Here is a 72,089-nt window from a genome sequence, read left to right on the forward strand (position 1 = left end):
TGCCATTCTTTCATATGCAGTGATCACATGTATTGTCTCAGTTTACCACAGAGATGCCTCTATATTATTTGACCCTAGTTCCACTTATTCGTATGTATTATCGTATTTTGCTCATTATCTAGGTATGCCCTGTGAGTCCCTAGTTTCATCTGTTCACGTATCTATGCTGGTGGGCTATAATATTGTTGTAGACCGTGTATATCGGTCGTGTGTAGTGACTGTTGGGAAATTGGAGACTAGAGTTGATCTCTTATTTCTTAGTATGGTTGATATTGATGTGATCTTGGGTATGGACTGGTTATCTCCATATCATACTGTTCTGAATTTTCACGCTAAAATCATGACGTTAGCGATACCGGGATTGCCACATATTGAGTGGCGAGGTTCTCTAGACTATGTTCCCAGTAGAGTGATTTCATACTTGAAGTCCTAGCGGATGGTTAGGAAGGGTTGTCTATCTTATTTGGCTTTTGTGATGGATGTTGGTGCTGATATCCCTACTATTAATTTTGTTCCGGTAGTGCGAGATTTTTTTCCTAAAAACTAGCCGGGCATGCCACCCCGATAGGGACATTGACTTTGGTATTGACTTGGTGCTGGGCACTTAGCCCATTTCTATTCTTCCGTACCGTTTGGCACTAGCTTAGTTGAAGGAGCAGCTTTAGGAACTCCTTGATAAGGGGTTTATTAGGTGTAGTGTGTCACCTTGGGGTGCACCTATTCTGTTTGTGAAGAAGAAGGATGGTACTATGAGAATATGCATTGATTATAGGCAGTTGAACAAGGCCACAATTAAGAACAAGTATCCTTTACCGCGTATTGATGATCTATTTGACCAGCTTCAGGGAGCGAGAGTGTTCTCCAAGAGCGATTTGCGGTGTGGGTATCACCAGTTGAAGATTCGAGACTCAGATATTCTTAAGACAGCTTTCAGAACCCGTTATGATCATTATGAGTTTCTCGTGATGTCTTTTGGGCTAACCAACGCCCTAGCAACGTTCTTGCATATAATGAATAGTGTGTTTCGGCCTTATCTTGACTGGTTTGTTTTTGTGTTAATTGATGATATCCTGACGTACTCTCATATCTAGGAGGAGCACGCCCAACATTTGAGGGTTGTGTTGCAGCAGTTGAGGGAGGAGAAGTTTTATGCCAAGTTCTCCAAGTGTAAGTTTTGGCTCAGTTCAGTGGTGTTTTTGGGGCACGTGGTGCCAAGTGAGGGTATTCAGGTAGATCCAAAGAAGATAGAGGCGGTTTAGAGTTTGCTCAGACTGTCCTCGACTACAGAGATTCATAGCTTTCTAGGGTTGGCTGGTTATTACCGTCACTTTGGGCAGGGTTTTTTGTCTACTGCATTGCCCTTGGCCAAATATACCCAAAAGGTTGCTCCTTTCAGGTGGTCGGATGAGTATGAGGATAGCTTTCAGAAGCTCAAGACTGCCCTGACCACAACTCTAGTTCTAGTTCTACTATCAGCTTCGGGTTCTTATATAGTATATTGTGATGATTCTCGGATCGGTATTGGGTGTGTTTTGATGCAGGAGGGTAGAGTGATTGCTTATGCTTCGCGCTAGTTGAAGCCCATGAGAAGAACTGCCCTGTTAATGATTTGGAGTTGGCTGCCATTGTTCATACGTTGAAAATATTGAGGCACTATCTCTATGGTGTGTTTTGTGAGGTATTTATAGACCATCAGAGCCTCCAGCACTTGTTCAAACAGAAGTATCAAAATTTGAGGTAGTGAAGATGGTTGGAGCTGCTAAATGACTATGATATTACTATTATGTATCATCCGGGGAAGGCCAATATGGTGGCCAATGCCTTGAGTAGGAAGTCAGTGACTATGGGTAGTATTGCATTCATTCCTATTGGTGAAAGACCTCTTGCAGTTGATGTTCAGGCCTTGGCCAACCAGTTCATGAGATTAGATATTTCGGAGCCTAGTCGGGTTCTAGCTTGTGTGGTTTCTCGATCTTTTTTATTTGATCGCATCAGAGAGCGCCAGTTTGATGATCCTCATTTTCTTGTTCTCAAGGATAGGGTTCAGCACGGCGATGCCAGAGATGTGACTATTGGTGATGATGAGGTGTTGAGGATGTAGGGCTGGATATGTGTGCCCAATGTAAATGGGATACGGGAGTTGATTCTTGAGGAGGCCCATAGCTCGCTGTATTCCATTCATTCGGGTGCCGCAAAAATGTACCAGGATTTAAGACAACACTATAGGTAGAAGAGAATGAAGAAGGATATAGTTGGGTTTCTAGCTCGGTGTCTTAACTGTCAACAGGTAAAATATGAGCATCAGAGACCAGGTGGATTGCTTTAGAGGATAAAGATTCTGGAGTGGAAGTGGGAGCTGATCACCATGGATTTCATAGTTGGGCTCCCACAGACTTCGAGGAAGTTTGATGCTATTTGAGTGATTGTGGATCAACTAACCAAGTACGCGTACTTCATTCCAGTGGGTACTACTTATTCTTCAGATCGGTTGGCCGAGATTTACATTCGAGAGATTGTTTGCCTTCACGATATGCCAGTTTCCATCATTTCAGATATAGGCAGGCAGTTTACATTGCAATTTTGGAGAGCTGTGCAGCGAGAGTTGGGCACTTAGGTTGAGTTGAGCACACCATTTCATCCTCAGATAGATGGACAGTCCGACCGCACTATTCAGATGTTGGAGGACATTCTACGCACTTGTGTCATTGATTTCGGGGGTTTCATGGGACCAGTTTCTGCCACTCGTGGAGTTTGCTTACAACAACAACTATCACTCGAGCATTCAGATGACTCTGTATGAGGCTTTATATGGAAGGCAGAGTATATCTCCAGTGGGTTGGTTTGAGCCAGATGAGGCTAGGATATTGGGTAGTGGCTTAGTTCATGATGCATTAGACAAGGTGAAACTGATTCAGAAGCGGCTTTGCGCGGCGTAGTCTAGGCAGAAGAGCTATGCCGACAGGAAGGTTCGTGATGTGTCTTACATGGTCGGGGAGAAGGTTTTGCTGAAGGTATCACCCATGATGGGTGTTATGAGGTTCGGGAAGAAGGGCAAGTTGAGCCCTCGGTTTATTGGTCTATTTGAGGTACTTCAGAGGATCGTGTGAATCCATTATTTAATGTTTCTATACTTCGTAAGTACATCGACGATCCATCTCATGTTTGGATTTCAACACGGTTCAGTTGGATGGTGATTTGACTTATGATGTAGAGCCAGTGGCCATTTTAGATTGACATGTTCGAAAGTTGAGGTTAGAGGATATAGTTTCAGTGAAGGTGAAGTGGAGAGGTCAGCCCGTTGAGGAGGCTACTTGGGATACCGAGCAGGAGATGCAGAGCAGATATCCACACCAATTTGAGACTCCAGGAATGTTTCTAGACCCGTTCGAAGACCAACGTTTGTTTAAAAGGGGGAGGATATAATGACCTGGCTGGTCGTTTCGAGAGTTGTAGCCCCATTCCCCTATTTACTGCTCATTTTATGCTCTATAGTTGTTATATGACTTACCGAGTTCGTTGATTCGGGTCCGGAGAGATTTCAGAGTGAATTGAGACACTTAGTACTTAATTGAAAACTTAAGTTGGAAAAGTCGACTGGATGTTGACTTATGTTTAAACGACCTTGGATTTGAATTTTGATGGTTCCGTTAGCTCCGTTAGGTGATTTTGGATTTAAGAGCATATCCGAATTGTGATTTAGAGGTCCATAGTAGAATTAGGCTTGAATTGGCAAAAGTTGGAATAAAAGATTGACCGGGAGCGAACTTTTTCATATTGGGGTCAGATTTTGATTCCGGAAGTTGGAATAGTTCCATGGTGTCACTTATGACTTGTGTACAAAATTTGAGGTCAATCGGACGTGATTTGATAGGTTTCGGCATCATTTGTAGAATTTGGAAATTTCAAAGTCCATTAGGCTTGAATCCGTGTGAAATTCATGTTTTTGATATTTTTGAGGTGTTTTGAGGATTCGACAAGTTTGTATTGGGTTATAAGACTTGTTGGTATGTTTGGTTAAGGTCTCGGGGGCCTCGGGTTGATTTCAGGTGATTAATGGATCAAGTTTTGAAGTTGTAAGCATACTGAAGGTATTCCACTGCTGGTGTAATCGCACTTGCAGAGTGGGAACAGCAGGTGCGAGCCCGCAGAAGCAGGAAATAAGCCGCAAAAGCAACCAGGGAAGTGAGGCAGCAGAAGGTTGCAGGTGCGATGGTTTTTCCGCACCTGTGTGACCGCAAATGCAGCAGAAGGACCGCAAAAGCGGATTTGGCCTTGTAGCTTGACTCCTCAGAAGAGGAGATTTGTCTTGCAGAAGTGAGTCCGCAGGAGCAGAAATTTGGACGCAGGTGCAGAGTTAGCTACAGAAGTAGGCTGTGAGTCACACCTGTGAGACCGTAGAAGCGGCTAAGTTGCTGCAGGTGCGGAAAGCCTGGGCAGAAACTATAAATACAAGGGTTTCGAGAATTTTACCATTTCTATCATTTTGAGCTCGGATTTTGGAGGTTTTGAGATGATTTTCAAGAGGGATTCTTGAGGTAAGCTCCTTGTGTTCATTTTATTTCAAAAATTATGTTTCCCCACTGATTATCCACCTTGTTGGTGTGTTTTTGAGGTGAAATTTAGGGGTTTGAGGATAGGGATTTGGAAAGTGAATTTTGGGGATTTGAATGACCATTTGATGTCGGATTTAGATAAATTTGGTATGGTTAGACTCGTGATTGAATGGGCTTTCGGATTTTGTGACTTTTATCAGATTTTAAGACATGGGTCCAGGGGCCGGGTTTGAGTCGATTTCGGATTTTGGTTTATAATTTCATATTTTTCTTGTGGAATCGATTCCCTTAGCCCGTATTGATTGTATTGTACTGATTGTGGCTAAATTCGGGACATTTGGAGGCCGATTAGCGAGGCAAGGGCATATTGGTGTAGAATCTTGCTCGGATTGAGGTAAGTAACAGTTTTAAATCTGGTTCTGAGGATATGAAACCCCAGATTTATGCGTATGTGATTGTTTCGTAAGTGACGCACATGCTAGGTAACGAGTGTGTGTGCATGAACCGTGGGAATTATGACTTGATCCATTATGTGAAACTGTAAAGTTGAATAACTTGTTGTTAGCTATGTGCTCTCCATATGTTATTGAAATTTGACTATAAATCATGTTAGAAATCATGTTTAGGCTATGTGTTGGTACTGTAGGAACCCATAGAGGTCATGGTATCGTTGAATTACTTGCTAATTGCTATTTGTACGCAGTCGTAGTCTTGTATGCACATTTTACTTCAATCCTTGTTATTCATTGTTGATACGTTATATCATTTCTCTTTTAGGCCGATTTCCATGATTATTTAGAGCCAGTGAGATTAGAGAGGTTGATGACTGAGTGAGGCCGAGGACCTGATGGTGAGATATTGATATCATAGCACGTGAGTTGTCCCTGTAGATCCTTACATGACATTATAGCACATGAGTTGTCCGTGCAACACGTGAGTTGTCCGTGTGAATTATAGCGCTTGGGCTGTAGGAGCCCCCCGGAGTCTGCACACCCGCAGTGAGTGTAGATGCCTATTGAGTGTGAGTGTTGAGGGGTGAGAGTCGAGTGATGAGCTATTGAGAAAGACTGAGTGACTGTTGCCCTAAGAGGTTGTATCTATTTTCCTTGTTGTTGCACATAGCTGCTATATGTCACTGTTTTGAAAAATTCTGAGAGATTTTATATCCGATTTTTACTTGAACTTAGCCTGTATAAACTGATTTGACTTAAATTGTCTAATTTGAAAGCATGCCTTCTTTATTGTTGAGATTACTGAAAATGAACTATAATTGTGTAGCTCGTCACTATCTTTCAGTTCCTTATTATTATTATTATTATTATTATTATTATTATTATTATTATTATTATTATTATTATTATTATTATTATTATTATTATTATTATTATTATATACTGCTACACTGCACATCACGCTACACCCTGAACTTCGTGTGCAGATCCAGGTATTTTCGGATACGGTGGGCGTTGATATCGTGCACGGTTGATCTTCGGAGATTTATTAGGTAGCTGTCGGGCGTTCGCAGTCCTTGTTTCTCCTTCTTTATCTTTCTTTATATGTACTTTGGCACAGGCTCTCGTAGGAATTTCTTTCTAGACTGGTTGTATAGATGCTCATGAGCTCAGTGATACCCTGATTTGGGAGATTATTTTCCGCACTTGTATTTGGGTTTTACCCCGTTTTTATGGAAATTCCGGTTATTTAAAAACTTCTTAATTTATTTCTGTTAAATGTTGGAAGTATTTTGAAAATGTCGGCTTTCCTAGTGCTACGATAAGCGCCATCACAACGGGTTAGGATTTGGGTCGTGACATTCTCTTTCTTTTATTTTGAAAAATTAATGATTCTGTTAATTCTTTCAACTTCAGTAAGACTAGGAATCAAAACGAATGTTTAGATAAAAGGTTAAATGTGATTAGTCAAATAATATAAGGAATATGTTTGCAATAATGCAAGGACCAAAATTTATTATTTTCCGAATTACTTTTTGAATCTAGATCTATATACCTCTTCTATGTAACTTACTTATCAGAGGCGAATATACCGTTATATTTACGGATTCAATTGAATCGATAACTTTTGACGCATAATATAAATTTATGTGTAAAACTTCACTGAAATTGCAATATAGTACACATGAATCCATAACTTTAAAAATATAATGGGTTCAATACTAAAGTCTTTAAAGTTTGAACCCATAAAGTTAAAATTTTGAATACGCCTCTGTTACTTATTATCTTAAATATTTATTCTCAATAATCACTTTTTTTTAGATAATCAAATCAATGTATGCTAAAAACAAATAGTCCCATACTAGTTCAATCTTCTTTACTAGTATTTATTGACTATGTGAACAGATAAGAAGAAAAAACACTGCAAAAATGTGATGACCCAAAAGGTCTATCTCTTGTTTTAGAAGTCAAATCCGTATTCCGAGGCCTTAAAAACCTTATTTTATCTCTCCTCGATTTGCGTGCATAAACCGAGCATGATTCCGGAAAGCCTTTATGTGAATATTCGAGAAAATAATAATTTTTGCCTTTAAAAATTGATTTTAGTTGACTTCGATCAACATTTTGGGTAAACAGACCAGGACCCATATTCCGACCGTTTCGGAGGTCTGTAGTAAAATATGGGACCTGGGCGTATGCCCAAAATCGAATTTCAAGGTCCCTAGCCCGAGAAATAAATTTTTTAAAGAAATTGATAAGACTGAAAATACAATACAACAACAACCTAGTATAATCCCACTTATTGGGGTCTGGGGAGGATAGTGTGTACGCAGACCTTACCCCTATCCTAGGGTAGAGAGGCTGTTTCCAAATAGACCCCCAGCATCCTTCCCTCCAATAACTTCTCACTTTGCTCTTGGGGAGACTCGAACTCACAACCTTTTAGTTGGAAATGGAGGTTGCTTACCATCAGAGCAACCCCTCTTGTCTAAGACTAAAAATACAATAGTTTAAAAAATTTGATCTTGTTGGTATCGAGCCCGTATTTTAGTTTCGGAGCCCGGTACAGGTCCGTTATGATATTTAAACCTTATTTGTGAAATTTGGTGAAAAACAGATGATTTGATGCGATTCAGACCTTTGGTTGAGAAAATAGAAGTTTTAAAACTATCTTGAAAATTTCATATGTTTCGGTGTTAAATCTGTAGTTTTGAGTATTATTTTGGCGATTTGATCGCACGCGTAAGTTCGTATGATGTTTTAAGTCTTGCGTGCATGTTTGGTTTGGAGCCCCAAGGGCTCGGGTGAGTTTTGGATAGGCTACGAAGTGATTTTGGAACTTAGGAATTTGTTGTTGTATAAGGCTTTGCAAATGCGAGCATAACAGGCATGTAATTGCAAGGTCTTTATCGCAATTACGAAGAAGGCCTGGGCCAGCAGAGTTCGCAAATGCGAACGTATCTTCGTAATTGCGAAGAGAGTCTGGGAAGGGATGTGATCGCAAATGTGATCTTTTTGTCGCATTTGCGGAGGTCCCTAGTCGCAATTGTGATCATTACCTTCGTAATTGCAAAGGCATCAGAAGTGTGGGGAATGTCGCATTTGCGATGGTTCTTCGCATTTACGAAGCTTAGGTCACAATTGCGACATCTGCAGTTGAGTAAAAGGGTCTTGGACGGGATTTTTCATTCATTCTTCCATTTTTCAAAACCTAAACTTCTAGAGGCAATTTTCCTAGGGCAAGTTCTTCCCCAATCATAGGTTAATGATTCTTAACTTATTTCTTTCAATCTATTTTATCTTTTTAAAAGATTTCATCCTAGAATCTAGGGTTTTTCATGGTGGAATTGGGTGTTTTTGGGTAGAACTTAGGAATTTTGAAATTTTGGAATTTAGACCTCAAATTGAGGTCGGATTCCAAAACCAATTGTATATCCGGGCTCGAGGGTGAATGAGTAATTGGGTTTTGGTCCGAATTTTGAGTTTGGACCAAGCAGGCCCGGGGTTGATTTTTGACTTTTTGGGAAATCTATAATTATGCATTGAAATTGATTTCTTTAACATTAATTGATGTTATTAAGTTAATTATCAATAGGTACGAGTAGATTGGAGATGGAAGCGAGAGGTAAAGCGGTAATTGAGTTTTGAAATACCCGTTGGCTTGAGGCAAGTGTTTGGTCTAACCTTGACTTGAGGGATTAGAGATTCCCAACTGACTTGCTATGTGAAATTCCATGTGTGTGGCGTATAGGTGTGGTGACAATTACCTATGCGCCACCAAATTATCATTTTAGCCTGTTCCCTTCCCAGTTTCCTAATATGTTATTTCCTGTCTTAATTGCTACTTGCTCATAAATGTTTCCATGTCTAATTGCTTCATGTTAAGTGTTGTTTTCTCTATTGAAGTATTAATTGTTTCGTAGTTTCATTTTATTACCTTGTTGGTTGAAGTTGGTTTGTTGGTGATTCATGGTACACCTTGGTTGGTCTCGCTGTTTATTATTAACTGTTGAAGTTTCATAATTGTATAGATCTCCCGTGGTTATGATTTGAGGTATAAATGTTGTGGAGGGTTTGACCTAGACTGTGAAATAATTGTTCTTATTTTGTGATTAGTACTGATATGTAGGATTGGGTTTCACGCCGCAACAGGAGGAATAAAGGTGAATGTGTTTGTCTGGTGGGATCGGGTTGCATGCCGCAACAAGGAGTAATAAGAGTGGACATGTGGGATCGGGTTACACGCCGCAACAAGAGGAATAAGGATGATATATTGAGGAGTAATAAGAGTGGACTGGTGGGATCGGGTTACACGCCGCAACAGGAGGAATAAGGGTGATATATTGAGGAGTAATAAGAGTGGATTGGTGGGATCAGATTGCACGCCGCAACATGGAGCAATAAAGGTGAATGTTTATACTGTTATTGATTACATGGTGGGATCGGGATGCACGCCGCATCAAGTGTTATTTATGTATTCTTTTTCTACTGAGATTCATTATTGTGGTGTTGAAACTCTCTTAAGGATTGGTTATAGCTGAGTGGTAGAAAGTCTGGGTTCTGTATTTATTTAATTCAACTTACAATTATATTTCATTCAGAAATTCCTTTCTGTCTTAATATAAACTGTCGCAGGTTGTATATTGTTATGCCCCTCCGTAGCCTCGTCACTACTTCGTCGAGGTTAGGCTCGACACTTACCAGTACATGGGGTCGGTTGTACTGATACTGCACTATGCACTTTCTCTGCAGATTTCGGAGTTGGCAGTGGCTGATCGAGAGGTCGGTTGCTGATATTGCATTCAGGCGACCCAAGGTAGTCCTGCAGACGTCCGCAGACCCAGTGTCCCCTCCTATCCTTACTTCATTTCTGTTTTACTTTCTTCGAGACAGATGTATTTTCTTTGAAACCATTATTTGTAGTATTCATAGAATGTTCATGAGTTATGACACCAGTTTTTGGGTGCTATCTATTTCGAATTTCGTTAATAGCATATGAGTAATCAGTTAAATTATGTACTTCCGCTTTTATTTTTACTGATTTAGTTTTGTTAAATTTTAATTAAAAAAAAGGAAAAAGGTGTAATATTCTGTAACGTTGGCTTGCCTAGCGAGTGCAATATTAGGCGTCATCACGTTCACGAAGGTGGAAAATTCGTTACGTGACAAAAAATTACAGGAAGGCAAGAGCTTATTATCATAGGAAAATTAGTTCTTTAACTCAGAGATATAAACCTCAAAACTTACTGCAGACCATATATACATATGCAATTTACCTATGTGGACCCAGATTGAATTTCACCTTCATTTTTACTTTCTACTAAATTAATTCTAGTCATAAAAATTACTAATAAATAACAAGATGCCAAATCCAAATGGTTTACATTAATAACATTCTTCCTTTTTTGGTCAATATATACTATCCATCAAGAAATCTAGAGTATATATTTAGTTAATCCACTGCAAAAATAAATTTTAAAATTTGCCAGTAGGGAACAGAACAGATGGTAACACATTGAAAGCCAGCCCTTTCAGGGTTTATATAAAAGGCTGTGAGACCACCCAAACAAAATATATAGAAACACAAGAATTTTCCAGTTCTATTTTTCAACAAATATACACACAAAAGAATTTTTCTGTTCTTTTTTCAATAATGACATCTCCAAAAATTACCCTGAAAGATCTTCACTCTTTCCATTTTAATGATAGAGAATTGTTCATGCGGCTGGTCATGACCCTGTATCGCGATCCAGCTGAGTCATTGTTAGTCATGGCTTTGTGGTTCTGGCTACAAAACCATGCTCATTTTACAAATGCAATTGTAAAGATAGCGAAGGCACCAAATATAATGGTGAACTCGTTGTCTAAAGAAGCCTCGACATGCTTGAAATGTTTGCAGTCGAAGGTCCCCCCGATGGATAGTCTTGGAGGCCAAGACATGCCATTGACTACTCTAATAATGGATAGAGACATTTCTTTTCAAATTGTGTATCAAACAAGGTTTACTATGATAAGTGGAATCAAACATTACTTGAACAATGTTTATTCTATCGTGTTCGCGGATATTTTACTCCAACTCTTTCCAGGGAGATCAAGAATTCTCCTGAATTCAACATTTGGTGCTATAACAGTAGTTCCAAGGACCCTGGGTTACATTATCCCGACTAATAAAGGACCATTGGATAGTTTTTGGTCCTTAAATCCTGCAGTACCAGTAGACGATCGGACTTTGTTCTTGACATTCTCAAAAGGTTACCCTGTGACTGAAGCAGAGGTGATTGAACTCTTCAATTCTAAATATCGAGATTGTATTGAGGACATTCATATGGTGCCATCGACTACATCGGACCATTCATTGTATGCTCGAATGGTGGTTCGAGATGTTTCAACCGTTGATCAGATCTTGAGCAGATGTCCTATTGCTAAGTTCAGGATTAATGAAAAAGATGTTTGGGCTAGGAAATATGAACGTAGAGATCGGCATTTTTAGCAGTAGTACCAATTGTTGTGCATGTATACTGTATACAAAAACTACATTTTACATGTATATGATAAATTATAAAATTACCATACAGTTGTGATAAAAAGTGTTCCTGGAAAAAATATTAGTAATAAAAGAAAAATATGTTCATTGATTCAAAATTCAATCTATAGCTTTTAATTGTTTTTTTGTTTACCGTTGCTATGAATTGATTAGTCTCACTCTGACTGGCTTATAGATTGTTTGGCCAAGCTTATTTTTGGCCAAAAATATTTTTTTCCGGCCAAAAGTCGCTTATTTTTTGTCAAAAGTGCTTTTTTTTTTTGCCAAAAGCACTTTTGGCCAAAAATTGAGATGTTTGGCAAAGCTTCTTGAAGGAAAAAAGTACTTTTGAGGAGAAACGGAAGCAGAAGCAATTTTGGAGAAACAGAAAAAGTAGCTTCTCTCCAAAAACACTTTTTTGAAAAGCACTTTTGAGAAAAATATACTTAGAAGCAGTTTTTAAAGCTTGGCGAAATACTAATTGCTGCTCAGAAGTGCTTTTCAAACTAATTAGCCAAACACAAACTGTTTCTTACCAAAAGTAAGCACTTTTGAAAAAAAAATTCTCAAAATAAGTTGATTTTTGCAGCTTGGCCAAACGGGCTATTAGACTGTTATTGGGTCCAAAATTCTAAGAAACAACAACCAATCCCAATCAAGAATTGTGTTCTTACTATTTTCTCAAATTAGTGTAGTGTTAATTAAATAAAATATTCAAGGAGATAAAGGATAATTTTACGATTAAGGTTATTATGGAGTTTTAGAGCAACGGTAAAGTTGACTCCGTGTGAACTATAGGTCACAGGTTCAAGCTGTAGAATCAGCAACGGATGCTTGCATCAAGGTAGGTGTCACAGAGGTGATTTATGTCACTCGAATTCCGGCCGAGGTTTACCTCCGTGCGGCAGACAAGCCCAGCCTTGACTTCAGCCTTTCCAACACTTAGTTTTATTTTAGGGACGTTTTGAACTTAGAAAGAAAATAGGCAGCAAAAATAGTAAATAAAGGCACACACGATATACAGGAATTTCTTCCCAACTCATATTAATATGTGAATACAAGAACACAATATCCAACCCTTTGACCAAGACAAAGAATTCCCTGCCCCAAACACGTTTTCCCACCCTTAGGAAAATGACTTAGACGATTTTGGTTTCACAATGCCTTAAGACTAAGTTTCTGCCCCGTTTTAGGACATCTAGGCACATATTTATAAGGCTACAATCAGTTGACAAGCCCCAACTGATGGGCAAACATGTTAAAACAATTACAAAAACGTGGACCCATTTTTAGGTCATGATCAGCATGTCTTGGAAGAGGTTGCAACCGCCAACTGCCTCCCATGTGCCTTGCACATGTTTTCCAACTGCTACTTGTGCACAACCTATGCCTGTTTTTCGCCCAGCTGCTTTGTGCCTAAGGCTGGCATTGCACCCAGCCTTGCGTTTGACACTGCTCAGTGCCTATATCATTGCCACAACTCGCCGCCTATTGACTTAGCCGCACACGTTCATTGCCACAGCTGCCCGCTTGTGTCAAGTCGCCCCCAACTTGATCAAATCTGCCCGCATCAATTATCATTGCTTGTTCAACATTTCCTTTCCTTGCCTTGACATGTCTTTGCCCTTGTTTTGACATGGCTTTGTCTTGCCATTGTTTTGCAAACCCGCACGTCTAAGTAAAATGCACCTTGCTTCCGTTCAAGGTGCGTTTATCAACCCTGCATAGTCCGTCATGCCGAGCAGCCCATCATGATGTTGACCCAATTTGCAGGTTGTGTGCCAAGGCTATCATGAAAATCCTTGTCACAACCCACACCTATCGAGGACCTTTGTCAAGGGGCTAACAAACCACCCCCACCAGAGGAATTTGTCATCCTCGACGAAGCAGCTTCCGCATTTTTCAGCACCACCATAGGTCCCAAATATGTTGTTGTTTGCTCATGATCTTTCTCGTTCGGCTCATCTTACTCTTTTCTTTAGCAAACAAAGCTGAAAGCCGTTCAATTCTTGGACAATCCCTCGCCATATGTGGTCCTTTGTAAATAAAACAGCCATCAAACTTGCTGCTTCGTCCCTTGTTTGTCGAAGGTCCAGCACACTGCTTTCCCTTTTCATTGCCATCGCCCTCAACAACATTGCCTTTGTCGTTTCTGTTTTTCCTCCACTCTTTTGCCTTGTACTTGTTCTCGCTTTTGGACTTTAAAGTAGTAGAGAAATCAGAACCATCATGTCCCAACCGGAAATCACCCAACGCATCCACAACAGCGATGACACTAGGAAGTTCTTTCACATTCTGCCTTCGGAGTTCCATCTACGCCCATGACTGCAACCCGTAAAGGAAATTGTGCAACTTGTCTTCCTCAGACATGTTACTTATATCCAGCATCAAAGAACTGAAATCTTTGACATAATCCCTGACCGTTCCAGTTTGCTTCAACTTCTTCAAACGATCTCTAGCAATCCAGCCCGCATTGCTAGGAAAGAATTGATCCTTTCAACTCTTTCTTCAGCCCTTCCCAAGAGTCAATCTTCGGCTACCAGCACTTTAATCATCTGCTACGTGCATCCGCCACAAAAGCTTTGCATCGTCCACCAAATACATAGTCGTAATGGTTACTTTATCTTCATCTCGCACTTTGGCAGCCTGAAAATACTACTTCATATCCCATAGGAAGTTTTCGAGTTTCTTGGCACTCCTTGGGCCATTAATCTCTTTAGGCTCCGGAATTCTGAACTTGGTACGATCTGCCCCACGCTATGCTTCATCATTGCCAACAGCACGACGCAACAACCCATTTTCCATTTTTAGATCTGTGCACTCCTGGCTCAGCCTGTTCATCTCGGCCTCAAGATAGGCGAGACGAGTCACGATAGTCAGAAATTGATCCCCATCAACAGTTCCGACGAGTGCCTCTAATGCAACAACCTTTTCCCTCAGTTCTGCGTTGCCACCAGCCATTCTTCACAAAATTCAGCCGCTGAATGTTGTGTCTTCACCTCAATCCAGCCACGCTCTGATACTAGTTGTCACAGAGGTGATTTATGTCACTCGAATTCCGGCCGAGGTTTACCTCCGTGCGGCAGTCAAGCCCAGCCTTGACTTCAACCTTTCCAATACTTAGTTTTATTTTAGGGACGTTTTGAATTTAGAATGAAAATAGGCAGCAAAAACAGTAAATAAAGGCACACACAATATACATGAATTTCTTCCCAACTCGTATTAATATGTGAATACAAGAACACAATAGCCAACCCTATGGCCAAGACAAAGAATTCCCTAATTCCCTGCCCCAAACATGTTTTCCCACCCTTAGGAAAATGACTTAGACGATTTTGGCTTCACAATGCCTTAAGACTACGTTTTTGCCCCGTTTTAGGACATCTAGGCACATATTTATAAGGCTACAATCAGTTGACAAGCCCCAACTGATGGAAAAACATGTTAAGACAACTACAAAAATGTGGACCCATTTTTAGGTCATGATCAGCATGTCTTGGAAGAGGTTGCAGCCGCCAACTGCCTCCCATGTGCCTTGCACATGTTTTCCAACTGCTGCTTGTGCACAACCTATGCCTGTTTTTCACCCAGTTGCTTTGTGCCCAAGGCTGGCATTGCGCCCAGCCTTGCCTTTGACACTGCTCCGCGCCAATATCGTTGCCACAGCTCGCCGCCTACTGACTTAGCCGCACACGTTCATTGCCACAGCTGCCCGCTTGTGTCAAGTCGCCCCCAACTCGATCAAATCTGCCCGCATCAATTATCATTGCTTGTTCAACATTGCCTTGCCTTGCCTTGCCATGTCTTTGCCCCTGTTTTGACATGGCTTTGCCTTGCCATTGTTTTGCAAACCCGCACGTCTAAGTAAAATGCGCCTTGTTTCCGTTCAAGGTGCGTTTATCAACCCCAGATAGTCCGTCATGCCGAGCAGCCCATCATGATGTTGATCCAATTTTTAGGTTGTGTGCCAAGGCCATCATGAAAATCCTTGTTACAATCCACACCTGCCGAGGACCTTTGTCAAGGGGCTAATAGTAGGATACCTACATCATACCTTCCCCTGTATGTAAGTTATTTAACATATCGGATTATAAACTTTACTTTGGTGCAGAATATTAAAAGAAATTTTCTTGATGAAACAAAACTTTGGCAATTTATTTACTTTCTCTGCTCTTTAATTTCTATAAAAGTAAGAGCTCCACTAGATTAATGTATGTAAGTTATAATCCAGCGGTTAAAATTGGTCAAATTGACGCGTAATAAGTGAAGGAATATATTATAATTAGATTTATTTAAATAATTCAGAAATAAAAATGCAAATTATTAAGATATAAAATATTTAATAAGTACATTAATTTATATTGATTATAAACTATTAGTGTACGTGCTTTACACGTGCATACACGTCAATCAATAAAAAAACACACACAAAAGTAATAATTTATTGTAAGTCTATCCTAGACCACTGAGTATACAACTTGAAAAGATCACGTAAACATTATTACACAATTTTTAAGCTATAAAATACAATAAATAAAAGTGTAAGTTTTTTTTATAATATTGAAAATCGTTTTAGCTAGCTTAATAAAAGAATAACTCTCGCCCCACATACCTTGAACCTCTTATTACAAATTTTAGTACTTTTTACATGATTTGTGAATACTTTATTTCTTTTAAAAGAATATGTCTCTACAATCTAATTTAGCTCTCAAAATTAGTCAAATTCGCCCTTGAAAAGCGAAGGAATTATATCAAAACTAGATTTACTATGATTCTGAAATAATATTCGCATCATTTGAGATACGAAATTTAGTAATGATTAATGTATATAAGTTATAATCTAACTCTTAAAATTAGTCAAGTTGACCCGTGATAAATGGAGGAATATAGTATAACTAGATTTACTTAAATGATTCAGGAAAAAATATGAATTATTAAGATATGAAATTTAGTAAGTGATTATGTATATAAATTATAATCTAGCGCTTAAAATTAATCAAATTGACATGTGATAAACGGAGGAATATAGTATAACTAGATTTACTTAAATGATTCAAAAACAAAAATGTGATTATTAAGATATGAAATATTTAGTAAGTACATAAATGTATATTAGTTATAAACTATTAGTGTATGTGCTTTACACGTGCGTTACACATGTGTATAGTGTCAATTATAAATAAATATATACAAAAGTAATAAATTATTGTATGTATATCCTATACCGTAGAGTATAAAACTTGAAAGGATCATGTAAATATTATTAAATAATACTTTAAACTAAAAGATAAATAAAAAAATAACAAGTGTAAGAATTTTAATAATATTGAAGTTAATCGATTTAGCTAGCTTAATAAAAAATAACTCTCGCGCCACAACCTAGATCCCTTATTGTAACTTTAAGTTTTGCCTCCAATTTACAAAGTTATTTAATTATCTTCTTTCTTGTGCAATTAATTAGCATAATATATTATAAAGAAATTGATAATAATATTGTAATAATAATTTATTCATGTTTTATTTTTGTTAGAATTTACATTGAAAAAATCCTTTATATTTTGTTAGAATTAATAAGAATATTGAGAAAAATTTATAGTATTCTAGTCATATGGATATATATATATATATAATAGAGAAAAAGACGGGAAAGAAATGAAAACATATGTATATTTATGTTTTCATTTATTTTCCGTCTTTTTCTCTATTATTTTTTTCACAAAACTAACGTTTAGAATTATTCACAGTCGTATAAATTTGTATGGTCGGTTAAGGCATATAAGTAATCAAAACACTGGCTACACTTTTAAGTCTTTAGGTACAGACTGTAGTGAGTTGTATATATAATTTTTCATTATTTTTCCATTTTTTCTCGTGCGTTATTTGAAATATTATCTTTTAAAATTATTCATAGAATTGTATAATTTTTTAAGTTCAGAAATATATTAAAAGTTATATGTAATCAAAACATGGGCTACACTTTAAATGTTTAATGATAGAAGTATATTTTTGAGAAATAATTATATAATTTGGCATATATATAATAATTTAAATGTTTAATTTGGAAGAGAAGTGTATGTCAGTTGGAACTTCGAAATGCTTATCAAAGTCATATATGTATGTTCGCAATTTGTAGGTCTACGTCAATAAAAGAAATTGTCATAACTGAATATTTTAATTTATATAAGATAAAAATTTAGGTTATTTTTAATATCCTAAGTATTGGACTTCCTATATTGTTTAAATAAGCAAAGTTTTAGTTGATTTAAAATTATTTAGAAAAAATTTAAAACGACGATTTTGTCAAGTGTGAACTTTATTTTTAAAGGCTAAAACTTCCTATATAGCAGTTTAAATAAGCAAAGTTCTAGTTGATTTAAATTTAACGACCCGACCGGTCGTTTTGAGAGTATTAGCCCTGATCCCCTATTTATTGCTCCCTCTATTTCATTTTGTGGTTACGTAACTTGCCGCGATGATTGGTGTTTGGTTCGGGAGAGTTTCGGAGTAGAATGAGACACATAGTCCCTAAATTGAAAGTTTAAGTCGTAGGATTTGACCGTTGTTTGACTTGTGTGAAGACGACTCTAGAATAAAGTTTTGACGGTTCTAGTAGCTCTGTATGGTGATTTTGGTCATAGGAGCATGTTCGGACGTTGATTTGGAGGTCCGTAGGTTGTTTCGGCATGAATTAATCGAAAGTTGGAAATTGGTAGAATTTTGGAAAGTTTGACCGGGAGAGAAATTTTTGATATCGGGATCAGATTTCGATTTCGGAAGTTGAAATATTTTCGTAACGTCAATTATGTCTTGTGTGCAAACTTTCAGGTCAATCGGACGTGATTTGATAGGTTTCGGTATTGAATGTGGAAGTTAGAAGTTCAAAAATTCATTAAGCTTGAATCGATGCACAATTCGTGGTTTTAGCATTGATTTATGTGATTTGAAGGCTCGACTAAGTTCGTATGATGTTTTAGGAATTGTTGGTATAATTGGTTGAGGTCCCGGGGGCCTCGGGTGTGATTCAGATCGTTATCGAATCATTTTTGGACTTAGAGGATTGCTGATGTTGGGCTGGTTCTGGTGTGTCGCACCTGTGCATTCTGGAGCGTAGGTGTAGAGCCGCTTCTGCGATGTTGGGCATGGGCTGGAGTTCCGCTTTTGCGTATTTAAGAATACAGGTGCGTGGCCGCATCTACGGTGGACCTATCGCATGTGCGAGTTTAAGGCTCCAGAAGAAGTTCGCTTCTACGGTTCATGTGGCACTTCTGCGGCATCGCAAATGCGATGGGAAGCTCACAGGTGCTATGCTGGGCTGCTAAGCGAGGGCCACAGATGTGAGATTTCACTCACAAAAGCGAGATCGCAGGTGCGAGTTTTTTGTCTACAAATGCGGAAAGTGGTGGGCAGAGAGCTTATATTCGAAGGTTTGCTATTTTGTTCATATTTTGAGATATAGAGCTCGGATTAAGGCGATATTTTGAGGAATTTTCAGAAGAATTATTGGGATAAGAGTTCCTAACTCGTTTTTTGTCTAAATTCCATTAATCTATTTTCGATTTCTTCATTTAATTAAGGATTTTGGTTGAAAAATTTGGGAAAAAGGTGAAAAAGTTCTTAGACCAAATTTTTGAGTTTTGAAAGGATAAATGAGTTTGAATTTAGATAATTCTTATATGGTTGGACTAAATATCGAATGAGTGTTCGGATTTATAATTTTGGTCGGGTTCCGAGGCGCGGTCCTGGGTTGACTTTTTGGGGCGATTTTCCAATTCTTTGCATAAATCATAATTTCATTATTTAGATTAGCTTTCTATAGATATATTTATAGTATGTAAGTATTTTTGGATAGATTTGAGCCATTCGGAGTTGGAAAATCAAGGGAAAAGCCTTCTTATTGATTGATTTGGTGTGGTTTGAGGTAAGTGACTTGTTTAACCTTGTGTGAGGGAAACCCCCTTAGGATTTGTACTGTTGTGGTAATTTATGATATGTGAAGGCCGTGTACGCAAGGTGACGAGTGTGTACATGGGTTAAATGTTGAAATTTCGATTTTAGCTGAGTAGTTTCCGTTATATGCCTTAATTGAGTTACTTTAGTGTATATAGTCATCATGTTTAGCCAAATCTCACATATCTATTCGTCTTATCTCTTATTTGCAACTTGTACTACATGTTTAGTTGAATTAATTATTGTCTTGATTCGGTATTCATTACTTAACTGGGGAAGTTTTTACTTGAAATTGCTATTCTTGAAATATCTTGCTATTGAGTTTGGTGTTGAGTTGCAAGGTCGTGGTTTCTGTTAAGGCAAGGTGTAAGTTGTGAACTTCATGTTATTCAGCTGTTATGTGTGGATTTCGTGTTATTGTTGAGGTGAATGTTGTTATTGTTACATGAGGTTTCTGCCGTGCGGTTAATATTATTGCACAAGGTTTCTACCGTGTTGTTCTGATTATTGATATGCATGCGGTAGTATAAGGCCTGGGTGTTGAAACACATGCAGTCAGATAAGGTGGGCTTGATACGCGTGGCTAGTAGGGGAACTACTAGAAACCATGTGGTGTGATAAGGTGGGCTTAAACACGGGGTGCTATTCGGGAAAATGATTTTCAAAACAAAATATAAAGGCCCCGCGGTGATATTAGGAAATACTATAAGTTATTTTACATTTGGGACTACGAGGCGGTACCTCGGGAGTGCCCCTACTGATTTTCTCTATCTGTTGTACTATTGTTTGTTGTTCCCTTAATTTGTAAGATATTTGTACCCTTTCGTGTTGTATTTGCTTTTTCTTTGATTTTGTGTTGTTACTTTCCGCAGATTCTTTATTGTTTCACTTCCCTATCATTCTTATTATGTCATTATATCTTCTGCCTTGTTTTTATTATCTCCAGTAGGGCCCTGACCTGGCCTCGTCACTGCTCTGCCGAGGTTAGGCTTGTAACTTACTAGGTACCGTTGTGGTATACTCATGCTACGCTTCTGCACATGTTTGTGCAGATCCATGTACATCATATCAGCCTCAGTGTTAGAGAGTTGTGTTGCTGCTTGGAGACTTCAAGGTACACCTGCCCGCATTCGCAAGCCTCGGAATCCCCTTTTATTCCAACTTTTCCTAATTTCTTTATGTTTCTTGATAGAGAGTGATGTATATGATTGTGCAACATTGTATCTAGAGCTTGTACCTCATATCTTACCGAGTTTAGGGAGTATATACATGTTGAGTTGTAGTTTTTACTTTATACAGTTATTGACGTTTTGAGCTTTTAGCTTACTATTTCAGTTGTTCTGCATGCTTGTTAAGCTTACCTAGTCTTAGAAAATAGGTGTCGTCATGAGATCTTAAGGAGGGAAAGTATGGGTCATGACACGATCCGGCCGGACGTCTTGAGTATTTTAGCCCCGATCCCCTATTTATTGCCTCTTCTATGTTATATTATGGTTATGTGACTTCCTGGGGTGGTTGGTTTCGTGTTCGGGAGAGTTTCGAATTGAAATGGGACACATAGTCCCTAAGTTGGAGGTTTAAGTTGTAGGAGTGGACTGTAGTTTGACTTGTGTGAAAATGACTCTGGAATGGAGTTTTGATGGTTTCGATAGCTCTGTATGGTGATTTTGGTCTTTGGAGCGTTCCATGATGTTGATTTGGAGGTTCGTAGGTCATTTCGGCGTGGTTTGGCGAAAGTTGGAAGATTTTGAAAGGTTTGATAGGGAGTTGATTTTATTTATCGAGGTTGGATTCTGATTCCGAAAGTTGGAATAGGTCCGTAATGTCATTTATGACTTGTGTGCAAAATTTGAAATCAATCGAAGTTGTTTTGGTATGAATCGACATTAGTTTCGGAATTCGGAAGTTCATAATTTCTTAGGCTTGGATTTGGGTTGCGATTCCTAGAATTTATAATATTTGATGTGATTTTTGGCCTCGAGTAGGTCCGTTATATGTTTTGGAACTAGTTGGTATGTTCCAACAGGGTCTTGGCATCACGACCCAAAATTCCCACATTCGGGACCGTGATGGTGCCTAACATATCACTCGCTAGGCAAAACCAACGTTAGTGTAACTCGTATGCCATTTTAAACAATTCAAACAATTAAAACCCATTTAAACTGTAATGATGTGCGGAAAGGTAAAATAACCAAAAAATAGCTACGTACAACCCGGATCTGGATTCACAAGTGCACGAGCTACTAGAAGTTTTACAAATAAAATCTGAAATAAATACAACTGTTCGAATGAAATGAACAGTAAATAAGGAAAGAGGAAGGGGATTTCAAGGTCTGCGGACGCCAAGAGATCTACCTCGAATCTCCAAAGGTGATAATCTGAGCCGATACACCTTACATACAGCTGGGACCGGTACCAAAAAATGCACAAGAAGTGCAGAGCTAACTATAAGTACAACCGACCCAATGTACTCCGTAAGTGTTGATCCTAACCTCGACGAGGTAGTGACGATGCTATGATAGGACACTCACGCAATTTAACCTGTACAAACATAGATATGTATATGAAACAACAACAAATAGAGATTTAATATGTACGGTTGGCAAGGGACATGCAAAAGGGGAACAAGATACAACAACTACAACAGGTATGACAACACAAGAGAGTCAAATAAATCATCAACCAATAAAGACGGATAAACATACAGAATAAAGATGGCACTGCATCACCCATCACCCATCACGTTTTTACTCTCAACCTTACCATGAAATAATGAATATGGCATGTCATCATCCTTCGTGCTTTTACACTCAACCTTACCATGAAACGATAAATATGGTACGACATCACCCTTCGTGCTTTTACTCGCAATTTGCCCATGTAACAATGAATAATAGATAGAAATGTGCACGACATTACCCTTCGTGCTTTATCTCTCTTCCTCACTATGTATTAATAAATAAATGAAATAATAAAATGGCACAATATCACCCATCGTGCTTTAACAGACTTCTTTACCATGTAGTAAATGAATATAAAGATTCGGGAGATAGATAGAACAAGAATAAACTTTACGTCAACAATGATTCCAAGATGCCAAACCTCAACTTCAAAAATACCCAACTGTCGCGCCCCCTTTTTCACCCTCCGCGGAGAGGAAGTCTGGGTTTCGATGTTCATGGGGTATAATGACTCATTTCCTTTTGGGAATTGGGTATTTGAAGAGTCGCCACCTAACAATTTTAATGTGCGTTAGGGAACCTATAAGGTCCAACTACAACTACGTTTGATAACCAGAGATATGGTAAGGGCTTGAAATTATCCTAAGGGGAATGTGTTAGGCACCCCTCAGGATCCACTAATGTGGTTCCCGACCCGACAATATTTTGTGAATTTGTGCAATTAGCAAATAAATAAATAAAGGCTCAAATAATAGGGGATTTTGAGTTTAAATACACAAGTGTTTGAAAAACAATAAAAGCAAGGTTTTGAAAAGAGTTATAGTCTAAGCATACTTATAAAAAATAAAGGGGTGTCCTAGGTTTGTTTGTAATATGGATCACATCAATGCAATACCCGGTATGACACTCCTCAGAAGAGGGGATACACGTGGTATTAGCGCACTGGTTATCATATCCATATCTACTCTTTCCCGCCCTATGAAGGTAATTAAAGCGAGGGTTGGTCTCGACCTCTATTGCATGCTGTTACCTTTCTCATTCCTATCAATTCCGGAGGAATTTAGGACTACTATTCCTATAAAAAGGAGGTTCTAGGCTGACCCTTAGGTTCAAAGGTAAAATGCTAAGGCGACATACAAAACATATAAAACTACAATTAGGGGAAATATAAGCAAATAGAAGGCTCAGTTATACCTCCGCAAACAGTGCACATAGACAACACGACTCATACACAGTTAAGGTATGAATTTTAAAATCCTAAAGCAGGGTGTTTAAGTCAGAACCAGATTCGTTATATAACTCAGAAAAAAAGTCCGGATTAGGCCTGCCTGCTGGTTGTAGCGGTTGATAATTAAACAAAGGCAGCTCCAGTTTTATTTAAGTAATTACCTAATGCTTGCCTAGGCGTAAGCAATATTCAGTAATTATTAAAATGGTTTGGAGATTATTTATATTACCTAAAACATGCTATTCTAGGTGTTCAACACATAGAATTATGGCCAGTTTCTTGTAAAAAACTGAGTAAAAATATTTTATTCCTTTTATGCATTCGCAGTTAGCCTAAGCGTGCTTAAGCGAATATGAATGAAATCCTAAAGACATGGTATCTAATGTACATAGATACAGAATGATGTATATGCAGAATCCTAAGTAAGATTTCTATATGCACAAATATTACAGTGTTTAAAACATGATTTCCAGAATATGCAGAGATGATATGTTTGTTAGTGTTGTTTAGCCTAAAACAGGATCTCTAAGTGTGTATGGCAGTATGAACATGAACACAAAAAACACTGGTTATTAACACATTTAACGCAGGATTTTCTAAGTGATATGATAGTGAAATGGACATGCTGAAAATAGTAAGTGTAAGTCCTAGGGAACATGATCTCTATTGTATGAAATGAGTCCTAAGCATGGTTTCTATTATACAAGTAGGAATGTAAACCTAATAACATATTTTCTACCCTTTTGATAGCTAAAGCATGCATAGTCACCCCTTTTCACTAGCCAACCCCATACTTGTTTACAAATTATTACAGACCAAATGATTGAATTACAAAAGAAGTGCAAAAATAAGAAGTTACAACCATAGGAAGCATGATCATGACTTCCTCTCTGAGTTATGTAATAAACCACTTCAATGCCAATATTATTCCAAAGCCTTGCTCATATCTGGGTGTGTTAGAGTTCCCTAAGGACCTCAAAGGATCCCGGGTAGTGCTCACACCCAGATTGCATAACCAAGAGAGTGAGTGCTCACACAAAAGGGCAGAACCTAGATTCTAATAGTATAGTGGAAGTGCATAACACATGTTGAAAGGGATTTGTTTAAAAGCTGGATTGATAGTCCATTTTTGAAAGCAACCAGTGACAGAGGTGATTAAAATCAGTTGTAGTAGTAAACAAAACTCAAACTCCCAAGATGGGATCACACATAGAATCAGTAGTCATATAGGGGGTCAAGGGATTTGGGACACACAGACATTTGACTGTAAACACATAACCCTATCAAGGGTCTTAGGACTAGTTGGGTATGAACAATAATAGCTGATACTGACATTATCACATGCTAGTCAGAAAGAACATAAGCACATTGAAGGGATATGGACATAGGATGACAAGTATACAATAAGTGACTGACATAGTATGCCTTGAAACACACATATGGGAGTGCATTAATCTAAAGGGGGAAGGAGATATTATAGCATGCTAGTAATGTAACTTGACTGCAGGTTTCACAACAGAACCACAAGCAGAAGTAGACAAGAATGAAAGAAACTGAAACAATTAAAGAAGCATGTTGTTATTGAAGCTTTAACATTAAACTAGGACATACCAGTTGAGAAAGCAAAGTGCAGAAAGGTAAAGCAAGTAGGATTCCGCAGTCTTGCCTTGGCTTTCAGCTGGCTAGACAAAGCAGTAGCACAAGCAGCAGTAGAGAAAGAGAGAGTTTTGAGTGTATAAGTGTGTATTTTGAACTCAGTTGTTCGTGTCTTTAGAGAAGAGAGGGTAAGGTATTTATAGTTTTGAAAACGAGTAGAAAATAAGGTTACAAGTAAAGGTTTAACAAAAATATGGAAATAATCACAATCAAAATCAATTAATACAAGTACTTTCCTTTAATCAAGCAATTGCTGTTCAAACGGATACTGACAAGAATAATCTAGGAAAGAAAACCAATTTGAGAAAGATTGATTTCTGACCATATAGGGGATATTAAAAGTATAGAGTAAATAAATTGAGTCTAAGTACAAAATATACTTAATTGAGGAAATGATTCAGCAGGGGTACAATATCACAGCAAATAAAGGAAAGGAATCAATTAATTTAAACAAACGGGTGGAATTAGGGCTTTATAAGAAAACCTTCGCAATCAATAAAGATCAATCAAGAAAGAATCATGTTTCTGCACTTCTCCATATAAATAGAGAAGAATGAACAAGAGTATCAGTCATGCAAGGCCAACCATATTGACAAAAGAAGCAACACAAACATACAGTAGTAGCAGGAGTAGGCTAAGGCTCAGTAGTAAAAGAACCTACTCAAAGCATAGTAGTCAACATAGTCAAGTAGTCACATAGAACAAAAAATAAAGGAAACAGTCTAACATATAGCAACAGGTAAATGGGATCTTTTTAAAAACTCTCAGTAGCAAGTGAGAAGAATTTTTAGGAAATTAGGGTTTTAATAGAGCTGAGTTAAAAAGGTAAGAACTTTAGAATCAGTCAAGTTAAACAAAGAAAAGGATCTAAACACAAAGAACTCAGTCGAAACCAATATACATACAAGACAAACAAAGATAGTTTTCAAAACTCGGATGAAACCAAAATACTTAAGGTTTTAAGCACGATGAACCAGGTAGAAGAAGAACATAAACAAACCGTTTGAACATACTGAAATCCTAAAACAACACTGAAAATCGGAGAAGAGATCTTTTAAAAAGAGTTTAAGAAACTCTAATTTTTGAAGACGGAGAGTTGCTTTGAAAAAAATCGGAAAAACTTTGAGGAAAACACTTAAGAGGTTCATAACATACACAGATCTAAGATAGATCTGAAAGAAAATTGAAAGATCTTAAAGGCTAGGCTTTCAGAGAACCCAGAAAAGTGAGAAAAACTTCGAAAAGTTACCGATCTAGCCGGAAAAGCCATGGATCTGACTCGATCGGCCATGAATGGCCAGAAAAAGACCATAGACAAAAGTCGTGCAGGATATGGATTAGAACTCTTTGAGATCTTTCCATGGAATCACGAAAATAGGCTACAAGGAGACATAGGAGACGAGTACACGTCTCAAACAGCCTTAGGAATCCATGTGTTGAGTGAGAATCAAAGGGCATTAGGGTTGATTTATGTGGCGGCGTCTAGGGTTAGCCTCATATTTTCAGAGAGAGTTTGAGAGGAGAGGGGATTCAAGGGTGGCGGGTTGGTAACAAATGAATTAGGTTAGGGGTCATTTTGGGTTAAAAATGGTAAGGTGAAAAGGTGGCTATTGATCTGAATGATCAACGACCTAGATTAAATGGGGTAGGTGGGGATCCGGGTTTGGGTTGGTTTTAAAAGGGTTAGGGTCGAGTTAAAATTAAAATTGGGCTGGGGGAAATTGGGGTTCAATTTGGTTATAATTTAAAGCGAAATGTGGTTACGAGTTAAATTGCCACTTTTCCCCTTTTAATTTGTGAAAAAATAGTAAATAGTTTTTTAAAAATATATTGAAAATACTAAAATGATTTATAACACATAAATAATAATTTAAAAATATAGGACCCAATTTTATGCGTACAAAACATAATTAAACCTTAAAAGGGCCAATATTGTAATTATGTGTAATTTAGCTTTAAAAATACTAAATAAAATTGTAAAAATATGTAAAAACCACTTGTGCCATATTTTGGCATAAAATATAAAAATCCTATAGATGATTTATCAAAATAATAATTTTGGAAATAATTATTGAGATTTTATGGATAAAAAGGGAGAAAATAAATGAATTTAAAACCTTAAAAATTATGGAAAAATAATAAAATATTTGGACATGCTTATATATGCATATATATGATATTTTGAAGTTATTTTACATATTTAAAAGATATAGGGAAAAATTGGGTATCAACAGCTGCCCCTCTTTATCCAGGAAGGATGAAAGAGTTGTCGGGTAAAGATATGATGACCAATTTTGACTGAGCGAAACGGTTTGAAGAAGATTTAGGTTGCACCCTGGCTTCTGAGTTTCCTACATATCCCTGGTTTTATAGGAATCGGGCCGTATGTAATTCGGGATCCATCGGCGGAGTGTACCGATGAAGACCTTTCAAGAACGGACGCAATATCTAGGGCTGGGTGAGTGAACGGTTTACAGGAATGGTTAAGGTTTGATATGGCTCAGGGAACTAGAGTGGAACAGCTTTTGTCGGGTTGGTCGTTGCTCACCTGTTTACCAGCAATTAGAAACAATACAAGCGTATACTGTGCATAAACTTAAGCATGATGCAAATTCCTATCGGACCATGAATGCTATCTTTGGACGGTTAGGAATGACGTCCTTTGACCATGATGTCTTGGGCCATGAAGCGTATGATAAAATATTCGCAGGCCATGAAATGATGTTCTCGGTCTATGAGGATGGTGACTCCGAACCATGACGCCTTTGAATAATGATATGCAAAAGATTGAGAGAGATCCTTAGACCATGATATGGTGTTCTCGGGCTATAAAGATGGTGCCTCCGAACGATGATGCCTTTGGATGAATTGGTAATATTTCAGGAAAGATGCAGTAGTATGATGCGGACAAGACAAAGCTTAGTCTTGCCAATTGAAGGGCAGAGCGTAGCCCGTAAGAGAAGCGAAATAAATAGTGCTTGAGATGACGCTTAATTTTGAAGAAAATGGGAGGCAGAGCTTAGCCTCAGAAAGTAGAATGATAGCCTTATGCAAAGGTACGAATGCAGAGAGAGGTAGAGCTTAACTTCGGAAGGCAGAACGATAGCCTTATGCAAGAATGCAGATGGGGACAGATCTTAGTCTCGGAAGACAGAATGGTAGCCTTATGCAAATTGGAAGGCAGGATGGTAGCCTTATGCAAATTGGAAGGCAGGATGGTAGCCTTATGCAAATTGGAAGGTAGAATAGTAGCCTTATGAAAATTGGAAGGCAAAATAGTAGCCTTATGCAATGCAGATGCAGATGGAGACAACATTTAGTCTCGGAAGGCAGAATGGTAGCCTTATGCAATTGGAAGGCAGAATAGTAGCCTTATGCAATGCAGATGCGGATGGAGACAACATTTGGTCTCGGAAGGGAGAATGGTAGCCTTATGCAAGTTGGAAGGCAGAATAGTAGCCTTATACAAGTTGGAAGGCAGAATAATATCCTTATGCAAATTAGAAGGCAGAATGGTAGCCTTATGCAATGCGAATACAGATGGAGACAACGTTTAGTCTAGGAAAGCAGAATGGTAGCCTTATGCAATGTGAATGCAGATGGAGGTAGAGTTTAACCACGGAAGGAAGAATGGTAGCCTTATGCAAGAATAAAATAACGAATGATAGTAGAGTTTTCTTAGCTGATAGCAGATTGCGGCATTGTGATTACTGGGAGCATTGTGACTACAGAGCACTACTTGTGTGTGCTGATAGCAAGTGCGACGGTTCAAAGAGTTGTATTCTTTGAACAAGGTTTGTTCCATGGGCGTATGGTATGTTTAATGATTTCGCAATCCTAGTGCCTGCATCCAAAGAAAAATCGTGAGTTTTGTAAGGGGGAAGGTTAGTTCGTATCCCCGCTGGCTTTGCTTGACTTTCTCGGCTTTGGTCCGGTGATATCATCTATATCATTGGGGTAGCGCTGCTAAACAAAGCAGTTTTAATAGTAATCATGCATGATTTTATAAAAGTATGACATAAGTGTATAATTAAAATAATTTTTAGATGACCCGACGATCGCGACGTAGTTTAAGACATTGCGACCTCTCCTGCTCATGCAATTTTGAGGGTCCTCCTCAAAATTCTACCCTAGTTTGATGGGTTGACATTTCTGGCTGTTGCTCGTGCGACGATCGACTGAAATTACTTCGGAATTTTGAGGGTCCTCCTCAAAATTCTGCCCCAGTTTCCAATTTTCGGGGAAAATAAAATTTTTATTGAATTGTGACCGAACCCATAGGGCTGCCTACATATCCCCTCTTAAATGGGAATCAGGTCAACCGTAGTTCAATTTACATCATATAAGGAAAGCATAAATATTACACAGAGTAACACTTGACTGTATCTGAATTGATCAGCTTTGGCCAGACTTCTCCGTCCATTTCTGCAAGTATGAGGGCTCCTCATGTCAGAACTAGGTGAACCATATATAAACCCTACCAGTTGGGAGAGAACTTCTCTTTGGCTTCATCTTGATGTAGAAATTTTTTCTTTAACACCAGCTGCCCCGGTGTGAACTGTCTCAGCTTGTCTCTTTTGTTAAAGGCTCTGGACATTCTGTTCTGATAGAATTGAACATGGCAAACTACATTCATTCTCTTTCCTTCTATAAAGGCTAGTTGCTCATAATGAATTTTTACCCACTCTGCACCGTCGAGCTCAGCTTCTTGTATGATCCTTAGGGAAGGAATTTCTACTTTAGTGGGAATGACAGCCTCTGTACCATAAACCAACATATAAGGGGTTGCCCTGGTTGATGTGCGTACTGTGGTGCGATACCCCAATAGAGCGAATGATAACTTCTCGTGCCACTGTTTATGCTTTTCTATCATTTTCCTCAATATCTTCTTGATATTCTTGTTGGCGGCTTTACCAGCTCCGTTCATTTGAGGCCTATAGGCTATGGAATTCTTGTTTCTGATCTTGAAAGTTTCACACATAGCTTTCATCAAGTCTCTGTTGAGGTTGGAGCCATTATCAGTAATGATTGACTCTGGAATTCCAAATCGACAAACAGTGCGGTCGCGGACAAAGTCCGCCACGACTTTCTTAGTCACTGCTCTGTAAGACTACTTCGACCCATTTAGTGAAATAGTCAATGGCTACTAAGATAAATTGGTGTCCATTGGAAGCAGCAGGCTCGATTGGTCCAATAACGTCCATTCCCCAGGCGGTGAACGACCATGGTGAGCTTGTTGTATTAAGCTTGTTTGGAGGTACCTTTATCATGTCTGCATGTATCTGACAACAGTGGCATTTCCGGACATACTAGATGCAGTCTGTTTCCATAGTCATCCAAAAGTAACCAGCCCAGAGTATCTTTTTTGCTAAGACAAAACCATTCATATGTGGACCGTAGGTCCCAGAATGAATCTCCTCTAGTAGCCTGGATGTTTCTTTAGCGTCGACACATCTTAATAATCCCAAATTAGGAGTCCTCCTATACATGATTCCTCCGCTATGAAAGTAGTTGTTGGATAATCTCCGAAGTGTACGTTTCTAAATAGGATTAACAAGCTCCGGGTACTCTCCTTTTGCCAAATATTCCTTGATATCATGAAACCAAGGCTTTTCGTCTGCTTCTTCTTCAACATGGGCACAGTAAGCAGGCTAATCATGGATCTTCACTGGAATGGGATCAATGAAATTCTTGTCTGGATGCTGTATCATAGATGACAGGGTAGCCAATGCATCGACGAACTCATTCTGGACTATGGGAGCATGCTGGAATTCTGTCTTTGTGAACCACTTTCTCAATTCTTGTACGTGATGTAGATACAGGAGTATCTTGGAGTTCTTGGTTGCCCATTCTTCTTGTACCTGATGTACAAGTAAGTCTGAATCTCTAATTACTAGCAACTCTTGAATGTTCATGTCAATGGCTATTTTGAGTCCTAAGATGCAGGCTTCATACTCGGCCATATTGTTGGTGCACGGGAACCTGAGTTTGGCAGACACCAGATAATGCTGACCGGTTTCTGATACTAGGACTGCTCCTATGCCAACTCCTTTGATGTTTGCCGTTCCATCGAAGAACATTCTCTAACCGTCATAAGATTCTGCAATGTCTTCTCCTATGAATGATACCTCTTCATCAGGAAAATACGTTTTCAGGGGTTCGTATTCTCCATCCACGAGATTCTCAGCGAGGTGGTCTGTTAGTGCATGTCCCTTGACCACTTTCTGAGTTACATAGACAATGCCGAACTCACTCAACAGGATTTACCACTTGGCCAGCTTGCCGATGGGCATGGGCTTCTAAAAGATGTACTTCAAAGGATCCATTCTCGATATAAGATATGTAGTATAGGCACATACGTAATGTCTCAACTTCTGAGCTACCCAAGTCAAAGCACAACAGGTGCATTCCAATAGAGAATATCGGGCCTCGTACGGGGTGGACTTCTTACTGAGATAATAAATGGCTTGTTACTTCCTCCCTATTTCATCATGTTATCCCAAAACACAACCGAAGGCTCCATCTAACACTGCAAGGTAAAGTAGTAAGGGTCTACCTGGCTCGGGCGGGACTAAGACTGGTGGTGTTGATAGGTACTCCTTGATTCTGTCAAAGGCCTTTTGGCATTCATCGGTCTATTTGGTAGCAGCGTCCTTCTTCAACATCTTAAAGATTGGCTCACAGATAACTGTAGACTGTGCTATGAATCGGCTGGTGTAGTTGAGCCTCCCTAAGAAGCTCATCACATTCTTATTGTTCTTTGGCAGTGGTAGTTCTTGAATGTCTTTAACTTTTGATGGATCCAGTTCTATTCCTTGGCGACTCACGATAAACCCAAGGAACTTCCTAGCAGGAACCCCAAATGCGCACTTTGCGGGGTTTAGTTTCAGGTTGTACCTCCGCAGTCTATTAAAGAACTTCCTCAGATCTTCCATGTGGTTAGTGGACTTATTGGATTTGATAATAACATCTTCTACATATACCTCTATCTCCTTGTGTATCATATCATATAATATGGTAGTCATGTAGGTGGCCCCTGCATTCTTCAGGCTAAATGGCATCATCTTGCAGTAGTACATTCCCCACGGTGTAATGAAAGCCGTTTTCTCAGCATCTTCTTTATCCATCTAGATCTGATGATAACCAGTGAAGCAATCTACAAATGACTGCAGCTCATGCTTGGCGCAATTGTCAATCAGGATGTGTATATTCGGCAAAAGGAAGTCATCTTTCGGACTGGCCCGGTTGAGATCCCAGTAGTCGACGCAGACTCTGACCTTCCCATACTTCTTTGGCACTGACACAATTTTGGATAACCATGTTGGGTATTCTACTACCCTGAGAACCTTAGCTTTGATCTGCTTGTTGACTTCTTCCTTGATTTTCAAACTCATATCAGGCTTGAACTTTCTGAGCTTTTGCTTTGCCAATGGACACATTGGATCAGTTGGCAATTTTTGAGCCACAATAAACGTACTCAGACCAGTCATGTAATCATACGACTAGGCGAATATGTCCTCATATTCCTTTAGAAATTATGTGCATTCTTTCTTTTCTAATGGCGATAGGTGAACGGTGATTCGTGTTTCCTTGACATTTTCTGCATCTCCCAAGTTGACAATTTTGGTCTCGTCCCGGTTGGACTTAGGTCTGTTCTCAAAGTTCTCAACTTCTTTGATAATCTCGTCAGGTATGTCATCTTCCTCTAAATCAATGTCTGTTTGTTGCGTTGTCTCATTACGTGTCACAGTCGTTGGTTCATCAAGATAAGTAATAGTAATTTTGTATTGGTAATGTAGGGAAAGAAAATGATAGCAATAAATATTAATTCTTAAGAAAATCAGAAATGCTTTTGATAAAATGAACAACTGCTTTGAACATCGAAGATCTTATTGAGGGAATTGAAAATGCGAAAAGAAAATTATTTAGTAAATAAAATAGTGAATAATTCTTGTTTTAGCCTTGCTACCCCGAGGTACGTCGGACTTTGGTTGTCCTGATGGTCCAATTCTTGAGATATGCCCTCTATTTACAGCCCGTATGGAAGGGCCTTGTGAAGTAAGATGATGATGCAAGAGTGCACGAGGGGAATAATAAAAAAACAAAAATAAAAACAAAAGGTAATCAAGTCAGTGAGGATTATAAAAAGTATTGCAATATTTAAACACATAGTGCTTGAATGTAAAGCGTGTCCTAATTTGGAAACCTCTTTGTGGCCGAGGTAGGCCTAGCGACAAATTGATTTGGAGAACTTAGAATTCTAAATGCCTCATTATATTAATAGAAATAGACAAATCCCAAAATGACACTAAATAAGCAAGAAATAAAAGTCACTAATGGCCATTGGCCTTATTACATTCATAAAGCGAAAAGTAAATTCCTATCTATTTGGCCCCAGAAGGACCTTCCTCAGGTTGAATGCTCTCGTTGATTAAATCCTACAGCTTGCGTAAATTCACCAGTAAAAGTGCCCTTGCCAGGCGTTCTCCTTTGTTTCCCTTAGCGTTCTAGCAGTCGGTGACTCTCTTTCTCACTTTTCCTTCCAATTCTAGTAGACTGTATTCTAGATATTCCAACTTTTCGCTAGCTTTGGTGGCCCTCTGTTTCCATTCATTGATTTGGTCATCTGACAGAAGATTCCTCCACCAGTCTAGCAAGAGTGAGGGTGTGCTAACCATACCGAAGCTGGGGACCTCGTTCTTCATTTTCTGCAAAATAAAAGGGTTAAGACCATACCCCCACCGGGCTCGACTATTTAATATCAACAATTAGCATGAAGCATTTAGTTTTCCAAATAAATGCACAGAACATGATGATGTCCGTTTGGGTTTAGGGAAACCCAGTGGACTTTTGGACAAGGCTATCTTAAAGGATCATTATGTGGACAAAATAACTGACCCAGCTAGGTTTGACCATGATTCATGCATAATTTAAACATAGTAAGGTTTCTATGGGGTTTTAGATTGGTACCCTTGGGCGGACAACTCAAAGGGGAATGCACGGAACTGTCGACTGCACCGCTGATCCACTAGTTTTACCGCAAATATGTCTTTCCGAATTTAGGGGGTAATGATATAGGAAGAGCGCAACCACTCATCAAGCGTTGCTATAGTATTTGTTTGGCACGAGTGGAGTATGATGTTGAGCATGATTATGCAATAATTAAAAGTATGTTGACATGTATTTGCACGTTAAAAAAGCGATAAATATAACAGTTTTATAATTTAAAGCAACAGTAAAGGAAGGAAACAAGAAAGATATGTCAGCTTCGCTTTTGAAGAAGAAATTAAATGCTTAAAGAAATTAAACAAGTAATTGCACATAAGGGAGTGGTACAAATCAACAAAAACAATCTGAAATGGTAAAAGCCTAAAAATCCCCAGCGGAGTCGCCGTGCTGTCGTGCCCCCTTTTTTGCCCTCAGCGGAGAGGAAGTACGTGTTTCGACGTTCATGGAGTGTAATGACTCATTTCCTTTTGGGAATTGGGTATGAAGAGTCGCCACCTAACGATTTTAAGGTGCGTTAGGGCACCTATAAGGTCCAACTACAACTATGTTTGATAACCAGAGATAGGGTAATGGCTTGAAATTATCCTAAGGGGAAGGTGTTAGGCACCCCTCAGGATCCACTAGTGTGGTTCTCGACCAGACAGTTTTTTGTGAATTTGTGCAATTAGCAAATAAACAAATAAAGGCTCAAATAATAGGAGATTGAGTTTAAATACACAAGTATTTGAAAAACAATAAGAGCAAGGTTTTGAAAAGAGTTATAGTCTAAGCAAACTTATAAAAAATAAAGGGGTGTCCTAGGTTTTTTTGTAATATGGATCACATCAATGCAATACCCGGTATGAAACTTCTCAGAAGAGGGTATACACGTGGTATTAGTGCACCAGTCATCATATCCATATCTACTCTTTCCCGCCCCGTAAAGGTAATTAAAGCGAGGGTTGGTCTCGACCTCTATTGCATGTTGTTATCTGTCCCATTCCTATCAGTCCCGGAGGAATTTTGGACTCCTATTCATATAAGAAGGAGGTTCTAGGATGACCCTTAGGTTCAAAGGTAAAATGCTAAGGCGACATACAAAACATATAAAACTGCAATTTGGGGAAACATATAAGCAAATAGAAGGCTCCGTTATACCTCCGCAAACAGTGCACATAGACAGCAAGACTCATACACAATTAAGGTTTGAATTTTAAAATCCTAAAGCAGGGTGTTTAAGTCAGAACCAGATTCGTTATATAACTTAGAAAAAAGTCTTAGTCAGGCCTGCCTGCTGGTTGTAGTAGTTGATAATTAAACAAAGGCAGCTCCAGTTTTATTTAAGTAATTACCTAAGGCTTGCCTAGGCGTAAGCAATATTCAGTAATTATTAAAACGGTTCGGAGATTATTTATATTACCTAAAATATGCTATTCTAGGTGTTCAACACATAGAATTATGGCCAGTTTCTTGTAAAAAACCTGGGTAAAAATGTTTTATTCCTTTTATGCATTCGCAGTTAGCCTAAGTGTGCTTAAGAAAATATAAATGAAATCCTAAAGACATGGTATCTAATGTACAGAGATGCAGAATGATGTATATGTAGAATCCTAAGCAGGATTTCTATATGCACAAATATTACAGCATTTAAAACATGATTTCCAGAATATGCAGAGATGATATATTTGTTAGTGTTGTTTAGCCTAAAATAGGATCTCTAAGTGTGTATGGCAGTAGGAACATGAACTCAGAAAACACCGGTTATTAACACATTTAATGCAGGATTTTCTAAGTGATATGATAGTGAAATGGACATGTTGAAAACAGTAAGTGTAAGTCCTAGGGAACATGATCTCTAATGTATGAAATGAGCCCTAAGCATGGTTTCTATTACACAAGTAGGAATGTAAACCTAATAACATGTTTTCTACCCTTTTGTTAGCTAAAGCATGCATAGTCACCCCTTTTCACTAGCCAACCCCATACTTGTTTACAAATTATTACAGACCAAATGATTGAATTACAAAAGAAGTGTGAAAATAAGAAGTTACAACCATAGGAAGCCTGATCCTGACTTCCTCTCTGAGTTATGTAACATACCACTTCAATGCCAATATTATTCCAAAGCTTTGCTCATATCTGGGTGTGTTAGAGTTCCCTAAGGACCTCAAAGGATCCCGGGTAGTGCTCACACCCAGATTACATAACCAAGAGAGTGAGTACAGTGTGGAAGGACCAACTCTTATGTGTCCAAGTTCAGAGGGAGCTCAAGGGTCCCAAGGCAAGGCTCACACAAAAGGGGCAAAACCTAGATTCAAAGAGTATAATGGAAGTGCAGAACACGTGTTGAAAGGGATTTGTTTAAAAGCTGGACTGATAGTCCATCTTTGAAAGCAATCCGTGACAGAGGTGATTAAAATCAGTTGTAGTAGTAAACAAAACTCAAACTCCCAAGATAAGATCACACACAGTATCAGTAGTCATACAGCGGGGTCAAGGGATTTGGGACACACAGACATTTAATTGTAAACACATAACCTCATCAAGGGTCTTAGGACTAGTTGGGTATGCACATCAATAACTGATACTGGCATGATCACAGGTTAGTCAGAAAGAACATAAGCACATTGAAGGGATAGGGACTTGGGATGACAAGTACATAATAAGTGACTGACAGAGTATGCCTTGAAACACACATAGGGGAGTGCATTAATCTAAAGGGGGAGGGAGACATTATAGCATGCTGGTAATGTAACTTGACTGCAGGTTTCACAACAGAATCACAAGCAGAAGTAGACAAGAATGAGAGAAACTGAAACAATTAAAGAAGCATGTTGTTGTTGAAGCTTTAACATTAAACTAGGACATACCAGTTGAGAAAGCAAAGTGCATAATGGTAAAGCAAGTAGGATTCCGCAGTCTAGCCTTAGATTTCAGCCGGTTAGACAAAATAGTAGCTAAAGTAGCAGTAGAGAAAGAGAGAGTTTGGAGTGTATAAGTGCGTGTTTTGAACTCAGTTGTTCGTGACTTTAGAGAAGAGAGGGTAAGGTATTTATAGTTTTGAAAACGAGTAGAAAATAAGGTAACAAGAATAGGTTTAACACAAGTATGGAAATAATCACAATCAGAATAAATTAATACAAGTACTTTCCTTTAATCAAGGAATTTCTGTTCAAACGGATACCGACAAGAATAATTAAGGAAAGAAAACCAATTTGAGAAAGATTGATCTCTGACCATATAGGGGATATTAAAAGTATAGAGTAAATAAATTGAGTCTAAGTACAAAATAAACTTCATTGGGGAAAGGATTCAGTAGGGGTACAATATCACAGCAAATAAAGGAAAAGAAACAATCAATTCAAACAATCGGGTAGAATTAGGGGTTTATAAGAAAACTTTCGCAATCAGTCAAGATAATCAAGAAAGAATCTTGATTCTACACTTCGCCATATAAATAGAGAATAATGAACAAGAGTATCAGTCATGCAAGGCCAACCATATTGACAAAAGAAGCAACACAAACATACAGTAGTAACAGGAGTAGGCTAGGGCTCAGTAGTAAAATATCCTACTCGAAGCATAGTAGTCAACATAGTCAAGTAGTCACATAGAACCAAAAATGAAGGAGACAGTCTAACACATAGCAATAGGTAAATGAGATATTTTTAAAAACTCTCAGTAACAAGTGAGAAGAATTTTCAGGAAATTAGGGTTTTAATAGAGCTGAGTTAAAAAGGTATGAACTTTAGAATCAACCAAGTTAAACAAAGAAAAGAATCTAAACACAAAGAACTCAGTCGAAACCAGTATACATACAAGACAAACAAAGACAGTTTCCAAAACTCGGATGAAACCAAAATACTTAGGGTTTTAAACACAATGAACCAGGTATATGAAGAACATAAACAAACCATTTAAACGTAGTGAAATCCTAAGACAACACTGAAAATCGGAGAAGAGATCTTTTAAAAAGAGTTTAAGAAACCCTTATTTTTGAAGACGGAGAGTCACTTTGAAAAAAATCGGAAAAGCTTTGAGGAAAACACTTAAGAAGTTCATAACATGCACAGATCTAAGATATATCTAAAAGAAAATTGAAAGATCTTAAAGGTTAGGGTTTCAGAGAACCCAATAAAGTAAGAAAACTTCGAAAAGTTACTGATCTAGCCGGAAAAGCCATGGATCTGACTCGATCAGCCATGGATGACCGGGAAAAAACCATAGACAGAAGTTGAGCAGGATTTGGATTAGATCTCTTTGAGATACTTCCATGAAATCACGAAAACATGCCACTAGGAGACGAGTACACGTCTCAAATAGGCATGGGAATCCATGGGTTGAGTGAGAATCAAAGGGGATTAGGGTTGATTTGTGTGGCGGTGGCTAGGGTTAGCCTCAGGTTTTCAGAGAGAGTTTCAGAGGAGAGGGGATTCAAGGGTGGCGGGTTGGCAACAAATAAATTAGGTTAGAGGTCATTTTGGGTTAAAAATGGTAAGGTGAAACGATGGCCGTTGATCTGAATGATCAACGACCTAGATTAAATGGGGTAGGTGGGGATCCGGGTTTGGGTTAGTTTTAAAAGGGTTAGGGTCGGGTTAAAATTAAAATTGGACTGGGGGAAATTGGGGTTCAATTTGGTTATAATTGAAAGCCAAATGTGGCTACGAGTTAAATAGCCACTTTTCCCTTTTTAATTTGTAAGAAATAGGAAATAGTTTTCTGAAAATAAATTGAAAGTACTAAAATGATTTATAACACATAAATAATAATTTAAAAATATAGGGCCCCATTTTTATGTGTACAAAACATAATTAAACCTTAAAAGGGCTAATATTGCAGTTATGTGCAATTTAGCTTTAAAAATACTAAATAAAATTGTAAAAATATGTAAACATCACTTTGGCCATATTTTGGCATAAAATATAAAACTCCAATAGATGAGTTATCAATTTAAAAATCAATTTAAACCCTTAAAAATTATGGAAAATAATAAAACATTTGGACATGCTTATATATGCATATCTATATATATGCTATTTCGAAGTTATTTTGCATATTAAAAATATATAGAGAACAAATGGGTATCAACACCAACCATCACAGTTAATCCATAAATACGGAAGGAACGAATTAAGCAAGTAAAAATCTAATCTAATCATGAGTGTCATAATTAAAGAGGCAATAAATCACAAGGAAACAAGTTCTACCCATATGCTTTAACCCAACAACAACGCATAAGTACTTATCACCTCACATATACATTGTACCCATAGTAAACACGTAGCAAGTAGACAAACAAGTCCTAATCCTTCAAGTCAAGGTTAACCACGACACTTACCTCGCTCTGCAATCGACTCAAAGTCCAACCACGACTTTGCCTTTCGAACAAGCCTCCAAACCAACCAAATCTATCAAAATTATTAACTAAACGATTCAAAATAAGCCTTAGGAACTACCTACGAATGAAAAAGTTTCAATTTATATCATTATTGAAAAAGTCAACAAAAGTTAAACCTGGGCCCGCTTGGTCAAAACCCAAAATTTGGACCAAAACTCGATTATTCATTCACCCCCGAGCCCGGTTATGTAATTTGTTTCAAAATCTGACCTTAAGTCGAGGTTTAAATTTAAATTTTACAAAAATCCCTAATTCTACCCAAATCTCAAATTTTCACCATGAAAATCATAGGTTTAAAGATGCAAACTTATGAAATGTAATGGGTAAATAAAATAAAGTAGATTAAGGTCTTACCAATGGATTGAGGAAGAAACGCTCTTGGAAAAATTGCCTCTAAGGTGTTTAGGGTTGAGAATTTGAAAGAATGATCTAAAACCCCGTCTATCTCAGCTTTTTACCCAGCTGCGAATGTTGCAATTGCGGTGAAACATTCTGAGTCACAAATGCGACTCTTCCTTTGCAAAAGCAGAAAAAGCAAGTTCGCAAATGCAAACTTTTGCCTTGCAAATGCGAGACACCCCCTGTCAGCCCATGCTCGCAAATGCGAAGCCTTGTTCGCAAAAGCGAGATTCGCAAATGCGAGCCAGACCTCACAAATGCGAGATCTGCAACAGAACACCAGTAACAAAAGAGGCATCAACTATTCTACCAAGTCCGAAATCACTCCGTGGCCTATCCGAAACTCACCCGATCCCTATGAACTTCAAACCAAATATGCACACAAGTCCAAAAACCTCATACGAGCTGGATCGCGTGATCAAAATACCGAAATAACACCTAGAACTACGAATCAGACACTAAAACAAATGAAATTTTTAAAGAAACTCAAGAACTTTTGTTTAAACAACTAGACGTCAGAATCACGTCAAATAAACTCAATTTTGCACAAAGTTTTGCAAACAAGTAATAAATACAGTAATGGACATATACCAAGTTTCAAAACTGAAATCCGAACCCGGTAGTAACAAAGTCAAACTACGGTCAAATTTATGAATTCTTTAAACCTTTAAACTTCAAATTTTCAAGAAATTGCGATAAATCATGTTAGGGACTTCCAAATTAGATTATGGGCATATGCCCCAGTACCAAATCATGATACAGACCCATTAGGACCGTCAAAATATAGATTCGGGTCTGTTTGCTCAAAACATTGACCCAAGTTACCTCAAATAAATTTTAAAGCATTGTTTACCGTGAAAATGGTAATAACAATTAAATTTGTTAATAGGACTCTAAAAATACGTGATCTATTTTTATGCTAGTTGTTAAGGAAGTTTGATGCTAGGTATGTGAAGCTTAACGATGAAATACGAACTAAAATGGGGTAGTAATCAAACTGAGGAGCTAGCCATTCGGGCCTCGGGCTAACCGGTGAAAGGCCTCGAGGTCAATGCCTAAGCTCAAGTCCGAGCTATCGGGGGTAATCGGGAAGGGAATAACAATTAGAATATAATTAAAGGAGGCTCTTTATAGCTAGTATCAAACAATAAATGAAGAACAGTTATGAAAGCAATAAATGAGAGAGGTAGTCTCGGGCGTGTAAGTTAGAGAGAGAAAAGAGAGAGAGAGATATTATTGATCTTATGTAGAATAGTGGGAGCCACCCCCTTACATAGTGCAAATGATTCCCCTTTTATAAGATGGGGGAATCCAAACTTAGTGCAAGATACGTTAAATGATAAAGTAAGAGGGATGAGACAGCTAACTAGCTTCGTGATGTAGACGTAGACCAGCGTTAGACTGCCCTAGTAGACTTGACCGGCCCCGGATACATTTTTCAGAAGCCTCCCATGCTCATCGGGGATTCGACCAACATTATGTGTCCACAGATCTTGAGGAAAGTACCCGGCTCGAGGTATCAAGCCTTCAAGACGATCTCCTGAAGTACTTTACAACGAGAAATCTGTCCCTCTGATTTCGCCGTACACAGATAGTCTTCGCGTTTCTTATAGAGAAGCGATAAGAAATGATTTTGACATCCCACTCTATGGGCTCCCATAATGATGTTGTATTGATGACGCAATCCTTTATGAGTGCCGAAACGTTCCACCATTTCACCTTTTTAGGGCCATTTCGACATGCCGTGATTTCTTGTTCTTTGGGGCCATAATGTTGCCATTGATTCAGCTCCCATGAACGCATTGAATGCGCCTGTCATTATGTTTTTCGAGGACGATAATGGCGTCGTCGGTTATTTTGCCCTTTCTCTTCTATAAATGGGCTTTTTTGTGACCATCTTTTTTTATCCAAGCATCCTACGATATCTATCCTTTCCTCCTTTCTTACTATCTTTATTCTTCACTGTTTTACTATGTTTGAGGCCATGGCCTCAAGATTTTATGGCGACATCATGCATGCTACGACCTGTCTCCTAGACATTCTCTGGTCGAACAAAGTTGTGCTGCCTTGATGTTATTGTTACTGTTGTTTTTGTTGTTGTTGTTGTTGTTGTCTCCGTTTGCTCGGGGCGATGAAAGAGAGAACCGATTTCCTACGACTCAAAGAAGTATCTGGACTATACACCACTGCTCAAGAGGGGGCTCAAATTATACACGGCTGCTCGCCCTCCTTCTTCGGCTTGGTGCATTACACCCCCTTTTGATTCCTTGGGGTATGGCGGCGCTTTCTACTAACTGTCGCCTCCCAGGACGAGGCAACGTCTCAAGAAGTGGCTTTATAATAGTAATACTGGCGGAGTTCATACTAGTCAGATTTTTCACCCAGCCACTTTTTGTCTCCTTTCGGCTTCTCTTTCGTCACTTTGCTCTTCTCCATCGCCTTTCTCTTCTATGTCCTCCCTTTTGAATATGCCATTCCGGGAGGGTCAAGATGAGATTCCCTAGGGGATCGGGCATGGAAGATATTGTCTTTAAGGTCGCGCACTTGAGGAGATAATGCTGAAAATGCCGTTATTGAGGACGCACTTTTGGGAATAGGCTAGATTCTTAGGCTTTTGTTATATGTACACCCTTCTGCTTCTTTGTTCCTGTGTAAGGATCCCCATGTGGCCTTTTGTAATCATATGTAAGGACCCACCGGGGGCTGTTATAAGATAACGTTTATGAATACAAAGATATTTTCTTGACTCCTGCCTTTGATACTTGCCATATTTATTTATGTTTGCAGAGACTCCGAAAGCATGATCCTATTTGTTGTTACTAATACTGAACCCGAATAAGGCCGATAAACTCGGGCTACCGGAACCCTTACTTTGCGCAAAAAATGAGGATAGTGTTTTGGGCTTCGGAGTCGTGACTTACCAATTGTGTTCCGTAATAACCTTTGAGAAGAAATTTGCTCAGGGACCCGTGGGCGGGGGCTGCTTTTGATCTCTTGAAAGCAGTCTCCGAGGAAGACTTTCTCGCACTTGGACTAGCCGGAAGCGCATTTTAGTGTGAATAGTCTTATAGTGCTATAGATAGATTCTGAAAGAGGGTTTGTCTGACCCTGGACGGCACCCAGAGCCAGGTCCGTATGGGTGACGTTTAAAAAATGCTTATTTCTTTAGAGCCTGGTTCCCTTTAATGGAGTTCCTCGAAATTGGGTTCCACCCTTATGTTGGTAAAGGCATTGTCGGCTCCCAGAGCACAGCCTTACCTTGACGGAGGTCCTCAAGGTCAGGTACTACCTCGAGACTGGAGAGGATGTTATCGGTTAGCGTTCCCGACCGTTTTTGAGGTAGGCGAATCGTCGCCGCCTTTCCTATATATAATATGAGGTTATTTCCTCCTTCTCAAGGGTTACCTCGTCTCAAGCAGTTGCCATTTTCTTTCTGTGCCACGTTTTCGGCATTCCGGCATTAACATGCCTGTACATCTTTTTGCCTTTTAGTTCTTCAACTTTGCAACCGCTATGGCGGCTATGTCGGGCTTTACCCAAAAGGGAAGGGAGGGCTCCCCCCGGTCTTCGGGATCATCGGGGGCTGTTGACTTTATGGTGCCGGTTGATTATGCCCTTCAATGCCGCCGTCGAGGACAACAGAGACCGGGTATGGACAAGTCACTTTGCCTGGGTGCTGACTGCTGGCATTATACCTTAGGAGCCCATATTATTTATTGGAGAATGGAGCTATACTCTTAGGTGGTGTGCCTCGTGCTTTACCAGTTCTGCCTATGGCGAGAGCGGATTTAGTAACTGTGTCTTCCTTTCTTCTTCTGTAGTGGTTATACGGGCGTCGGGCGATGTCCTTGACCTGTCAGGCTTGGACCGAGGATTTGGCGACTCACTCGTCCTTCGAGGAGCGTGAGTGGCGAGCTTTGTCCCGGGACTGATAGGAGGCAAAACATCATGGTGAGTGTTGCAGTATTCCTTCCTTGCTATCACCTTATAGTTCTTACTGAGTTTTTCTCTGTAGATCTTCAACAAGCTTGAGTTTGGACTACTTCGTTGTGGAGCTAGGATCTAGAAGGCTCTGGATGAGGGTATGTCCCTTAGGCTCCTTTGCGAGGAGAAGGAAGTTGAGTTGTTGCACTGGAGATATAAGGCGTACCCGAGCTCGAATTGGGAGAGCTACTTGATGGGGCAGGTAATTTATCGTCCTGGGCGGGTATGCGTTTCGCTTTTTAACCCTTTGAGTTAACCTTTCACCTATCCCAGTTGCAAAAAAAGATAGAGGCTTTGGAGCACCTTAGAGGTGAAGACGACCGAGTCAGGGACGACTGCGGCGAGCCGCAGGCTTAGGTGCAGGCTCGAGCTTCGGAAGAGAAAAAGCTTTCTTGGCTAAAGTTCATGCCTTCGAGGCACAACTCTATTTGGCTCGTGACAATGCTTCAATTCAAGCGGATATGATCACGAAGCTTGAGTCCGAACTTTCGAAGGTTAGGGCTGAGATCATTGATGCTCGGGCTGAAGCAGCATTCAGCTGGACTAAGGCTGATCAGAAGATGGTGATTCATTTGAAGGAAGCTACTGATGCCCAAACCAAGTTGAAGAGGGCCCTCGATCTTGAAGAGAGGATTGAGGAATATGCTCGTTGCAGGTCCCGAAGAAGGGTACTTGAATAGATCGGCGCCAGGGGTTTTATTTTTTCGGAAAAGCTGGCTCGAGCGCGGGCCGATGAGCGTGATGCTCGATCACTTCTTCCTAATGCTGAGGAGAGTGAAGACGAGGCTGATAGGTCATAGCCCTCGAGGGGCAGGGCATAAACTTTGCCACTTCGCATACGATACCTTCGAGTTTGTAGATGGGGAATATACCTTTTCACATTTTGTAAAAATAAAGAACTCGTGGTTTTGTTTCTGTTGTACCCTTTTCTGCTTTGCTCTCGACCAGGCGGACCGGTTTCAGAGTTGGTAAGAATCCTTAGATTTGTGATATGGCCCCGGAGCTCATAAGGCAAGCCTGGACGCTCTTACATGCCCGGTTGATGTGGCCTTTAGTGAAGCTAGCGTTAGAGCTCTTATGCTTTACTCAGCTGTTTTGGGTTCAGTCTCCAAGTCGGGTTTTGACTCGAGCCTATTCGACCCTCAAGCTTTTGTGTCTGCACGGGCGGGTGACAATGGCTCTTACACCTTGTCCTTAGGCATTTGTGTTTTAACGTTTTTGGGTTTAGTCTTCGAGTCGGGTTGCGACTCGAGCTCATTTGACCCTCAATTTTTTAGGGGGCTAGAGACAATGGCTCTTACGCCTTGGGTCGAAGCGACGTTTTATGTATGTGTCCCTGAGGTTCGTGAAGCTGGCGACGATGGCTCTTACGCTATGCCCTTAGGCATGTATAGTTAACTATTTTGGGTCCAGTCTTCGAATCGGGTTACGACTCGAGCTCACTTTGACCATCAAGTTTTCAAATTTTAAGTTGGCGACAGTGGCTCTTACGTTTTTGGTCGTCGCAAACTTTTAGTGTGTGGCCCTGAGGCTCATTTGGCTGGCGATAATGGCTCTTATGCTTTTTCCCTTGAGCATATGTAGGCTTTGTTTTCCACTTGTTAAGGACTCTTTGAAATGATTTTTCCTGACCCATCGTTATTTCAGGAAAAATCTCGATTTCAAGTCGTTAGCGGCGATGTTTGAGCACCTCAGAAGGTTTAGCTCATAGGCTGAGTAGATCAAAGCCTTATGATTTGGAGCTGACATGGTCGAAGCTCGTTTGCCTGTTGAGGGTAGCCTATTTTAACTGGTTCTTTTCGAAGAAGATTCGAAGTAATGGCTTGTATTTTGTAGCGATGGTCGGGCATCCCCGAGTCGCGTTAATTTGGCTGGTGCAGCCGTATTGAACATAGTCATTTGTGTTTGGCCGGAGCCATTTGTGATCCCAAGTGTGGTAGTTTAGGCGTCTACATCGAGGGTATGCCCTTTTGGGAGTCTTAAAAATGCGACATATAGCCTAAACTTCGGGATCGAGTTTTATGCCTATAGTAAGGTCGTACAAAATTTTCATGCCTATTGAGGTCTTATAGTTTTTTCATGCCTGTTGAGGTCTTACAGTTTTTTTTCATGTCTGTTGAGGTCTTACAATTTTTTTATACCTGTTGAGGTTTTATAGTTTTTTCATGCCTGTTGAGGTCTTACAATGTTTTTTTGCCTGTTGAGGTCTTATAGTTTTTTCATGCCTATTGAGGTCTTACAGTTTTTTGTTGTTATGTAAAATAGATCTTGCTAGACCGAGTTTGCCCGCTCGGGGTCTTACGGCCTCAGGTTTTTTAGTGAATGGCGATTGGTAATAGTCTCCGAGTCATTGAGTTTTCTTAGAATCGAAGGTCGTTACTCGTGAGCTCGGAATTGCCTCATTGAGGACTTATGAACATGGAGTTCCGATCCTGAGGCCATGCAGGTATCAAATTGTTGACTCTAGTCTTCGAGTATTTCAAGACGTACTCGATGGAGGGATCCTTGTTGCGATTATGCTGAATTTTCTTTGGAGTACGAGATGCTTTCGGCAAAAGATATTCTTTGATTGCTTGACGTAAATACACGTCGTTTTGTTTCCGTGAGCCCGTCTTGTTCGGACACGACACTTTTGACCAATTGGCCCAGTACATTATTTCCTATTGGAACTTAGTCTATCATTCCCCAACTCTTTATAGACTCTCAAAGGGGATGCCCTCAAGTGTTTGGGGTTGATTGCAAAAGAAGCCCTGCAAGCTTGTCGGATCCTCCTTAGGCGGCGCGTCGCCCCGTTAAGAATCTTGCCGGCGAAACCCTCTTCGGGATAAAAGCTCGTCTGAAGGGGAAGAGTGCAACGGGTGCCATTAAGGCCTTGGGATTTTTGGGTTGAGTTAATACTTTCGAATGCCTTGACCGGGTGCTTGCATATGGGTTAGTGTAAAATAACGAAGGAGGGAAGTGGTCTTTCCTTATTGTGGGATGTGCAGGTGATGTTCCGAGGCCCAAGGTGTCCCTGCAGTTTTGGAGCGAGGACTCTATACGGCCCTCCGCTATGTTTAATCGGGCTTAGCCAAAGACATGGTTTGATTACCCTTTGACTCTTTCGAGAGTGGAGATATTGGCGCCGACGCTACGTTACGTAATGCGAACACTTCCCTTGCCGTGCGCTGTTCCCCGTTGGCGGTTCTAATCCTATCCCTTGCTGGGGATTTCATCATTTGGCAAAGAGAGGACGATACTACCTTCATGCGGTGCGTAGGCGGCCATATGAATAAGGCATTTATACCTTGTGTCTCCTTTGACGATATGGAACTTGGCATTCCAGTCTGCGCCAGCCATGCTGACTGAGAGAATGGTCTCTCCTTTCATCGTTTTGATCGTCGTGTTAAATCCGCCAAAGATTTGAGAGGCGGGCGTGATTTGGTCTGGCAGTCTGAGCTGCTCTATCACCCTCGACCCGATAATATGGGTCGGACCACCTGAATTCATGAGCACATGTTTTATTTGAAATGGATCAAATGAGGAAAAAGGTTACCAGTGCGTTGTTACTAGGTTGGGGCGATGTTTTGGAGTCTCCCTTGCCGAATGCGAGGGTATCTTCGGATACGTATCCCCATGTCCATTTTTCTCTGGTGATAGACATTTTTATCCTCCTCTTTATAAGTTCCCGGAGAGTATCGTCGCTCCTCCACTATCATAGTAATATGTGGCGGCCCATTTGCTTTGTTCTTCTCGGCCGCCTTTCTTACTCGGAATCGAACTCGAGCCCGATCGCTCAAAATTTTTCGACAGTGATTTTTATTGAGTGGCTTGGCTATTTTCTTTCGGAGCTGGTGGCAATCTTCAGTCCTGTGGTCGTGCGTATTATGTAGTTCATATACCAAGGTGTGATTCCTTTGGGAATGATCTAGATGAATAGGCCTGGGCTATTTGGTGTCTCTGGTTCTGCTGACGATGAACATGATGTCCGATACCGCGACATTGAAGTTGTATATTGATGGGCGAGGCGCCCCCGCTAGCCTCGTGTCTCCGTCGAATCTGGCTTTGTTGACGAGTCCTCGAGGATATTGTCCTCGATCCATTTTCCGACCATTGCGAGGTAGGTTGCGTCTCGGCGCCTTCCTCATATCTTTGGCGTACAGCCGATACCTCTCTTTGTTTGGTTTTGGTTTCTTTGCCAGGAGCTTGCTTGGGTATACTGAGCCCGAGGGAGCTCCCAGTTGGTCATCCTCGACCCTGATTTGTGACTAGTACTGGTTGTAGGCGTCCAACCAGGTCTTAACTGGAAACTCGATCAAGTTTTGTTTCAACTATCCTGAAGCCACCGAGCTTCGTTCATTCAGGCCTCGAGTGAAGGCCTGCACCGCCCTGTCGTCGGAGATCGTGGATAGTTCCGTTTATTCTGTCTGGAAATGAGATACGAATCCTTGCAGCATTTCATTCTCCCTTTGCTTAATCTCGGATGCGTCAGACTTTCTTGTCGCCACTTCGACGGCACCGACGTGTGCCTTTATGAAGGAATCTGCCAGTACGGTAAGTGAATCTATGGGGTTGGGAGATAGGTTATGATGCCACATCATGGCCCCTTCGAGAGCATTTCTCCAAACTTCTTCGGTAAGACGGACTCGATCTTGTCGTCTTTTATGTCATTGCCCTTTACCGCGTGAGTGTAGGTAGTAACGCGTTCATCGGGGTCTGATGTCCTGTTGTTCTTTGGGAGTTTTGGCATTATAAATTTCTTAGGAATGGGTTTCAGGGCCGCTTCTCCGGAAAACGGCCTTTGTATGAACTTCTTCGAATTCACGCCCTTCAGGATCGGGGATGCGCCCGGGATTTGGTAGACCCTGGAGTTGTAGGCCCTGACCTTTTTATCGTTGGCTGCTATCATTTTCTTGCCCGATTCGATCCTTTTGGTGAGGTCCTCGAGCATTTTTACGATGGCAGGGTCGGCTATCGATCCGTTATAGCTCGATCTCTCAGGTACCTGCTCAGCTGGGGGAGCTATCCCCGGTGCTACCGTGCTGAGAGTCTTCGGGTGGCTTTGTAGCTGAGCGATAGCCAATTGTTGTGCCTGCAATATTTCAAAAATAACATGAAGACTAACTTCCTGTTCTTCCCGAGCTGGGATCTTTTGGGCTTGCTGTTGGTCGCCATATCGTATGCTCCTGTCGGTGTGTGAGGTTTCGTCGACCTGCTATGCATCTTGAGAATCTGCGTCCGCCGGAATCGGTCCAGGTGCGTTATCAAGGGTCAGCGGTGGCGCGCCAATGATTGGAATAGCCACACCATTTTCTCCGTGGTTTTCAAGGTTGTCGTTTTCGACTCTATTCACTAAGCCAGGCATTTTGACCTATAATCGAAGATCTTGGACAAGAAAAAGTGTGAAAGATAACTTGCATTTGTGTAATGAAACCAACAAGAAAATAGTCACTATTATTTTTAGCTCCACGGTGGGCGCCAAACTGTTTACCGCAAAAATTGTAATAACAATTAAATTTATTAATGGGACTTTAAAAATACGTGATCTTTTTTTATGCTAGTTGTTAAGGCATTTTGATGCTAGGTATGTGAAGCTTAACAACGAAATACAAACTAAAACGGGGTAGTAATCAAACCGAGGAGCTAGCCGTCCAGGCCTCGGGATAACTTGTGAAAGGCCTTGAGGTCGATGCCTGGGCTCGGGTCCGAGCTATCACGGGTAACCGGGAAGAGAATAACAATTAGAATATAATTAAAAGAGTCTCTTTATGGCCAATATCAAGCAATAAATGAAAAACAGTTATGAAAGCAATAAATGAGAGAAGTAGTCTCGGGCGTGTAAGTTAGAGACAGAAAAGAGAGAGAGATATTGTTGATCTTATGTAGAATAGTTGGAGCCACCCCCTTATAGAGTGCCAATGATTCCCCTTTTATAAGAGGGGGGAATCCAAACTTAGTGCAAGATATGTTAAATGATAAAGGAAGCGGGATGGGACAACTAACTAGCTTCGTGATGTAGACGTAGACCAGCATTAAACTGCCCTGGTAGACTTAACCGGCCTCGGATGCATTTTTCGAAAGACTCCCATACTCGTCAGGGTCTCGACCAACATTATCTCAGGGCTAGGTGTCGACAGATCTTGAGGGAAGTACCCGACTCGAGGTCTCGAGCCTTCAAGGCGACTTCCTGAAGTACTTTACCAACGAGAAATTTGTCCCCCTGATTTCGCCGTACACAAGCATGATTTCATATTTTAATTAATTCTTCACATAAAAACCTTCAGGAAAAAGACACAGACTGTGCACGCAAATTGTGAAAGGCTAAAATGGAGCTATTTGGGGTTCCGAAACACAAAATTGAGGGTTAAAATTATAAATGACCTATCAGGTCATCATATTCTCCACCTCTAAAATAAATGTTCGTCCTTGAACGGACATAGAAAAGTATTTGGATAGATGAATAGGTGTGAATATCTACTTCGCATGTCCGACTCTGACTCCCAAGTGGCTGCCTCGATTGGTTGACCTCTCCATATTACTTGAACTAAAGGATAACTATTAGACCTCAACTACCGAATCTGTCGGGCTAGAATAGCCACCGGCTCCTCCTCATAAGTCAAATCCCTGTCCAATTAGACTGAGCTGAAATCTAACACATGGGACGGATCTGCGTGATACTTCTATATCATAGACACATGGAACACTGGATGAACTAGTGATAAACTAGGTGGCAATGTGAGCTTGTAGGCCACCTCACCCACTCTCTCAAGAATCTCAAAGGGTCAGATATACCTAGGGCTCTACTTGCCTTTATTTCCGAACCTCATCACACCCTTCATGGTGAAACCCGGAGCAATACCTTTTCACCAACCATGAATGCAACATAATGAACTCTATGGTCGGCATAATTCATTTGCCTAGTCTGAGCTGTGCGAAGTTGATCCTGTATAATCTTGACCTTATCCAAAGCATCATATACCATATTTGTACCTAACAATCGAGACTCCCCTAGCTCGAACCATCTAACTGGCGATCGATACCGCCTCCCATATAATGCCTCATATGGTCCATCTGAATGCTCGAGTGGTAGTTGTTGTTGTAGGAAAACTCCCCAAGTGGCAAGAACAGATCCCAAGAACCCTCGAAATCCATAACACAAGCGTGAAACATGTCCTCCAATATCTGAATAGTGCACTCAGATTGTCTATCCATCGAATGGTGTGCTCAACTCAACCCGCGTTGCTAACTCACGCTATACTACCCTCCAGAAGTGCAAGGTGAACTGCGTACCTCAATCAGAAATGATAGACATGGGCACACCTGATAATTATGGATACTAGCCTATCTTATGCTTTCTTTTGCTTAGGTTTTGGATAAAGAATGTGTAAAAGTATTCCGAAAAACTGATTTATTGTGCTTATTTGCAGGGTTTTGTCAAAATGAGGCAAGAAAGCCTGTATATGGTAAAAATCAGCGGTTCGATTTTACAGTCACCAAGGCGTCTCGAAGAAACTGCCCCCGAATGATCAAAGCTTAGCTCGAGGCTCTAGCCTCGAGGGCTCTCAATGATTTACTTCGAGGTAGCGCAAGCAACGGTTTGCCTCGTGGTAGGGTAAATTAGTGGCGTCGATGGATCTATATGAGTTTCCCAAGGCAGCTGACTAGAGTTGAAAAAGTCTATTAGGCCAGCCTAAACCCGTACTATGGCATTCAATAGCCGTACCAGCCCCATATCTTTGTAATAAATGCATTTGTACTATATTGGGATTCCCCCTCATATATAAAGGTAAGCCTTGTCATTTTGTAACATCATCTGATACTCAATATTCAATACACAAGAACATTCTCTCTTCTCTCTAACATATTCTATTGATTCCATTGCTTCCATTTATTGCTTACATTTATTGTGTTCTATTTATTGTTCATCATTTATTACTTATCATTGATCATAAAGAGCCATCATTTTAGCTCTCATAAGTGTTAGCCCTCCCACGAATTCCCTGAGCCGGCCTCCAAACTCGACCCCGAGGCCTTATATACGGTAGCTCGAGGCCCCGACCTCCAACCATTCGGTTCGATTATCACATCATCTCTAAGCTATAATCTTGCTCTTTAATCTTTTACTTAGCATCCATTGCCTAAAAACTAGCATAAAAATAGATCACGTATTTTTAGAACCACAAAATCAAATTTAATTGTTATATCCATTTTTCACGATAAACAGTTTTGCGCCCACTGTGGGGCTAAAAATAATAGTGATTATTTTCTTGCTGGTTCTACTACATAACACAAGTTATCTTTCAAGCTTTTTCTTGTCCAAGATCTTTGATTTCAGGTCAAAATGTCTAACTCAGTAAACAACAATTTTGAGGACCATGGAGAGACTGGTGTGGATGTTCCAAGTGTTGGTGTACCAACATGAAACCCTGAAAATGCACCAGAACCAATTCGCATGGATGCGGTCTCACGCGATGCCCAACACGTCGATATAAGCTCCCACACTAACAGTAGCGTACATCAAAGAGATCAACAAGAAGTCTAAAAAACTCCAGTTCGGGAGGAACAAGAGGTTAGCCTTCATGTTATTTTTGAAATATTGCAGGCACAACAACTGGAAATTGCTCAATTGCAAAGTCACCAGAAAACTCCCAGCATGGTAGCACCGGGGACAACTCCCCTTGCTGAGCAGGAACCAGAGAGATCAAGCAACAACAAATTGATAGCCGACCCCTCCATCGTAAAGATGCTCGAGGACCTCACAAAGAGGATCAAGTCGGCGAGAAAAAGATAGAAGCCAATGGCAAGAAGGTCGAGACCTACAATTCCAGGGTCGACCAAATTCCAGGCATACCCCCGATCCTGAAGGGTGTGGATTCGAAGAAGTTCGTATAGAAGCCATTCCCACAGGAAGTGGATCCAAAACCCATTCCAAAGAAGTTCAGAATACCGGACCTTACGAAGTACAACGGAAGCTCAGACCCCAATGAGCAGTTTACTGCTTATACTTGTGCGGTGAAGGGCAACGACCTAAAGGATGATGAGATCGAGTCCGTCCTACTGAAGAAGTTCGGAGAAAAGCTTTCAAAGGGGCCAATGATGTGGTATCACAACATGTACCCAAACTTGATAGATTCATTTGACATGTCGGCAGACTCTTTCATAAAGGCACATGCTGGTGCCATCAAAGTAGCAACAAGGAAATCCGACGTCTTCAAGATCAAGAAGAGGGAGAATGAGATGCTGCGAGAGTTCGTGTCTCGCTTTCGAATTGAACTACCACCAGTCTCTGATGACTGGGCAGTGCAGGCCTTCACTCAAGTCTTGAACGAACAAAGCTCAGTGGCTTCGAAATAGCTAAAGAAGAATTTGGTTGAATACCTCGCCGTGACTTGGTCGAATGTTCATAATCGATATCAATCAAAGATCAGGGTTGAGGACAACCAATTAGGAGCCCTCTCGGGCTCGGTATACCCAAGCAAGCTTCTGGTGAAGGAGCCAAATTCGAACAAAGAAAGGTACCAGCCATACACCGAAGACAGGAGAAATGCCCTGAGGCGTAACATACCCCGGAATGATCGAAGAACGGACCTAGGACAGAATCCTCAGGGACTCATCAACAGAGCTGGGTTCGATAGGCACACAAGGCCAACGGAGGCACCCCACTTGTTAGAATACAACTTCAATATCGATATTTCAGATATCGTGTTCGCCATTAGTAAAATCAGAGACATCAGGTGGCCAAGTCATGTACAATAAGATCCTTCACAAAGGAACCATAACTTAGTGTATGAATTTCACAACGCACACGGTCACAGGACCGAAGATTGCCAGCAACTCCGGGAATAGGTAGCCCAACTACACAGCAAAGGTCACCTCCGGGAATTCCTCAGCGACCTAGACAAAAATCGGTTCCGAGAAAGAGAGGCGACCAAAACGAACGAAGCAGATGAGCCGCAACATGTCATCCATATGATCTTTTGAGGTGTTGGTGCCCTGCAGGAACCCATGGTTAGAAGAACGAAAATATCCCTCACTAGGAAAAAGCAAACTCGAGGCTCTATCTTATCCCCATAACAACGCACTGGTAACTTCTTTTCTTATGAATACATTTCAAATTAAACATGTACTTGTAGATCCAGGTAGCTCAGCCAATATTATCAGGTCGAGGGTGATAGAGTAGCTCGAACTGCTTGACCAAATTATGCCCTCTTCTCGAGTCCTCAACGGGTTCAACACGACGGGCGAAATAACGAAAAGGGAAACCACCCTACTAGTCAATGTGGTTGGCACAACCCAAAACACCAATATCTCCACCATCAAAGGAGCTGAAGGATAAACAAGCAGTGAAATAGCAACCACGAGACACATTCTCGGCTGTACCCGAATGAACAGATAAAAGACCGTACCGTGTCTTTAGAGCAGATACTAAAAGCCTACCGAGGCTCAAAGCGCCATCGCCACTAAGGTATGACCATCTCCCTTTTAATTTACACTTCACACTAACCTATTATGCAGGTTTCTGACCTAGATAGTCGAAGCACTACGCAGCTCGAAAACCTTAAGGTTTTAAAGCATGCGTTACACTCTTTTCCTTCGTCCGGGTTTTTATCCTGAAAAGGGTTTTACCGGCAAGGTTTTTAACGAGGCAACATCTATATGCTACCTAAGGATGACTCAACAAGTATTCAAGGCTTCTTTTGCAATCAACCTCGAATACTGGGGGGCACCCCCCGGAAGGTCACCTACTCGAAGAAGCCAAGACGCACCAAATGGTGTCTCAATAGAAAAATAATGTACCAGGCCAAACGGTTGAATGAACCGTGTCCATATAGAACAACCGAAATCGTAACAGCAAAAACATGTATACTTGTACCAAGCAATCAAAGAATACTTTCCCCTTCATCAAAGTATTTCGCATTTCAAGGAAGCTCGGTATTTTTTGCAGAAACGGCCCTAGAGCCAAAAAAATGTCCCGAACACTCAGGGACTGGCGTCAACAACTCGAAACAATATGACCCCGGGTCAGAGCTTCAAACTCGTAAGCCCTAAATGAGGCAACAACAAGATCACAAAACAGCTCTAGAGCCAAAAACGTCCCGAACACTCGGGGACTGGTGTCGAAAACTCAAGGACACATGACCACTGGGTCGGAAACTCCAAAATCATAAGCCCTCACTGAGGCAATACCAAGTTTACAAGTAATGGCTCCCGAGCCAAGAAACCCTCGATGACTCGGGGACTACTGCCAATCGGTACCCCCATCGACTTATCAAAACCCGAGGCCATAAGACCACATGAGGCCAACCTCGGTCTCGTATGACCTATATAAGGCAATAACAATATATATAAGAACTCAAGTAAGGCATGAACAATACTTGTACCAAGTAACCAAAACTGTAAGACCTCAAAGGCATGTAAAACTTATAAGACCTTACTAAAGGCATAACTCCGATCTTAAAGTTAAGGCTATATATCGAACTTGTAAAACCCTTAAAAAGGAATACCCTCGATATAGACATCGAAACTACTTCACTCGGGAATTGAAAGGCTTCGGCCAAACCTAATGACTATGGTCACAAGGCTGTACCAGCCAAACTAACGCGACTCGGGGATGCCTGACCATCTCTATAAAATTACAGGCCTTCAATTACTTCGAAAATACTTCGAAACGAACCGGTTAAACAGGCTACCTTCGACATAGGCAAAAGAGCTTCGACCCTGTCAACTCCAAACTATAGGTTTCGAGATACTCAGCCACCGAGCCAAGCCTTCCGAGGTGCTTGATCATCGCCATATAATAACTCACAATTGAGGTTTCTATCGAACCATTGAAGAGTCAGGCAAATGCAATTTCAAAAAGTCCTTAACGAGGGAAAAATAAAGCCCATACAAAATGTCATACTGACCCAATGCGTAAGAGCCATTGTCGCTAGCCCATACAAAAGGTCGTACCGACCCAATGCGTAAGGGCCACTGTCGCCAGCCCATACAAAAGGTCGTACTGACCCAATGCATAAGAGCCACTGTCGCCAGCCCATACAAAAGGTCATACTGACCCGATGCGCAAGAGCCTAAGGGCCAGCTTAAAATTCAAAAACTTGAGGGTTGAGCGAGCTCGAGTCGATACACGACTCGGAGACAGGACCCAATACAGTTTACTAAATATGCCTAAGGGCAAAAGCATAAGAGCTCAAACGTCGGCTTACACTAAAAGGTCATACCGACCAAGCACGTAAGAGCCTACGGGCCAACCCAATGAGCCTCAGGGCCATAATATGAATCTGAGGGTTCCTCTTCACTCGAAGACCAGTTCATCTGGCTAAAATCAAAGCAAAGAGAAATGCATGAAAAACAAAACCGCGAGGTTTCCAGTTATACATATATGTGAAAAAATACAAGCTCCATTTATAAATGTTCTTTGAAAGCACTATACGCAGAATAAGAAAAGGATGGCCTAATCTACGTCCCCTCAGGGGCTATGGCGCGTCGGCCTCTTTCTCATCCTCGGCATCGAACAAAAGGGACCTAGCATCATGTTCGTCCACCTTTGCCTGCCTCACCTATTCCGAGAGGTCAAAGCCTCTAGCATGGATCTCCTCGAGGGTTTCTCTTCGAGATTTGCATTGAGTGTATTCCTTGCTTCTGCTCTCACGATCAAGAGCCCTTCTTAGCTCAGCTCGAGCATTGGCATCATTCTTCAAATAGACCGCCACTTTCTTGTTAGCCTTAGCACGGATCATTATCGGCCCAGACACCCAAACTTCGGCCTTCACCTTTAAAAGCTCATACTTGAGCCTTGTAATCATATCCGCTCAGACAGAACTATTCACACGAGCATTCCGAAGTTGCACGTCGAGGGAGGAAGCCTTGGCCAAAGCATCCTCCTTGGTCGCAACTTGGACATCTGCATGAGCCTTCAGCTCGTTGCACTCACGTTTAACCCGGCCAACTTCGCCCCAAAGTCATTCCAGCTCCTCCGTTTTATTCTTCAACTGAAACATCAAAATATTAATCTCCGAAAATAGAAGGGGGAGCGTACATCAACACAAAGTATAGGTTACCTGTCTTTCAAGATGGCTCTCGTAGTTCCAACTTTAATCTGTCTCATACCGCAGATATACCAACTCATCTTCCTTCTTCGTGCAAAGAATCCTAAGGGATTTCTCCCCATCCAAAGCTTTCCGTAGCCTGGCCTCACGGCGAAGCAGCTCGGACTTAAGCTTGTCAAAGGCCTGCACAAGAAAGTTCAATAAGCAAGGGAAGACGCAAAACTGAAAGAAGCCTATACCGGCTACCAAACCTTACTATGAAGCTAAGCTGCTAAGCCTCACCAAAGGTTGAGCATGCATTCGACGGCTTAGTTTCCCCTGGAGTGCCTTCGGTAGTAGAAGAGGGAAGCACCGGATGACCCTTGTCCCTCGAAGTACCTTCGATGGGAACGAGAAATGTCTTTTAAAAAACAGAAGCCTCCGAAGCTGGAAGCTCGACTAACTTGTCTCTTTTGAACCTTAGAAAAGGACTCACCCCGCTGTGAGCATCCTCACACCTCGGAGATTCTTTCCATTTGTTATCGATCCTCAACCCCCAGGCTAGGAATCTCTCCTCCTCCAAGGGACACAACCTGATCTCGGAAAAACCTCCAACACCTGTGACATCAATTTTAGTGCTCTAAAAAGAAAGTACCTTTTCCGAAGAAACAAGCCACTGAACACCTATCATGATGCTTATCCTCCCATCTCCCCTTGGACAGATCTCGCTATTTGCGCTTATCATAAGCCGAACAAGCTGCCAACTTACGAGACCATTCAGCCAGGTCGGGAACCTTGTTCGGCAACCAAGGAACTACTAAAGAAAATGAAATGAAAAGCATATTTATGGAGCCTGCCTTTACTGTGGACAAAGCGATAAAAATACAAGTACACCACTTACGTGTGAAATTCCATTTCTCAGGAAATGGAAAAAATTCTCCAAGGATAATATCGACCGTGCATGCTCAAACAAACTGGCTCATCCACCCTCGATCCTTGTCTCCTTCATCGTTAACGGCAAGGGACCGGGTGGATCGACGTCGCAGAGTAATCTAACCCCGGTAATGTAGAGGCTGATATAATCTAACGAGATGGCTAAGGGAGAATTCGAGCCCAGCCTTATCCGCAAAGTACCTTATCATCAGCACTATCTTCCAAAGAGATGGGTAAGCCTACGCCAGGGTAACCTGATACCTCCTATAAAATTCAAGCACTACTCTGTCAAGGGGGCCCAACATAAAGGGATATGTATACATGTTCAAAAACCCCTCGACATGGGTCATAATGCTCTCCTCCGGGGAAGGTACCTGCAGTACCACGTTTTCTCCCCATCCGCAGTCTTCAGTAATCATCTCGAGATGTTCCTCCCTTATTGAGGAGAGGAACCTCGATGCGTGGTCCCGATGCCCTGGAACGTTGGGAGATCTCTCTAATGTAAAGTCTCTCCTTGAGACAAAACACCTCGAGGTCAGCTCATCGGGCACCGGCGGTGTACCATCGACCGAACACGAAGCAGAGGCAGAACTCTCCTTTTCTTGATGAATGTGTTTTGATGTAGCAGCCATGGCCACCGAAAAATTGGAAGAGAAGGATGAAGATTTGGGCGAAGTCTTTGAGTTGAAATGATGAAAGAACTAGCACAAAGAACAAAAGTTCTATGAGAGGGATAGTTACCCAGAGTAGTAGAATCCCTAGTTAAGAAATGAGCGAATGCATATATAAAGGCGAGCGACGACTGTTCTCCTATCCAGAAGACCAATTAGGTCTGACCATGACAGTACCACTTTTTGGAAATATACTAGTGGGACCATCCCGGGGGACCCACTATCGTGTCGCATGAATAATGCTGTCACACGGCGCTCGGGAAATATTGAGATCGTGAGGATTTCTGCTATTACAACCATCGGCTCCAAAGAAGCTATTGACCTAATCTTGAGATGGTGCCCGATCTCGAGGGTCCTGATTACTCCAAGTATGGACTCCGAAGAGCCAACATCAAAATTCAAAGGCTAACTCCGCATGAACGCTGAAATATAAAGAATTCAAAGACTTGAAGTAGGAAAATTTTCTTGCATTGCCAAAAAATATATTTACAAGGGGTGTCTTTACAAGACCTGTTTCCTCAAGAATACATAAGCAAAAACAAAAAAAAGAGAAGGAAAGGCGACACAGGCCTACTCTTCATCGCCACTGCCCTCTGATCCATCTCCAGGACCTTCATCCAAAGCGACCAAGAGCGCCAATTCTCCCTCAAACTCTCAGGCCTCTTCGATCTCAGCTGAGAGATCGACACCTTTAGCACTGGCTTCCTCTAAGGCTTGCCTCCTCGCCTTTGCACAAGTGTAAGCGAAAGTTTGAGTCAGCTTTTGCTCGGCCTCCACTGATAAATCTCGGGATATTTGATTTGTAGTGGAGGCATCTAAGTAGCGGCATTTTCTTCGATCTCGGACTTGGCCACAGATAACACAACAATCTCTTCTCGAGCATTTTAGAGAAGAACCTAGGTTGATGCCAACTCCGAGGTCGCAACCTCGTTTCGCCTCCTCAGCTCGAGGATCTCCACATCCTTCTGCCCGATCTGCAAAGGAAGAAGATAAGTCAACATCGAATTATAAGAATGGTGAACGAATTTATGAATAACAAGTCACCTGCTCAGCAAGGCTATCTTTGTCTCGAAGCGCTCTCTCCAAGTTCGCCCGAAGCTCGCTTAACTCCTTCTCCTTTCGGGCAGAGGAGTCCTCTGACTCCTGTAAGTCCCGAGGTGATCTTTTCGAGCTTCTTTCCATGGCATGAAAGCTTGACTTGGAGCCTAGAGAAGGCGTGATCATACATCTTCTTAGCCTACAACGAAACAGAAGAGTCAGAAAAACGAGAAAATGTACTTGAGACTAGAAAAGTGTACATAAAAAGCTATCACCTTATGCTGGAACTTCTCCACTTCCTCGATAGCATTAGGAGCCTCAAGATCAATGTCCTCACTGACATCGTCAACGCCATCAAGGAATTTGTCAATCTCATCTCCCCCTACGAGAGGACCCTCCATGTTGGTAGCCTTTGAATCCTGAGCGTCCCTGAATTCCCTGGGCGAGAATCGATGACCCAAATTAAGGTCACCAGGGCGTCGATATCCCCAAGGGGCAAATTTTGTCCCCCCGAAGCTCTAGGCTCGGTCCCTTTGGAACAAGTAGCAATGTTCTCCTCGATATGGGCTGCACCATGTCCGGCCCTAGGCTCAAGGACCGTATCCATGCCCTCCTTGAGATTCTCTGAAGCATGGGCTCGAGCCGAATCAACCGTTCCCCACTCGGCAGCCATCAACACAGACACTTGGGGGTATCCATGCCCGACCTTCTCGTTTTTACCAAAGGGATATTGTCGTCATCATAATCCTCATCCTCATCATCGAAACCCACTCCGAAAGCTGAAGACGAGACCTCGGCCTTAGCTCGAGGCCTGTGAGGCTTGGGTTTCTTTGATACAGGGGAATCAGTAGCCGTCTCCATTTTCCTCTTTTTACCCTTATCGGGCTTAGAGGACTCTTCCTTGCCATCAGGAGGCGTCCTCATCAGCACTCTTTCGCCAAGGCCAATGCAAGCATATTAACCAAATTTATCTGCACTGGGGATATGGGGAAGAAATATCATAACGTGATAGAGGCAACAAGAAGGAGCTTACTGTGATTCATGGCCACCCATTGCGTTTTAGCCAACGCAGGCCAAGAATGCTGGGGATAGGGGAACGAGGCATCTAATCCCCTAATCCACCCCAACAAGTTCGGAATGGATTCAGGATACCAAAGGAAGGCTGCATGATCTAAGGGAAAGTTATCTTTTTGAGAAGAAAGTAAGAAGACAATAAAGTATACTTAAAGAAGAGGCACTTACGCTTCATGTTCCATTCCTCCGAGAATGACATCTATCCAGCCGGAACAATGTCCGAGGTCCTTACTCGGACAAATTGGCTTATCCACGCCCGATCCTTTATGCTCATCGATACTCGAGAAAAAGGGTTTCAAAGATCGAGGGTGAATCTTAATCAAGCCTCGAAAAAGGCAGGGCCTGTACAGTCTGATCATATGATCAAGGGTAAAAGTTGTACTCTTAGCTTTGCTGGAAAAGTAGCGAAGCATGTAAACTATCCTCCAGAAAGAGGGGTAAATCTGGCCAAGTGTCATCTGGTACTTACAACAGAAGTCGAGAATGACCGGCTCTATAGCCAGAGAAGAAGGGTCCGAGGAGTCGACAGGGCCTAAGGTGAACGAGTACGTGTACACATAAAGAAAGCCAACCTTATAGTTCGTTATGCTCTCTTTAGGGCTAGGAATCTCGACCAGCGCCTTTTTATCCCATTAGCAGTTCGCCCGTACTTTGTCTATATCTTTCACAACGTTGATAAAAAGGGATACATGTTTGCATCGACCCGGCATAGATGAAGGTCTCTCGATGGAAAAGTCCTTCACGCTATTGAACTCGGTGGGTGTACAGTATTCGACAGTAGAATCCACTTTGGACTTACCCTTGGACTTATTTTTGGATGTTCGGGATGAAGAGGTAGCCTCATCTTTTTGAGGCACTATTTTGGAGGTATTGGCCATAGCAACCAAAAATTTACTTTTTCGAGAAGGAAAGCAGGAAATCAAGAACAGAAGAAAGGGGGGCGTAAAGGAAGATGGGTGTGGCTCTGGAAGTTTGAAGGAATCACAAAAGTGTGGGTCATTAAACAATTGGGGTCTTTATAGGAGCCGTATGGGCAGCGAAGAAATCAAACCAAAAAACGGTTTGTGGGCTTCTCGATAGTCGTGCTAATGGCGACCCTTGCGTGTCTTTTGGGTATGGCATTTAATTCTCTGATAGGATGACATCATAATGATTGTTCCTAAGGAGTAGGAGTTCAAAACTATTTCCTATCATTTTATTCTAGCAAATGCGGGGACTATCTGTATATGGTAAAAATTAGTGGTACAATATTACGGTCACCAAGGCGCCTCAAAGAAACTGCCCCCAAAGGCTCGAAGCTTAGCTCGGGGCTCTGGCCTTTGGCCTCGAGGGTTCTCAGTAATTTACTTCGAGGCAACATAAGCAACGGTCTTCCTCGAGGCAGGGTAAATCAGTGGTGTCGATGGATCAATGTGAGGTTCCTAAGGCACCTTACTAGAGCTGACAAAGTCTATTAGGCCATCCCAAACCCGTACTATGGCATTAAATGGTTGTACCAGCCTCAGATCTTTGTAATAAATGCATTTGTACTATGTTGGGATTCCCCCTCATATATAAAGGGAATCCTTGTCATTTTGTAGGGGATCTGATACTCAATCTTAAATACAGAAGAACATTCTCTCTTCTCTCTAACATATTCTATTGATTCCATTGCTTCCATTTATTGCTTACATTTATTGTGTTCTATTTATTGTTCATCATTTATTACTTATCATTGATCATAAAGAGCCATCATTTTAGCTCTCATAAGTGTTAGCCCTCCCACGAATTCCCTGAGCCGGCCTCCAAACTCGACCCCGAGGCCTCATATACAGTAGCTCGAGGCCCCGAGCTCTAGCTGTTCGGTTCGATTATCACATCATCTCTAAGCTATAATCTTGCTCTTTAATCTTTTACTTACCATCCATTGCCTAACAACTAGCATAAAAATAGATCAAGTATTTTTAGAACCACAAAATCAAATTTAATTGTTATTATCATATTTCACGGTAAACAAAGCCATAATCAAATCATGAAGGAGTTAAATTTGCACAAGCTCAAAGCTGAGTCAAAAGCACTAATTGCGAAGGAAAAGAGCGGCCGCGGAAGGTCCACCGCTGAAGCAGCCACAATTACGCGGTCCATGGAATTGAGATTTAGAGAAGGTATTTTGGGTACAATAGAGATCGCTAACTACGATGAAATAGCGTGGCCACAGAATACCTGATGCGGCCGCGGTGGTATTTCCGCTAAGAGCATTGATGGAACTTCGGAGACTGTACAAATTGATCTTGATAGTGGAGCGCGGTCTGCAACAAACTTTTGCAGCCGCGGTTGATGCTAACACGGAGGTGGTGGTTTTTACGCTGTCCGCGAAATCAAGTCGAAACCAAGCACAATGTTGAAGAAACGCGGTCCGCGCTTGTTTTTGTGCGGTCGCAAAAGTTCATGCGCTGAGGCGCCCAGTATTTCGCTGACAACGGAACCTCTGTAGCGGTATTTTTCTCCAGTAATTTTAGTTGTGAATAAATAGATCTTTTTCAATTTTTTAGGTTATCTTTTATATCAGGGAGTTCGTGAATAGCCGTACTTTACCATTTAGAGTAATTTTATAGCAGCTTTAGTTTATATTCTTAGATTTTATTCTTGTAATCACTTTTATGGCTTTTATTTCATCTCCATCTTTGATTTCTAACTTGATTATGAGTAGCTAGACCCATTATCTAGGGTTGTGACCCAACCCTAGTGTGGGTATTTAATGGTTCTTCAATTTAGGGCTAAATTGTTTATGGGTTAGTGATATTTAGCTTGATTCATGCTTTAATTGTAGAATTGGTGGTTGCAAACAGTGATTCGTGCCTTTATGACTTAGAACCTTCTTGAGAAAGATGGACTAAGTCTAGGAAAATTAGGCTAACAAGGAATTGCGGTGCATTAAAGAGAAGGTTAAACCTAGAGATAGTAATACCCGACTTGTGCAAATATTACATGCATTGTTTGAACACCCAATTAGAATTGAGAAAGCCAATTAGGGAAAAGTCATTCAGACTACCGAGAGGTATAGAGTGAGTAATTATGTGTAAAGGTTATATCACGACCCCAAATATAACAAGCTTGTCCTAAATTTTAGATCCCATTAAATACTCGCCTAGGTGTAAGTCATTTCCCTAGTGCTTTTTATCAATTGAGAAAACTCTTAAAAAACATTGCACTTAGATTATTTTCAGCATTCAATAGCACTAAAAGTAGAATAGAAGCAAATCCAAGCATGGTTAGAAGTGCAATTAAAAGAAACACGCGTAGCTAGATTAGATAGAAACCCAACTCCCAACCAATATTAACTCCCTGTGGAAATCGATCCCGACCTTTTGAGTAAAAGCTGCATCAACCACTCCTCGCCATTATATAGTAGTGTAGGATTAGAGCCGATCACTTTTTGGTGCCTTTGTTGGTGAGCTAAACAGTTATGGTTATTTATCTGACTAGTTGTGTGTCTTGTTTTTCTTTCCTTCTATTTTACTAACTTGTGTTATTTAATCGATACAGGTACAAAACGGCAAATAATGATCCTATCGGAAATGTTCTCCCAGGGGAGGAGGTAGATGATAATGCTAAAGATGAGGTGCATCTAGTACCTCAAGCTCAAAGAAGAGGCCGCCAGGCCAATGAAAACATTCCAGAACCTCCCCCAGCTCCTCCGCGAGCAGCTCCTCGGGTGCTTCCAAATGAAGGTTACGCAAGTGCAATTGTCTCACCCCGGATCTGGGCGGGCAATTTCCAGATTACAAATGTCATGTTGACCTTATTGGAGCAAATAGGGTACTTCACAGGCGCCCCCTATCATAATGCATATAAACATCTAAAGGCTTTGTGGATACCTACTGGGGAAGCAAATAGACAAATGTGTCGGAGGATACATCGAGATTGAGATTGTTCCCTTTTTTTTTACTTAGAGGGAATTCTTTGGACTGGCTCGAAAGACTACCCAACTATTCCATCACCACGTGGGATGAGTTGGCAGACAATTTTATAGCCAAGTTTTTCTCACCGGGACATATGACTGTATTAAGGGATGAGATTTTAGCTTTTAAACAGGAGCCAAATGAACCCCTTCATGAAATTTGGGATAGATATAGAACTATGGTCAAGGAACGCCCTAACAATGATATGACTGAAGAAATGATCCAATAGACATTTTATCGGGGCATAAACATGACCAATCAATGTGTGGTAAACCAGCTAGCAGGGGATAATTTTATGAAGCTGCCTTATGCTGAGGCCTGTGACATTCTTAACGAGATGGCTGACACTTCCTCAGCCTGGTAGAGTCATGCAACTATTCTTCAGGGGGACCCTCATGTCATAAATCTTCACAAGGAACTTCAAGACCATGGACAAGCCATAGCTGAGTTGACAACAACCGTGAACTAGTTAGTCAAAGCACAACTTCAGCAGATTCAGGGGCCAAAGCAAGTAAATGCAATGAAAGGGGTTAATCTATTGGTAAACAAGAGGAGACAGCATGGTCAACAAATACGAGGCAATCAAGATCAATATGAGCAAGGTAGCAGTGGTTACAACCAAGATGATGGGTATGATGAGCAAAGTGAAAAAGTTTTGTATGCCAACAACTATGAAGGACAACAGGGTAATGCTCCAAATCAACAATAGAGATCACAAGGGAATAATCAGATTGGGGCAACTAAGGCCAATGAATTGGAACAATAACAACAGAACTCCAACAATTGGGGGAACAACAACTAGAATTTGGGTAACAATAGCAATTGGGGTGGCAACAACAACCAAGAGGATTGAATAACGGTAATCAAGGTAATCAGGGGCCGGGTTTTCAAAGGCCTCTAATGTTTCAATAACCCAACAATCCGCCTTTATTTCCATCCCAAGGTCCTAGCTCGTCCAACAATGAGATGGGACAGATTGAGTCAATGTTTGAGAAAATGATGAAGAAAAACACTGACTTCGATGCCCAATTGGCGTCCCATAATACTTCTATCCACAATCTTGGAGGTCCAACTTGGGCAGATTTCGCAAGCTTTAAACACTTGCCCTAAGGGGGAACTACCTAGTGACACATTAGTAAACCCAAAGGGTGGGAACAATACAGACCATGCAATGGTGGTGACCACAATGAGCGGTAGAGGTAGTGAAACACATATATCTAAGCAAAGGAAGTTGTGAGTGATGATGTTGAAGTGAAAAATGACGATGATCCAATAGTTGATGAGCAGGTGAGTGAAGAGAAGTTGGATGGTGAGGTGAGAATTGATATTCATGACAATGAGGAGGAGACTCAAAATGACGTGAACCCGTCTAGGGAACACGTGATAGACATACCAGAAGCAGTAATGCCTAAAGCCAAGGCTCCCTTGCCAAGACCTCCTCCACCTTACCCTCAAAGACTTGCAAAACAGAAGAATGAAAACCAATTCAAGAAGTTTATTGAGATGATGAAAAGTTTATCGATCAACGTGCCCTTGGTGGAAGCTCTTGAGCAAATGCCGGGATATGCTAAGTTTATGAAAGACTTGGTAACTAAAAAGAGATATATGGATTGTGAGACCATCAAAATGACTCATCAAGTGAGTGCCATTGTGCACTCGATGGCTCCAAAGCTTGAAGATCCTGACGCATTTACCATTCCATGTACCACTGGAAGTGTGGATTTTGCAAAGGCCTTGTGTGATTTGGGAGAAAGTATAAATTTGATGCCTTACTCTGTATTCAAAACTTTGTGTATTGGTCAACCGAGATCTACTTCAATGAGATTGCAAATGGCGGATCAAACAATGAAGAGGCCCCTTGGTATTATTGATGATGTTCTTGTCCGAGTTGACAAGTTTATTTGCCTGCGGATTTTGTGATTCTTGACTGCAAAGTTGACTATAAGGTGCCAATAATATTGGGAAGGCCTTTTCTAGCAACAGGGAAGACATTGGTTGATGTGGAAGCAGGGGAGCTCACCTTCTGGGTGGGTGACAAAAAAGTTGTCTTCCACGTTTGTAAATCAACGAGGCAGCCGAATAGTACTGAGGTTTGCTCTTTTGTGGATCTTGTGACAGAGGTGATAGTTGATGAAACGAGTGCCATGATCAATGTGGAGGACCCTTTGGAAGCTATATTGTTAAACCATGGTGTGACTGAGGATAAAGGCTTGGTAGTGTATGTCAATGCGTTGCAAGGAATGGGTTCTTACTCATATGGGCGCCATAAACTTTCCTTGGATCTTGAGAAAAAAAAGACTCCACCAACAAAGTCCTCAATCAAGGAACCTCCCATATTGGAGTTGAAGCCTTTTCCTTCACACCTCAGTTATGAATTCTTGGGCCCTTGTTCAACTTTACATGTTATTCTTTCTGCGTGCTTAACTAACGTACCGACAGATGCTACCCTTGAGGTGCTCCAATGAAGGAAGAAGGCAATTGGATGGACTCTAACTGATATTCGGGGGATAAGCCCCCCTTTTTTATGCACAAGATTATACTTGAGGATGATGCCAAACCCTCTATGGAACATTAAAGGAGGTTGAATGAGGCTATGCAAGAGGTCATCAAGAAGGAAGTTATCAAGTGGCTAGATTCAGGGGTTGTGTACCCCATCTCGGAAAGTTCATGGACTTCGCCGGTACAATGTGTGCCAAAGAAGAAGGGTATGATTGGGTATGACTGTGGTCATAAATGAGTAAAATGAGTTGATCCCCACTAGGACTATCACTAGATGGAGGGTATTCATGGATTACCGAAAGCTGAACAAAATGACCCAAAGAGATCATTTTCCATTGCCCTTTCTTGATCAAATGTTGGATTGACTTGTCGGGCGTTCCTACTATTGCCTTTTGGATGGGTACTCAGGTTACAACTAGATTTTGATTGCAGCGGAGGACCAAGAGAAAACTACCTTCACATGTCCATATGGCACCTTTGCATTCTCACAAATGATGTTCGCTTTGTGTAATGCACTGGCTATATTTCAACGGTGTATGATGGCTATATTTACAGACATGGTGAAGGACTCCTTGGAAATGTTCGTGGATGATTTACTGTTGTTGGTGAATCTTTTGAAGAATGTTTGGGTAATCTTGACAAAGTGTTGGCTCGATGTGAAGAGACAAATCTAGTGCTTAATTGGGCAAAGTGTCACTTTATGGTCGAGGAGGGCATTGTCCTCGGCCATAAGATCTCAAAGAATGGTATCAAAGTGGACAAACCGAAGATTGAAGTGATTTCAAAACTCCCTCCTCCTACTTCCGTCAAAGGAGTGAGGAGCTTTCTTGGGAATGCGGGGTTCTACCGAAGGTTCATCAAGGACTTCTAACAGGTCATGAATCCCTTGTGCAAATTGTTTGAAAAGGATGCAAAGTTTGTATTTAATGATGAGTGCATGAAAGCTTTTGAGCTTCTCAAGTATAGATTGACTACCACTCCCATCGTCACCACACCCAATTGGAGCTTTCCATTTGAGCTCAAGTGTGATGTTAGTGACGTTGCGGTAGGAGCGGTTTTGGGGAAAAGGATCAACAAAATATTTCATCCGGTCTATTATGCAAGCAAAATGATGAATGATGCCCAAGTCAATTATACTGTGACCGAAAAAGAGTTACTAGCCATTGTCTTTGCCATGGAAAATTTCAGGCCATGTCTCATGGGTACCAAAGTGATTGTGCACACCGATCACGCGACACTCCATTATTTTGATGACAAAGAAGGGCTCTAAGGCTAGGTTGATGAGATGAGTTCTTTTTCTTCAAGAGTTTGACCTTGATATTATTGACCAAAAAGGGTGTGAAAATCAAGTGGCGGACCACTTGTCCCGTTTGGAGGAGGAGGGGAGGCCTCATGATGGTCTCGTAATTAATGATTTATTTCCAGATGAACAACTCCTCTTCGTTTCTTTGAATAGTATGCCTTGGTTTGCCGATGTGGCCAATTTTCTTGTGACCGGCATTATCCTGAGTGGGCTCTCTTCTAATCAAAGGAAGAAGCTTAAATGGGACATCTTGGATTATTATTGGAATGATCCATATCTTTTCAAGATTTGTAATGATGGTGTGATCTGGAGATGTGTTCCGGAAGAGGAGCAAATGAGTATTCTTGATGCTTGCCATTCCTCGCCCTACGATGGTCATCATGGTGGGGCGAGAACTACTTCAAAGGTTCTTAGCTGTGGATTTTATTGGCCTACTATGTATAAGGATACTGGTGATCTTGTTAAGAGATGTGATGAGTGTCAGAGAGCTGGTGGAATTTCCAAGAAAGATGAAATGCCTCTCACCACTATCCTTGAGGTTGACATTTTTGACGTGTAGGACATAGACTTCATGGGGTCTTTTGTGGGTTCGTGTGGCAACACTTATATTTTAGTGGCCGTAGATTATGTTTCCAAGTGGGTTGACGTCGTGGCTTTTCCAAACAACGAAGCCCAGAGTGTGGTGGAGTTTCTCAAGAAAAATATCTTCACACGGTTTGGCACTCCTCGGGCAATCATCAGTGATGGCGGTTCTCATTTCTGCAATAGGGCATTTGACACTTTGCTTGCAAAGTATGGTGTCAATCACAAGGTTTCAACCCCTTATCATCCTCAGGCTAGTGGACAAGTTGAGGTCTCCAACAGGGAGATAAAGAGCATATTGTCAAAAACTGTCAATGCAAATAGGACTAATTGGTCAAGGAAACTAGATGATGCTTTGTGGGCTTATAGGACTGCATATAAGACTCCAATTGGTATGTCTCTGTACTGGTTGGTATTTGGAAAAGAATTCCATCTTCCGGTTGAGTTAGAGCATAAGGCCATGTGAGCTTTGAAGTGGTTAAATCTTGAGTGGGATGTTGTAGAAAATCTCTGGGTAGAGCAACTCAATGAACTTGATGAGTTTAGGTTTCATGCCTATTGCAGCTCGTCCTTATATAAGGAAAAGATGAAGTACTTGCATGAAAAATATGTCCGGAGCAAGGAATTCAAGGAGAGTGATTTGGTTCTGTTATTCAACTCTCAGTTACGATTGTTTTCGGGAAAGCTCAAGTCAAAATGGAGTAGCCCTTTTGAAGTGGTGCATGTAACTCCATTTGGTGCTCTTGATTTGAAGAATAAAAATACTGAAGTTTTCAAAGTTAATGGGTACCGAGTCAAACACTATCTGGGAAAATTTGATGACAGCCACATGGTGGCCTTGATCAATTTCAAATGATGATGGTAACATGCGTCGTGATGTGACGTTAAATCAGGCGCTTCTTGGGAGGCAACCCATGTGTTTTTTTCCTTCTTTTTGATTTTCTTCTTAGTGTAGGATTAGTTTTGGACTAACTGGTTGTGAGATTTGTGTAGGATTTTTTGATGTAGTTTAGGACTAATACTAGAAAATTTGGCTAAGTGTGTAATTGGAACATTGACCACACTCAAAATTCTACGGTCAGTCGAAGCATTTTCGCTGGGGCGTGATTCTGTAGCGGACGTAGACTTGAAAAGTCCAAAAATGTGACCTCTCTAAAGTTTCAACTGTTTTCGCGATGGCATTTTCGTGGTCAACGGACCTTGTTCCGTGGTCGTGCCTACGTTTTCGCTCTCAGCGGTGTTATAGAACCTGCAACTCTTCAAAACAACCAAAAGCGCGGACCGCGGTGGAATTCCGCGGCCGTACCAGGTAAGTTATTGTAGGCCCTCAGGGTTTCAGTATAAATAGGAGGGTCCCCCCTCCTTTTACACTTTTCATGCCCTCAACTCTCACAAGAAATAGACTAATGTTCATCTTCCTCTAATCTGATCCCAATATCATAGCCTTAATCAGGAATTAGTCTCTACCACAAAATCAAACAACTAGTATGTTCAAATCATGGCATTGCTTTTCTTTTCTCTTAGTTTTAACTTCTTCTTTTTAATTAGGGTTTGATTAATCACCAGAATATAGGCATTGATGTTAAAAATTCATATGGGTACTTGTTGTGCATGCCTAATGAGGGATAGGGTTATTCATTTTGCCACCTAAATTGCCTAAGTTGTATGCTAGTGAAAACCCTACATTGCCCATTTCTTTTTTTGAATTTCATGGCCGCAGCCGTAATTCCGCAGTCAGTGTCCTACTTTACACGGTAGCGCTTTCTTTTTTTGCAGACCGTATATTTAAATCTCAGACTATTGATAAGTTGGGTCCGCAATTGCGTTCGTTTTTAGGCAGACAGTGTTACAGCTTTCACAGACGCGCCCAAAATTCTACTCTCAGCAGTGGTTAAACTTCAGAGACTGGGTAGTCTGAACCCTAGTCTTTCGCGGTCGGGTTCCTTTTATGCGAACCGCGGTGCCCATTCCGCGGTCGAGCCCCTTTTCCGCTATTAGCGGACCCTTGCTGTTAGAAACACTGTCAACTTTTCATCTACTTTCCTTTGATGAATTTTTTAACAATAATACTAATGAGCTTTCACTTATTATGTATGCAGACAATGGTCCGATCTAGAGGCGCAGGTGATAAACAAAAAGGGAGGGCTGAATCCTCCCGAGGTAGAGAAAAAGGAGGACAAGGAAGGACCAAGTTACCACTAGCGGTCCAGAAATCTATAGGAAAGTTGCGCAAAACCATCAAAGCTGCGGAAAAAGCCGCATCCCATTCTAAAGGTAGTGAGTATGTCCCTTGTCGGGATGTTTTTAAAGGAGACTCGGTGCCAACCCATATTCCTGTAGACTTTTAAGGGAAATTCCAGTTGCGGGACGAGCCTACACCCTCTGCTTCTTCTGAGTCGTCTGATGGCTTAGAGGAAAGTAGTGAAGCTTCAACATCAAATTCCCTATCTGCTACACCTTTGGCCTCACCAGTGGAATCTATTGATATAGATGTTGAGATCCCTAACTATGGCAGGGGTGGTGACACCCAGATAGGGGGGTTGGAGAGATCAAGGAACCATGTGGTATGGCAAGAAAATTTTGTGAGTGAGAAAGCCTACCACAAGTTTTGGGAGTGGTGGCCTCAGAGGTCACTTACACTTGAGAAGGTCTTCATCGAGCGAGATCTACTACCCAATAACCCTAATGTCAAGAGGCACTTCAACGAGAGAGTGGGGTGGAAGTTCTTCACCAACAACCTACTGGATGGCAATGAACATTTGGTGAAAGAATTTTATGCGAATGTCACCCACATAAAAAAGGGCACATTTTTTTACCAAAGTCCGCAACAGAAAGATTAAGTTTGATGGCAAGACGTTAAATGACTATGCTGGGTTCAATGATGAGGATGAGTCCCTGTATCTAGAGAAGGTGGCTATGGATGAGTTAACCCACCCTTGGCTTGCATCGGTAATTGCTCTTCCTGGGACTACTCTATCTTGGCTGACACCTGGGGTCCCGATCTACAAGAACACTCTAAGCTTCGAAGCGAAGAGGTGGGAAGCTTTTGTGTGTAGCCGATTAGACCCTACTATGCATGACAGTGATATGCTGGTCTCCCGGGCTATTATTGTGGGGGATATCATGGCAGGGTACCCGATCAACGTCGGGAATATTATGGCCAAGGTGATTACCAGAGTGGCTGGCAAGGATGAGAGCTCAAATCCTTTCCCAAACTTCCTCACCATGT

General features: G+C 41.0%; 1 protein-coding gene across 1 annotated transcript; it reads left to right on the top strand.

The window, feature by feature from the left end:
* The first annotated feature begins 10,775 nt into the window (after positions 1-10,775).
* On the top strand, positions 10,776-11,495 carry LOC107776713 (uncharacterized). Its single transcript, XM_016596629.2, has one exon. It carries the CDS (start codon positions 10,776-10,778, stop codon positions 11,493-11,495), a length of 720 nt encoding a protein of 239 aa, XP_016452115.2.
* The last annotated feature ends 60,594 nt before the right edge of the window (positions 11,496-72,089 follow it).

This window comes from Nicotiana tabacum, chromosome 1 (assembly GCF_000715075.1).
Source record: "Nicotiana tabacum cultivar K326 chromosome 1, ASM71507v2, whole genome shotgun sequence".
NCBI classification, from domain to species: Eukaryota; Viridiplantae; Streptophyta; class Magnoliopsida; order Solanales; family Solanaceae; genus Nicotiana; species Nicotiana tabacum.

Coding starts and splice junctions, on each gene's coding strand:
- LOC107776713 (XM_016596629.2), top strand. CDS start 10,776: ATGGCTTTGTGGTTCTGGCTACAAAACCATGCTCATTTTACAAATGCA.